The 72,089-nt window shown below is 39.9% G+C and overlaps 1 protein-coding gene across 1 annotated transcript; it reads right to left on the bottom strand.

The window, feature by feature from the left end:
• Positions 1–13,978: 13,978 nt before the first annotated feature.
• LOC128381183 (caskin-2-like) lies at positions 13,979–38,842 on the bottom strand. Its single transcript, XM_053341131.1, has 18 exons — positions 38,697–38,842; positions 38,110–38,205; positions 35,832–35,965; positions 31,163–31,271; positions 30,779–30,887; positions 30,482–30,576; positions 28,083–28,200; positions 25,570–25,695; positions 25,247–25,333; positions 23,336–23,463; positions 22,928–23,006; positions 19,131–19,204; positions 18,932–19,042; positions 18,005–18,106; positions 17,634–17,772; positions 14,755–17,004; positions 14,450–14,657; positions 13,979–14,337 (listed from the first exon to the last, which is right to left on the bottom strand). The coding sequence occupies exons 1-18, from the start codon at positions 38,838–38,840 to the stop codon at positions 14,241–14,243; spliced, it is 4,206 nt and encodes a 1,401-aa protein (XP_053197106.1). The 5' UTR covers positions 38,841–38,842; the 3' UTR covers positions 13,979–14,240.
• Between the last annotated feature and the right edge of the window lie 33,247 nt (positions 38,843–72,089).

Genomic DNA, 72,089 nt, shown 5'->3' with positions numbered 1-72,089 from the left:
TTATTGGGCCTCATGATAGCATCTCAAATGTTATTTCAAATAAGAGCAGTAAACTGTCAAGTCACAAAAGTTGCAAAAGTAATAAATCTTCCACCGCATCTGCACACATTAAAGCAGAGGCTGAAAAGGCAGCACTCATTGCTCGTGCCGCTGCTTTAAAGGAGAAGCATGCATTGCAGGAGCAGGAAGAGTCATTACGGAGGAAAGGGGAGCAACTTGAAATGGACACTGAAATTGCAGCCTCTTCTGCTAGGCTAGCAATACTCCAGAGCTGTGGCAGCCATGTGTCAGAGAGAGGATCGGATGGAATGGAGTCATACTTCAGGAAAGAGGTTGAAAGTAAAAATGTTTCCACACATGGTAAAATGGATGAGCATCATTTGCAGTATGAATCTGATCAAGTCCAAAGAAATATTCATTCAAGGATGGAAAAAACTATCGCACCTGACTACTACAGCCAAAGGGAGGCAACCTACAGCCAAAGGGAGGCAACTCATAGAAAACATTATGACACATATCAGCAGAATATCAGCAGATCAGTTTTGAATCCGCTGGAGCAGCAAACAAAGCAGGAGGTCATTCAACCTACACTATCCACTCAAGTCAGCAATCACACACCAAGAGATCTCTATGATGTACTGCAAAGACAAAATGACATAACAACACTCCTTGTTCAAATGCAAACTTCTCAGTACTTACCACACAGAGAAATTCCAACTTTTGCAGGAGATCCTCTACAGTTTAAAATATTCATGAAGGCATTTGAACATTCTGTGGAGGCAAAAACCAACAATAAAGGTGACTGTCTATATTTCCTTGAGCAGTTTACTAGGGGACAGCCGAGGGACCTTGTACGCAGCTGCCTTCATATGACTCCTGAAAGAGGTTATTCCAACGCTCAACATCTGCTTGAGGAGCATTTTGGAAACGGATTAAAGGTAACAGCTGCCTACATGGAAAAAATCACTGTATGGCCTAGTGTCAAATCTGAGGACACTAAGGGACTTCAAGCATATGCATTTTTCCTACGTGAATGTTCTACTGCTATGGAGGAACTACAATATTTGGATGAGCTAAATATGCCAGCGAATATGAAAATGATCATTCAAAAACTTCCATACAAACTCAGAGAAAAATGGAGAGTAAGAGCATGTGAAATCTTGGACAGAAACCACAAAAGAGCTTGTTTCATGGACATTGTGAGGTTCATTGAGCAGCAGGTCAGAATTGTGTCAGATCCAGTCTTCGGTGACATACAGGATGCTGCCGTCATTAAAGGAACAATCAAAAGCAAATCTCAAATGAAAACGCAGTTCAACAGAAACAGTTTTGCAACTCATGTCTCTATTGCAAATGAATCAAAGGCGGATGTGTCTCAGCATGAAATGTCTTCTACCAAAGTAAACCCAATTTCCTGTCTGTATTGTGCAGGTGGACATGCATTGGAGCAGTGTCCACAATTGGAAAGAAAGGTGCACAGGGAAAAGCTGGACTTTCTAAAGGAGAAAGGTTTGTGTCTTGGTTGCTTGAGCACAGGGCACTTGAGCATGAACTGTGATAGGCGCATTTCTTGCAAATATTGCAACCAAACACATCCCAGCGTCTTGCACATTAAAAAAAGGAATGGGTTAACCAAGGACATTCTGAACTGCCAAATAAAAAATCAGTGAGTCACACACCTACCTCTACTTGTGGTCATACAGGGGCTGGCAACAGTAGTCGCATTCTTCCCATCTTACCTGTACAAATAAAGTGTGCAAAAGGAAAGAAGATGATTGAAACTTACGCTTTTCTGGATCCAGGAAGCACAGGTACCTTCTGCTCTGAAAAGCTTGTGGACAGATTGAATACTCAAGGACGAAGAGCTAAAATCCATCTTCGTACAATGGGTCACAGTAAAGCGGTGCCAACCTGTATTGTAAATGGCCTGGAAATCTCCAATGTGTCTGGCACATATTTCTACAAGCTTCCTGATGTGTTCACTCAGAAGGAAATGCCTGTATCCCCAAACAACATTGTAGGTGAAGAAGAGTTGGCAAAGTGGCCTTATCTCAAGGATATTCAGATTCCACGCATAACAGCTGATGTTGACTTGTTAATCGGCACAAACGCCTCGAAGTTGATGGAACCTTGGGAGGTGATTAACAGTCGCGATGATGGACCATACGCTGTCAGAACCTTACTGGGATGGGTAATTAATGGTCCATTACAAGGAAATGACAACAAGCAGAGTGCTTGTCCTGAAGTTATTGTCAACAGGACTGTGGTTGAGAGGATAGAGGGGTTGCTCATCAACCAATATAACAATGACTTCAATGAGAAAGCCTCTAATGACCAAGAAGAGATGTCAAGAGAGGAAAAGAAATTTGTGGAAATTGTGGAAAGCTCCGTGCAGCTTAAAGAGGGCCACTATACCATGAAGCTGCCTTTCAAAAAGGAAAATGTCACCATACCAAACAACCTCTACGTTGCTAAGCAACGTATTTACAGTAAAAAAAAAAAGGCTTCATGCCTGGAGATATTGTTGTAGTTGTAGATTCTACAGCACCCCGAGGATCATGGGTACTTGGGAGAATCCTAAAAACATTCCCTGATAGGAAAGGTCTTGTACGTTCTGTCCGTCTAAAAACAAAGACAAATGTAATAGAGAGACCTGTGACTAAAATATGTCTATTATGTGAGGCAACAGATTAAGAATTGTTGTAAATTTTGTTTATTACGGATTTGTGATCAGAGATATCACATGTGTTATTAATGTCTGAATGTAAGAATATTAATTTGAATTATATGGCTCCTCTTAAAATATTATTTGAATTGCTCAGTCTTCTGCCAGAAGCAATTAGGGGCTGGAGTGTAGGAGCCAGATATGAATTTGAGTGTGGTGCTCCTCCCAAACAGCAGGGGGTGCATGTTTATGCTGGCAGCGCACTGACTTATTCTTAAAGGGTCATGCCAATCACCACAGGTGCGCTGATGATGAGGGCAAAAAGTTTTTTGACTGCGTTCAGGTCGCAGCTATTTTCTGTTTATTTGGTTTATTATGTTATTTTGTATTAAGAGCAACAAACGAAACTAAGCGTTGTGTTTAAACGACCAATAAATAATAGATCAACCAGTTAAGTAGTCTGCGTATTGAGTGCACGTCAGAACATCCAGCCATTAGCAGCCAGTAGTGGCTTTAAGTTTAGGACTAGTCACTACAATGTGATTCACCATCAGACTATTGTGGACAATGTTTTTACTCACTTTTAGTATTAGTGATGTGCTATAGTTCTAAATGTAATATTAATATTAAAATTAATATTATTTTCTTTCCTTTCTCTTTTTGTTATTATGCTTGGCTAACTTGTTGGCCTGCTGGGGGACAACATGAAGCAGCTGAAGCCTCGGCCAACTTTGACACATTTTTGTGATGTAAACTAAAATATTGATGATAGGCACTGTCCCTGCCAAACAAATCTTAAATTAAGAAAATGAAAATAACAAACGCGGCTCACATACTGTGGTTGCGCTTTAAAGAGCGCTGGCTGGTTTGCACTGCTGATCAATTCTGCTTAACCACTATGAACATACATACGCATATAGCCTAATAAATAAATGTACAAGAAATAAACAGATATTGATATTTTGATATTTAAAGACATTCATTTTGTATTGAATTGATTAAGTTATTTATATTTTTTTAATGTTTTACTTATTTGTATATTTTACTAACCCCAACCCGTTTCTTTTTGATATTATTATTGTATAGCCTCAGTAACTTTTTGTCGTCTTCAACTAGGCATCCTCTGAAAAACTCAACTTCAAAGTAAGAAGTTGAAGCTCAGGACTGAAATCTCTGTAGCATTGTACATCTCTGGTGTGTCATAAAATACCATTGTCGGTCGGCATAATTTATAAAGTTAGTTATCACTGCTGCGTCTAGTGCGTAAAAGTGCGCTTCTTTCTCAATTGGTTTCTGAAGGGCAGGCTCAAACTGTGTGCTTCATGAAGTGACCATCTCACTGAATACATTTGTTTCAAGTGCACTTCAGAATGCATTGTCTAAACCGTGTATATTAAAGTATTGTTCAGTATTGTCCAGATTTTGAGAACTGCAACTCACTTTTTAACCTTTACTCGAAAATTGTTTTTGATTTGATTTTTTCAGATAAAAATGTTAAAACAGGAAGGTAATGTTGTAAGATATCTGACAAGTCTTTTACTACATGTATCGGTCAATCCAGATTATAATGAGTTATATTAAATCCATCTTGAAAATGTTGTATTGAAACACTTAATTTTGAAAGCATGAAGTACTTGATTATTTGTTTTATATAACAGACTCTCCATGAGTGCTTTATCTTGTGAAAACTAGTTTATTAAATACAAAGAGTAAGTGTGACACAAATCGTAATTTGAAGGATGCATTCATAATGTAAAAATGAGTTAGGAGTTACTATAACAAATAACCTGTAAAGAAAAAAACAAGGTTTTAAAAGACATGGCTGATGATATTTTAGCTTTTTAACAACAAATCCCTGGAGAGACTAAAATGAACAATTCATTTATTTAAATAGCAGCTATGTTCTGTATAATTGAGCTTTAATCTTCATCATGTGGTTACACCAACAGTACTTGATGGGCAGATTTGTGAAATGTCGTCGTCCTCTTCTGCTTATCCGGGGTCGGGTAATTTATGAATTACATTTATGAAATGTAATTGATAATTAATAATTGAAAAAATTATACAATGTTATTGTTGTCCTAAACAAAAACAATAAAAATAAATATACCAAAAGCAGTTGAAAGGACTGAAATACCACTTTATGCTTTATGGATAACAAGACATGTATTTGTTTAACAGTGCAAAGCTGCAGACTCTGTGGAGACTTTTCTGTCTACTTCTCTGGGTGATGGCAGACATGATGATTATCAGGGCAACTAACTGTCTGTGATGAAGACATCTGGGGAAAAGGATGAGGGAATAAGAGTTAATAAACTGAGCATACCTAGTTAACACATGAAGTACTGATCAGTACTGCAGGTCTGAAAGGAATATAGAATAAATGTACGTATATTTATCTTTTTAAATGAAGGTTCACAGAGCACAACCCAGAGCATGGTGCCTCATCTCGTCTGCTCTTTGTCTTCTTTCCTCTCCTCTCCTTAAAAGACAAATGGCAGAAAAATTGAGAAAATAGTTAATAAACAACAATGAGAAGAACTATTCATCTGAATTGTGACAATAACATGGAAAAATGTATCATTATCTTTTTAGATGAGAGAGATGAAAGTGGTGATGTTTTCTTCTCCCCCTCCACTCGTCTTGTGTGGACTTCTTTCCTCTTCTCTCTCTTCTCTCTTAAAGTGGAATAAACAATTAGTAACTTCAACTGTAAGATAAACACATCAGCATAGAAACTCTGATAAAAACATAGAATAAATGTATATTTATCTTTTTAAATAAGAGGGTTCATAACGCATGTTGTCTCTTCTCTTTGATGCTTGTCTCATCCGGTCTGTGACATGTCTTGTTTCATCCTTGTGTCTCCCTCCCCTCTCTCTAAAAGACAAATGACAGAAAAATAACTGAATACATTCTGTATTTTAGTATAGAAACTCTGATAATGAGATAATAAATGTATACTTATCTTTTTTCATGGGTTCACAATGCATGATATCTCTTCTCCGCTTGTCTTTTCTTGAGTCCTCCTCGTGTTGTTACCTCTCCGCTCTCTAAAAGACAAAAAGCAGATAAGAGGGAGAAACAGTTAATAAATTCAGCAATGACATTAACAGAAGACATATCGATCAGTATAGAAACTCTGATGAACACGCAGAATAAATGTATACTTATCTTTTTTAATGAGGGGTAACAGACACTGTCTCCTTGTTTCCTTGTCTCATCTACTCTTCTCTCTCTAAAAGACAAATGGCAGATAAAGGGAATAACAGTTAAAACCCTAGACGACATACACATCAAAATTATTGATACTTTAGAAATTCTATTCTCGGCACTCCTTTCCTCTACTTTCTAAAGGACAAATAGCTGATAAGGGGGAATAACAGTTAATAACTCAGCAATGAGTTAAACAGAGGAACTATAAATCAGTTTAGATAATTTAGCATTGAACATAGAATTAATGTATACTTATCTTTTTAATGAGAGATCACAATGCACACTGCCTCCTTGTTTCCTTGTCTCATCTCGACTCCTCTCCTCTCTCTAAAAGACAAATGGCAGATAGGTTAGATAGAACAGTTAATACCTTCAAGTGTTAATATTTGGGGACATTTTATCTGATGTATTTTGAAGGAACTACCAGACCGTAAACGGAATACTTATCATTTTTTGGTGATGTTTAAAAGCAGAATCCATCGTCCTTCACAGGTCAGAATGACTCCAACAACCAAGTGTGCTGTCATCCAGTCCAACGCTGGTTGTTCCAGTCAGCTGTGAGAGAAGTGAAGGTGGTGGATTTATATCGTCACTGGCCTCTTTTTTCTTGCTGTCTTCTTGTTGTATTCTTTTTGACTTATTGCTGTCTTCTTGTTGTTTTCTTCTTGACTTCTTGTTGTCTTTCTCTTGTCTTCTTCTTCCCTTCTTTTTGTCTTCTTGCCTTCTTCTTGTCTTCTTGTTGTTTTCTTCTTGTCTCCTTACCTTCTTCTTGTCCTCTTCTTACCTTCTTTCTTGCAAAAAAAATACAATGAAAATGTCCTGACACTTCTGTCAAGAAAGCTCACAAGTCAATAAAGTTCCACCACATCAGCTGCACAGGCCAGCATAAAGAAATAAAGAAAGGTCCAGGACGCACCGTGCAAGATGCACCACAAACGCTGACCTGTGTGCCTGTGATGTATCAACTGTATATACACTATATACAAATGTGTGTGACCACAGGTCATCCAATCACACTCGTAAGCTCCTCTTTGGTGCAGGCAGACTGCTCTCTTCCTCTCTGTGCTTCCTCTTCCTTTGTACCGAAGTCTTCGCACAAACTGCTGAGTCTTTGGAAAACTGACAGAGGACTGACATCAGAACCTGGCCATCTGTGCTGTAGTCAGTTACCCTCCAGCGGTTGGTCAGTTCAGTGCTTTCGGAGCGGTAAACAGTGGAGATGACTCTGACAAAGTTTCTGCCATCGAGCTCCACGCTGCAGACACAGTTCCTGCGGTCCGCCTTCAAGACTGCGATCGCTGTCCTCTCAGGAAGAACTGGGGTCTTCATGGTTGGAGGAGAAGAGCTGAGGGTTGCAGGTGGCACCATCACACCTGCTGGCATTAACGGTACAGGAGAAGGCGTGTTCTCTTTCGGCTCAGTTTGTTCAGGGAGCTTGACCATCTGAACTGTACGGAGGGATCCTTTAAAAGGAATCACAGGGAAGCTCTTGGACCCAGTTATGAGGTTATGATACATGCTGAGTATAAAGTCCTTCATCGAGTCCACGTTAGTGGTGCTCAGAGGTCGGTTCCTAAGGTTTGTCATAAACATCTGTAGGATCCGTCCAGGACGTGGCAAGTGGGCTAAATAGATATGGGGGAAAAGAAAACAGTCGCATTAGTCAGTTTGTCAACAACCAGATTTGAATCAAGGTTTTCAGCCCCACTTAAAAAATAGACCTAACTGTTGACATCTATTTCATTTCTTTACTTTTATTAACATGAAATTTAAAATCTGATCAAGAGATGAAACCTCTGCTTTCACTTTGAAATCATTATTAGCTGCATTTTAACTAAAAACTTAAGTAGCTTAAAGCAAAAATGTATTTTCTGTGTATTTTTCAGAGACTTGTATGTAGTCACACATATTCAACAATAATGTTGCTGTACTGTTGTGTTAGTGCAGTAAAAGTGTGTTTAAGTCAGTTGCATACAGAAAGAGTTTCCCTAAATGCACTTGACTAAATAATCACATTTCTGCTATATTCCAAAAAATATGCATTACTATATGTATGCTATAAATGAGAGGCTTTGTTGTTCTTGTTGTAACTAGCCAGTTAGATCTGCACATGAACTAGGAATATAACTTTTCTCATAACACAACATCTAATCTCAACAACACTGATCGTCTGCAGCCTCTCTGATCAGGTTTCATTATGTCCTTTAATAATAATTCATAATATCACTTTAGTTCTGGTTCTGCTCTTACAATTTTTCAATCCAAACAAAAATGTAACTCAATGATTCACATTAAAAAGGCTGTAGGTTACTCTGACGTCAGACGTCTGTCTCTGGTTAATTCCAACACCTGACGTTGTTTCCATGGCAGCATATTATACACAACTTTTGGCATTTTATGAAAAATGGCCCAGTCGCCATCTTTGTCCTATACTTTCAATGTTAACTCGACGACCCTGGTGCACTCCTTGAAAATTGAATTCTTTCTTTATAATGACACTAATACTCACATATTTCCTTCTTGACAAGTGCACACTCAAAGAACGTAATGTTTTTTAATAAATGTAGGGTTGAACAAGAGGTGTTCAGCAGATTTAATTGGTTGATTGTGCTGTGGGTTCATTAATTACCATATCGTGCATCCACACGGAGAATGCCTAATGTCAGCAGGTGTTTCTCTCGCTTGAAAGCAGGGGGGGACATATTTTCACTAGGCTTCTTGTTGTTTTCACAGGTCAAGAATGAAGTAGTTTGGTTTCACACGATCAGCTCCTGTCAGCAGCTAAGGTGCAGAATGAAGTTGGAATAGTGGGGTTCGCTTTTATAGTCGCACTCACCATGACAACCAGCGACGTAGTGACGTGTAGCGACTTACAGAAACCAAATAGACTAATAAACATTTAATAATAATAATGATAATGATAATAGCGCTTTTAACAATACTCAAAGACGCTTTACAGAATCAAAGATAAAACAATAACCATACAGAATGAATGAAAGCAATGCAGAGAAGCAAGAAAAACAAAACAAAGAAAAGAAAAGAAAACATCCAAACAGTCAAATTAATTAATATTATTTTCTTTCCTTTCTCTTTTTGTTATTATGCTTGGCTAACTTGTTGGCCTGCTCGGGGACAACATGAAGCAGCTGCAGCGTCGGCCAACTTTGACACATTTTTGTGATGTAAACTAAAATATTGATGATAGGCACTGTCCCTGCCAAACAAATCTTAACGGAACACGGGCATGCTAATAGCATCATTGCGTCAAAAAGAAAAGGAAAACAGGTTGACCTTCGTCTATTTTTCAAAAAGAAAAAGACAGGTGAGAAATGAGCTTGGGTTTGATTCCTGTCCAGACTGCATGTTACACAGGGAGCTTTTCTTAGGTGACTGCTTTACATGAAGTCACGTTAAATATCTGTAAAGTCTCCACAACTAAAAATATGTTTTTCTTCTTGTTCATTCAGTTAAATGTTTGCACATAACACATTCTGTACAGTGAAGCTCGGAGTTTGACACTGAGCCGTTTTCACATTAATCTGCTGAGTGGAAAGTTTCTCTGTTCTCATTGAAAACCAACATTTGAAGGGTGGGCCATAGTGTGTGTAAGATTTGTGATATCACAAATAGTTTGGAAGCCAGATTTGTCCAGTATTCAGCGTACATAACTGAACATACACTGAGAATCTACAGTGAAGGAGCAGACTTCTTGTGTACACACTTGTGAAATGAAATTATTAGATTATGAAATTAAAATGATTTTTAATGAGGTAGAAGGTGTAGATGTGATTTTAAGGTTTTTAACAATGGATTTATTTATTTAGGCTATGTGGAAAAATCATATCAGACATAGATTCAAAGTAGAGTGGGCCTAACCTATTTAATATAGGCCTACATCTTAAAACATATCTAAAGGAAAACTTTAGCAAACAAATAATGTTATACAATCCACTAGCAGCACTATTTACACTGTAGCTCTGTGGGAAACAAAGCTTTAAGTTCATACCATTACTTTTGTATAGAATGGACAAAATCAGAGAGTGGGGCCAGGGTTAGGGTTAGAGGTGAAGGAGAAGGAGAGAGAGCAGTTACATAGTAGGATCAGTCAGAGAGGACACACAGTTTTAAGTTCATCTTTGAGTTGAATTCAACTAAGCATGTGAGCACAAAATCCACTGGTATTGTTCAGACAAGAAAATAAGTTGGAAGTTGAACAAAGTCAGATAGCATCAGCAGGGCAACAAGGTGAAGGAGAGAGAGGAGGCACTTCAAGAACAGCAAGGCCAGAAAGAGCTAGGTAAAGCGTTTTTATGAGCGACTGACCACGATTGGTGGTGGTGGGGTGGTGCATCCCCCTTGTTAAAAAAAAACAAATCGCCCACTGATTATATATATACATATATATATATATATATATATATATATATATGTATATATGAAAGTTGTGTCTGGTCGCATAATATTCCTAGTAACAGCTACTCCAATGTCTCTGGATCATTTTGAGTCCATTCAAACCAGTTTCCATTTATTTACATGGCATGTAATGGCCTCGTTGTCCTCAATGCAAACACACGGCCTTTGTCTCCATCTAGTGGTTGAACTGTGCTATTGTAACAGATTTAGCCAACTGCACAACTTTCGAGAGGGCTTGAAATTGAATCTGGAGCACAATTTTTTCTTCATTCATCAATATTTAAGAATAAAAAATTAAATTTTAATTTCCCTAATTTCTGAGCTGTGGAAATGAATAAAGGTAAAAGAAATTGAAGAATGTTGACTCTTAGATGCCATTCTTCTTTAAATAGTATCAGTTGCAGGACAAAACGTACCACATTTGTGTTTTGTGTATTTGCATAACTTTTTCTCTGAAGACAGGAATAAGATCGTTCTCTAAAGCAAGTGTTAACTAAAATCAGTGTCCCAGATAAACACGTTCAACTAGACGATTTTGAAGTAAGCTAAAAGTAATCCAAATGTATTAAGAATACATTACTTTACTTGAGTAATCCAAGGGAATACATTACTGATTACATTTTAGGACATGTAATCAGTAATCTGTAGAGGAATACATTTTAAAAGTAACCATCCCAGCACTGACTACACTACACTATACTATATTATACCATATATTTCAAGAGAAAAGTTATGAGAAAAAGTGGTCACATTACTTGAATAGAGTTATATACTATTAAATATTAATATTTTTGTTACAATTTTAATTGCGTTTTGAATTGAATTTAATGTAAACGCTAATGTGTCCTGATTTGACACCGGCAAGGACCCAACAGGAAACTGATCAATATGGGTTGTGGCTTTTATTTTGGTAAATAGTTGAAAGAATTGAGTGGAGCACAGATATAGACATATATTAGTGTGTTTACACATTTCTATTAGCTCTTAGCTCTTCAGCACTAACAACAAATCTTGTTCTTGTCTGACTAACTGTGTGAGCGGGGCTGTTTGGCCTCCTAGTGGAAGTAATGTGAAAAAAAGGAGTATAGAAAATATATAAACGTAGACATTAAAGGGAATAAGACATTTATGTAAACATAAGCGTGACATTTTAAAATTAAAAATATATATTAAACATTGATAAAGCTTAATGCTAATAGTATTGAACATTTATATTGTTAGTTAATAAAATGTATAAAGTTTAACATTAGCAAAACTTATCACACATTTGTAAAGTTTGAGGTTAACAAAATAGTATTTGAGATTGAATAAGTTTGACTAAAGTTGACTAAAGAACAGAACATGAATTTGAATGTAATTTACAGTTTACCTGCTCCACTCAGGACAACTTCACATCCACTTCAGTCCTTCCACTGACTCTGTCAACAATCTCAGTAAAAAAATGGACCTTGACACAGCACTTACTCATAAAAATTCTCCTTTTATTGATTTCCAGAATGATACAGAACTCAGTGGAAATATTAATCAGAGTAACAGGCATTCATCAAAACAGAACACAGGAACCAATAGTGCTAAAACTTTAGATTTTGATGTCAAAATGCTTCACGTCTCAAAATCCTAAAAACACTCCAACTCCCTGATTTTGTTACAAAGCTCTTCCCAGCAGAAGTTTGAGGGGGGAAATGAATGTATGTTTAAAAAAACAAAACAGGGAGAGCATGTTTAAGGATAAATATAGGATTAAACATATAGCTAATGGCTTTTCCTTACTGAGGATGGCTCACAAACAGGCATTCAACTGCAACAAATCAATGAGTGGAATCAGATGAACGAATGACGAAAGCAGGTTTCTGTGGAGTGAATGATCTATAAGGTGCAGTTATCAAAAGTACAGGAGTCACAATACAAACATACAGTATGACAAATGTAGATCTGGGATCAGTTAACACTGGTGAACCTGGAGTCTCAAAGCTGGTTAACAGCTAGTTCTGGGTTTCACTATGACGTTGTGCATGTGAAACAGGCAGCCAATCAAATGCAGGTCAACAGATCAAGAGCAGTCAAAGCAGAAATATTAATTTTAAAAAATCCTGCAATGTAATATTCTTCTTTGTAGCAGTATAAAGTCGATTAGGAAAATTCAAAGTTACAAAACTCTGTGCTCTGTCGTCACTTTAATTGGACATTTTGTCCACTCTTTATATACTATAGAAATGGTGGCTACATTTTTTCTCACAGACGAGGTGAGGTGTTGAGGATGTGGTTCTTTTTTTATTTGTGGGTTAGGCTTGCAGTATCAGTTACCATGGTAACTGAACTCAGGGTGAACACCTGCTATCTCTGTGAGACTGTAAAGTCAGTGTTAACCTCAGAGTTAGCTGGCTACTACTAAGTCTGCAGTGTGCCACCGGAAAAAATGACTATATAAATCTAAATAAATATGATTCCATAAAAATCACTATAGAAAACTACTATAGACATAACAATATATAGAAAAACAATTATTTATATAAAATATTTATAATAATAATATATTTAATATTACATTTTATTTAAACAGTATATTCTAAAACTCTCTGTAATAGACAGAAAATATCCATTTATTTCATTAGATCTTAAAATGTGGAATTAATAATTCCATCTCATCATTGAATCAAAATAAATTATAAAGGCTTTTAAATGGAGTTTTTATTTGTTCCATTCATTTAAGTACGCTCAAATTAAATTCCATCTCATTTCATTTGTTAGCTGATTTAAAAATGAACAATTCTACATGGAACAAGCAAAAGTGTTTATTTTCATTTAATGTCCTATTTATTATCTTACTACTTGAATTCTGAATAAAGTTATAATATAAATTAGTTGATTCTAATTTAACAAAGTAAAAGTCTTTCATTTTTCCGGTGGCACACTCCAGCCTCCATACAGTGCAGTGTATTTGTAGAAAACAAGATTCTATAGATTCACTATCTCTTACAGTGTTCAGTCACTTTCTAAATGAGCATTCTTGACATGCTTTGTAACAGGTCACTGTTGAAATGTCTAAAATCATTTGCCATTGTTTGGAATGGAAAGGTCCTCAAACTGCACTCTTACAGTAAGTAGACTTCATAGCACCCTGAGGCGAGCAGTAAAACCCTCCAAAGTGAACTCCTCTGTCTCTAACATCTTCACTCCATAGCAGTCACACCTGATGAACATGTCTTTACTGACAATAATAGTGCTTTTTAAAATTAGTGTTCCCCCAACTTGGTGTTGACAGAAACGTCTCATCGTAACTCCTGAAGAGGATAAAAGACTTTGGTAAAAACACTTTACATCAAATCTAGTACATTTATATATGGAATATGCTGCTTTTAATACAATAAACAGTATTTTCCTCATGTTATACACAGAAAGCAGCGATATATATATTTATATATATCTATATATAACACAATAATGCTAATATACACAATAATGATTTAAACAGTGAATCAGTCAATTGGAACTCCTTTTGTTAAAAAACAAACATAGAAGTATAAATATACTCAGTATAAAGATATCTGACTACATCTGAACACACACACGCACGCACACGCGCACATTTACAGATAACATGAACAAAATGGACCCTCATTCCCTTTAGTGATGATAAACTTGACACACACACACACACATACATACACACACACACACACACATCTGGAAGCTGATCTAGCAGCCGCTGTTTGTTGTCGCTCCAATAACATTCCCAGGTGTGTGTCCTAAGGCGAAGTGCTCGCTGTTGAAAAACTGGGCAATACTGAGGAAAGGTTGTGCAGGAAATCCTCAAATGTGCTCTTATTGGTTCATCTGCTGTGTCTGTTCTTACCCGCATCAAAGGTTCAAACTGACCTCCTGTTTTTTCATCTGTTGCTCCCTTTAAGATATTAATCGTGCCCCTCTGTGGAGGAGTTTTGGGCAGTCACTCCAACATGGCGTCCAGCTGGTCGGCCAGGTCATCAAACATGTTGCCGATGTCGTCCAGAATGTTCCCTGCTGCCTTCACTGTGCTGCTGCTGCTGTCAAACACAGTCAGATTGTAACTGTACTGTCAGTGATTCAACACTGTCCAGAAGGACAATATGTAAATGTAAAAAGGCGATCAAAGCGTTCTAAATCAGTCATTCTTACCTCTGCATAGTGTTCCCCTGTGCCAGTTTGTTCTCCACCACTTTGAGCGCAGCCTCCAGTGATGTACTCGTTTCCTCCAGCCTCTTCTGAGCCAGCACCTCCATACTGGCCTGAGCCGGTAGAGCTGAGGCGGGGTAGCAAGAGGGCGGCGACGCTGGGGAGGACGGAGCAGTGAACGCAACGCTCTGGACCACGCTGATGTTTGAGCCTGAGGGACGGAAGACAAGGGGTTAATCCATCATCCAAAAAATAAGTGTATTATGAAGCAGTTTTGAATAAAGTAAGTGTTTTTTGGTGGTTGTTACCTGTTGGTGATGTTAGGGTGGTGTCAGGCTGAGGGATTCTTGTTAAGGACAAACCTGCAGCTTTCTGTGAACTCTCTGGTTTGGACATCAGTGTCTGTTGGTGTCTGACAGGTTTAGGACTGGGTATACATGTCTGTGTGTTGATGCTGCCGCCCAGTTTCGGTGACACCGTGTGAATCTGGACGCTGGTCAGTTTAGGAATGCCTGTTTGTACACTAAGTTGTTCTGAGGGGACAATTTTTTGTGGGGTTGTTGGTCTGCTGTTGGGGGTTTGTCTGAGAGGACTGGAGGGTTTGCAGGACACCGGAGGCTTGAGGCCTTTTCCAATGGAGCCGACTCTGTGGAAAACAATTCTCTGAGCGTCCTCGTCACTGACATCACTGTATGCATGGTGGCTGTTGGTGTGCGAGTACTGGTCTCTGTTTGGGGTTGACGCCTCCTCGGGTGTCAACGCCCCTTTCTCTTTGGGTTTGTGTCGTCTTTTAACCGTGTCCGACTCTTTCAGGTTGAACTCTGGGAGCTCCAGGCTGTTCGGGGTCTGGACCGGACCCTCCGGAGGCGTCTTGATTTCATCGTCCGAGCGACTGACAGATGCTATCCTGGGTCTCTGTTTGATGGTGAGGTTGCCTTCCTCGGCGAAAGGGAGGTGTTGTCCAGTGTTGTGCTTTGGAGATGCGGCAGCGCTCTTTGATGTTCTTTCACTTTTCTTTGCTTTGTCTTCGGAGGAAGTGCTTCCGCCTCTTTGTCTGTCGGGGTCTCCTTCAGTTTTCTCACTTCCTGTCCTCCTGAGGCCCCCGAGGCCTAGGGCGGGGACGGGTTTGGAGTGCTGTAAGATGATGTTAGTAGTCCCGGGCTGCATGGGGGAGGAGACAGGGCTGAAAACAGGTGAAGCTGGGATGTGTGTTGGGGGCATGTCGATCCTCCTGGAAGGACTGCTGCTGCTGCTGCTGCTTCCCTCCAGCCTGGCCGCGATGCTCCTCACGCTGCCCACGCTCTCCGTCTCCACCCCTCCCTTAACATCTGGCTCTGCTACTTTACCGTTCCCCGATTGGCGCACCGGGCTGCCGCTCACCGAGCTCATCCTCTTGGGTGGAGGCGGGGGCGGGCCTTTGCGTCGGGAGCGCACAGCGAAGGAGTGGCTGCGGTTGATGTGGCGTTGGACCCCCGAGGCGCTCGTGTGCCCGCGGCCCGGCCTGCGTGACAGGGTGGCGTAGGAGGGCATGGCGGCGGAGGAGGTGGAGTTACAGGAGGGGCCGAAGTCTTCGTCTTCGTCGGGCTCGCCGTCGGACAGGGCGTAGCGAGTCAGGCTCTGGGTGCGCTTCTTGATCGGACCCCTGTGGTTGTCGTCGGCCGGGGCCTGTCCAGACCGGGGACCCAGCAGAGGGACAGCTCCAGGCAGAGGTTTGGAGAGCACACGTGGAGCCCCGTTGGCGCCTCCTGCCTGGGCATGGAGGTAATTGAAGGCTTTCTGTGTGGGGGAGGGCTGCGAGGAAGGAGAGGAAGGGGAGGGGGGCTGGTGGTGTTGAGGCTGATAGAGGCGGTTTGGGGACTGGAAGTGTTTGGTTTTGGGTGGGACGGCCGGGTAGGCGAAGCGGGGCATCTTGCTGGGGGTAAGTGGAGGAGTAAGGGGGGAGAAAGGGAGTTTGTTGGGGGTGGAGGATCGACTCTGGTGCTCCCACATCTCTGTGGGTCTTTGTCTGCTTCTCCCTGCAGGACTGCTTCCTCCACGCTTGGCTTCCTCCCCTACTCCACTCCCCAGGCTCTCCTCAGACCTGCTGGAGGTCCTGGCTGAAGGTGGTGCAGTGTGGTGCTCCTGAGGATATCCTGAATTTGAATTTCCAGAGTTACCAGAATTCCCAGAACCACGTGACCGCACACTGATGCTCTCCTGACTCAAAGACATGGCGGAGATAGCTGCAGCAGAGGCTACGCCCCTAATGCAGAACACCTCCGTGCTTCCTCCTCCCCCCTTGCCCATCATGGCGCACTGCAGTTCAGCACTCAGCTCGCTGTCCTGGAAGGAGAGCAGCGCCCGAGGGGTACGAGGGGAGGGGCAGCAGTCGTCAGACGGAGCATCAGAGCGCACGTGAGGGTGCACGTTGTGTGTTGGCGTGTGTTCGATGGCCACCAGCTCCAGAGCAGCGGGGGGCTTTCTGCGAAGAGTCCCACCTCCGGCTCTGTCGCCGTGGTTACGAGAGCGCTGCAGGTCGCAAAGTCTCTTCACTGCTAACATTAACTTCTTCTGATGGCCTGAAAACATAGATAACAGTCATTACTATCTACACATTACAACACTCATGATAGTTTCAAATCAGTCAGGTAACTTTCAAACAACAGCAGCAACTGTGACTGTGAGAGAAAAGTTCTGGATGACATCATGAATTTTCCCTCAAGATTCTCCTGAGGCAGCTGCTTTATAGAGAACCTTTATAGAGCAGCATATCACATACAAAACACCTGAACAATTGTTTTCTATGTAAGCTGAAATTCAACTTTTCTTCTATAAAAAGTTACAGAGAATTGCTTTACTGTGACTTTTTATCAAAGTAAGGTGGAAATGTACATTCTGAAAACAAGACAGTTTAAGGGTACTACTAGTACCTCCTACAGCACCCAACAAAACAATGAGTGAAATGTAAATATACATATTTGCAACGTTGAAGAGAAGAACTGTCTTGAAATTGAATCACTTCGATAAACATCCACAGCAAAACCTGACTTTTAATTTTTTTGATATTTTGTCAAATGCATGTCAAGAGCAGATTTTGGTCTGAAATTGGGAGGAAACAAAAAAAGTCAGAGAGTCACTGGAATCATTATGAACACTGTAGAATTGTCAACATCCTTACAACATTTCAGTGTTTACTCTAATCTCTCACCCAATTTGGTGATGCCTATCTCCTGCAGGTCCTCCCAGGTGATGTCTTTAACGATGGTGATGGAGTCGTAGCCATTGTCACATAATCTCTTGTGATACTGAGGCAGTCCAATCACACTCAGCCATTCCCCCAGGTCCGCCTGAGCAGAAACAAACACACATGGATAGAGAGAAAGAGGAACAGATAGTGTGAGTAAGAATCAGAAAGGATGTTGTGTGTTGTTGGTTTGCAGTAGCTGTATCAATCATCTAACTGACACCAGTGTTTCAATGTATTACAGCAAATTTAATAGCTGTGAAAGAATCAATCAATCAATCAATCAATCACGGCATTTCATGGATGTTACAGTATGTGAGTGGGACATTTCTCACAGGAATGTAATCAGGAAGCCATTCAGGGATGCTCAGCTTGCCAATCTCCATTGAGATCTTCTTACGGTGGCCTGGTTTGGTCACTCCAATAGCTGTCAGGTCCTGAAGAACATAAAAACATGTGAATGACCAGTTACTACAACACTTTGGGAGAATCTGTAACCAATACATAACCTATTTCTGATGGATAATATTTGAATGGTGGTTGTAAACATAAGTGAGTGAGATCTACCACATGACCAACAGAGTAGACCTAAATATGCCACATGCAGCATGTTTCATAGGTGACTGTCAAATTTGTTTTAGTCTTCATCTTGCACCACTAGTATAATTAGTAATATTGTTTCCCAGAAATAATAATTATATTTCTCATAAGCTACAGTATATAACAGTAGATTTTTACCTATGGACAGAGTCAGGTTAAGTGTTTCCCCTTGCACCCAGTCATAATGCTAAGCTATGCTAACGAACTGCAGACTCTAGCCATATATTTAGAGTACAGACATGAAAGTGGTGTAAATCTTCTCATCTTAAGGCACCTTTAGACTGTGCAATGACAATTATCATGTAAGTTTATTGCAGTTTATTTGTCGATGAGTTGGACAAGTTTCACAGTGAGATCTGGAACTATTGCTTTGTATTGACGGCCAAAGATTTCACCACGTTTCTCTCATGATTGCCAATTTTCATGTCAGGCTGCTCAAAATTACATTATGTAGAGGGAACCTTAACTTCCAGCCAAAAACCAGAGGTCTGTTTCCCAAAATGTCAAAATATTTCTTTAATTAATTCCAATGAACAGCATCTAGCAATTTCACTAACTACAGTTTAAACATTCTCCAACAAATCCAAACCTCTCCTTTAAGGTAACTAATGTTTTAAATGGATTTGGCAATGACGTCTTTATTCTAAATACTAAATACACACCTCAGGGGTCATCCTGCTGATGGTAGGAACATCATATCCTGAGTTGATGAAGTTGGATGTGTATTGCTCCAACTGGAATTCACACAACCACTGGTAGATGGCCTCAGAGTCCTAACGAACAGAGAGGAGGAATATTTATGAGGCCTCTCTCTTAAACAAACACACACACATACACTCATACTTCTAGCCCTCAACTCACCTTGCCCTCCAGAAGGTGTTCCGGCCTCACAAAGCCTTTCTGAGGAGTGTTGTTGACCTGCCGACGGGAACCACCTAGAAAACACACATTATCAATCGTAAAGGAAAACCCCCGCCACACTTTATTGCGAATAGGGTCAAGCAGTCTCCAGCAGAAACTATAAGACAGTATTGGCAAGGAAACAAAGACACACCCAGACAAAAATATAAATTCTAGCCAGTGATTAACACAGTCTTCTTTAAACTTAATCATGACAAACTCAGTACATTAAGTTGAATCACTCTTCTTCATGCAGCTGTCTGGGTGAAAGAGGAGAAAGGGGGGTCTTGGGTCTCTCCAGGTGACTGAAGTTGTGTTATCTACCTGATCTGAAAGCCCACTGAACACAGTCATGACTCATCTATCTTTCGGTCATGACTTGTAACCCCAAATCTCTGAGGAATGCACCTTTCCTTCCATTTACTCCATCTTTGCCTCTAGTTTGCCCGAGGTCAGAGTTTTGATCGTTCCCCCCGTTTTTCTTTCTGCTTGTTTAGTCATCTTTCCTGACAGAATCCATCTGCCTTTTAATTACTACAATTTAGAATAACCTTTATCTATGAAAACTTTTTAGCCTCAGGAAAAAAAATATAGGTCATAGTTTGGTGGATCCCTCCTTCATGTATGAAATGTATTAAATTTGTTGCGTGTTGAAGCTACTTCTTGGTGAACAAGAGTGAGATGCAGTGATTTCCTGGAGCCTTGTCATCACCCTGAGGTTGCCATGTTTAACACCAATCTAATTTTATGAACACTTATCCTAAAACCTGTGCTCATCGACCACATCCAGCAACCAAAGCTTCAAACACCGCACGCTGCAAATATACAGGATGGATGGTCAAACTGTGTGTCGTCAGAAAAATAGTACCGGTTCTGTTTGTGAGCTGATAAAACAAACAAGACACAATGTAGGACTATATTTAAGAACTTTTAACTTTTAACAGAGCAGGCTAGCTAAGTTAACAATGTCCTGACTTCAGCTCTGTACACAGAAAAAGAAGTTAGTACCAATCATTTCATCCATCTCTTCTAAAGAAAGTAAGTCTATTGCCTATTTGAATTACAATATTCCTTTATGTTACTCCAAACGTTTTGATGCCCTGGGGTTTTTTTTTATCTAGACCTCATCTCCCAGCAGGACATTGCACTTTCTTTGTTCTTTCTCTCTTTTTCTGGTTGTGTTTCTTTCTATTTTGTTGTGAAGGTCAGGGGCCCTGTTCTCTCACCCAAGGGAGTTAAATAACACCTAGTGAAGAGGTATTTGGCCTTAGGGTAAGAAAGACTCGCTGATGGAAATTCATCGACTGTTGGGACGAGAAGCACTCTTTACAAAACCCAGAAAGAGAGAAAATAACACGTGAACAGTACTCTACAAAAGAAAACGTGACGATAGAAGTATGGATGAAAACCTTTAAAGACCCTGTCATTTTTGCAGTTAATGATTTTGAGAGAGAATCAAAAAAACACTACAAAAATAGGACTGGTACATTTTTTAGTCTTTGTTAAAGCTAAGAACAGTAGCTTTTGATTTCTTGTGGGTAATCCACCAGTTAAAAATACACATTTAATCCCTTCACTCTGGCTTCTTATTGTCTCCACAAACTAACAACTACCATCTACCAACATAGATGATATGAAATATGAATAAAAGCTTTATCCCCTGCAGCCAAGACAAAGAACATCCGACATCCTGTCAAATCATTTCTTACCCTTCATGAGGAATGAGAGCGACAGAGCTCCTGATGTTTGGCACTTCATCCTTCCTTCTGTCTATAACTCATACAACTGCAGACATTTCCTCAAGTTTCAGTCTGTTCCTTTTCTTTCCCACTCTTTCTTCTTCATTTAGCAAATATGTTTTGCTCCTGTCTCCTCCCTCAGATCCCTCCCCTCCCACTCCTCATTTCTCGTCTCCTTCACTTTAAACCCACCTTCCCATTCAGCCTGGGGTCAACAGAGATCTTCGGCTCTGTCTAGCATGTCAGTTCTTCACACTGAATGGCTCCTTGCAAAGCTCCTGTTCAGCAGAAAAAGCTGTCGGGAACATCTGAGGCATATGTGGTTTCTATGATTTCTCTGCACCTGCCGGTTAGATGTGACACTAAAACATTTTGTTGGCCTTTTCTTGGAGTAGCAATCGGGTGCTTTGATGGGCTGTGTAGTTGAGAGAAGCTTGTGGTTTTATTAGTTTCAGTGGCGAGATGAGGTTCTATCTGCCTCCGTCTCATTTCCTCTCAGACCGACGCCAATAACAGCTCAATCTGCAGAACAAAAGCACTGCTGCTACATTTTTCTTTAATTGCATTCCTCAGGTGTAAGTAGGTACAGTAATGTCTGTGAGAATCTGCAGTGACTCAGATCTTGATATATGGTACGTCTGTTGTCTTAAAAGGTTCCGTTGTCAGCAAAGTACACATATTCAAAGTGGTTTGAAATGTCTAAGTCAAAGTGAAACAATGATCAGTCAACAGAGGAAGTGGTATTCAACACCACATATTAGCCACATAGGTCCTAAAAACGAGCCATGCAAGCACACAAACGACCATGCTTCATGGTACACAAGGTCAATTTCAGAATTTAACATTTAAAATCCATTTACAGAATGGAATAATAATTTGATTTTGTAATTTTGAAGTGGGATATACATTTTGAAATAAAAAAGTAATTGTATAAGGGGAAAAATGGATTGTGCTATGGACCCTTCCCAGTCAATTTAGCCATCATTTGTACCTTGGGGACATTCTCCAAATTCTTTTAATTGCATCCAGGTTTCCCTAAATCACATCTTATCCTTGTATCTTAGTCTCTCCAATTAAAGACATGAGAAGAGATGCAAAGAAAGAACACACAATGTTAGAGAAATGATGAACTGTTGTCTGAAGCCATGCCAGTTTGATGATGATGACCCAATCACTATCACATTTCCAATAAAAGGGAGTCAGGCGGTACGGATTCCCCAAGGGCTTCTCCCTTGTATCCTCACTCAAGCTGCTTCCAGGATACCTCCACAGTCCTCGCTCCTCAGAGCAGAAATAACAGAACTGAAACATCCATCATGACGGCAGACTGGAACGATTTATGGGGTCAAGTAAAGAGCGATCAAATAAGGGAACTGGGATGAACACCTCATCTCATTTGGCTCTATCTACTGAAGGAGCTATTTGGATGAAAAGCGAAAAATCTTTGATAATCTAGTCCAGTTGTCCCTAATGTATCCTAAGTATTACAATTATATATACCGGGGTCAGCACTTAGGTAGTGTTTATTTGAGGGCTGCTGTTGTACAGGCATAGTAAAAACACATGTTTGAAGATACTTATATTTGTATAAAACAGTTTTAGGGTTATATCTGAGGGTAAATCTTTTAAGTATAAATCGTATAAGTCATTGTGCATGTTGCGCAAAGGTTGTAAGTTGGGAAAAAGTTATAATATTACAAGGAAATTTGTAACACTTTGACCTTACAGACACAGTCAACATTTTCAAGATTAAGTGTTTTATTAAAAAATATTTAAAGTTAAAATGGTGAGTTAACATGTGGGTCCATCAGCTTTTAAGGGATACAAATAATCTGAAGTTATAAGTGTGACCAATGAGTACCTTTTCATCACCAAATGTATCTTCTCTTAAAACAAAAAGCGAAATAAACCAAGCATCATGTACTGTATGAATCCATAACCAGATGTGATTTGAAGCAGAGGTTAAAAAATCATAAGTAAAAAGCAGGGAAAAAACTGAAATGTCTGTCTTTGACTAACCTGTGGATCCATCAGCCTGTTTGCTGTGGTCTGCTCCTGTAATGTGATGATCTCCTGATTCACCAGCAGAGGGAGCCATCTGCACATGCAAACAAGGGAGACGCAATGAGTAACAGCACTGAATGTTAATGATCACACTAAGATGTACGCTAACAGTATCCACCTCAGCAAGTCAGATCATGTTGTCATAAAATGTTCTGTGAATTAAACTGCTGACACAACATAAGTAGGTTCAGCTGGAGGTTAATTGTAGAACAATGTGACAACTGTATTGCAAGACTTGGTATGGAGAGTTTTTTTCAGTGTGATAAGGGATTTTTTAATCAAACATACAATTTGTACCACAGTTAATAAATGTGTGACTTCTATTTGAAAGTTGTGTGAATGGTGTTTCTGAGCAGATCTAACCTTGCCAGTGTCAGCATTGTGGCGATTTTGAGTCCCGTTTTGTTTGTGGCAGCTTTCGGAGCTCTGGCCGCTACCGGCACTGCGGCTGCTACCCACACTCCCAGAACTGCCAACACTGTTTCTGTCACCTGAGAGGAAAAAAGAAAACAAAAGAAAGCAGAGAGTGATATAGCAATTATATGTGTGTCTGTGTGTGTGGATGGATTTATCGTTAAATTAACGGAGAAGGCAAGACTGTCAGGCAAAACTGGTCGGGCAGAACGTGTGGTTTGAGTCAACAGCAAAAACCCAAAAACTATTTTAACAATTCCTTATCAAGTCATATTCAAAATAAAGTCTTTTGCTTTGTTTCTGGGGGTAATTTAAGAAGATCAGTTCCACCCTTTGAAGCTTCTCACATCAGTCAGACTCTGTGTAATGTGAAAGTGGTTCACAGCGTTTAAGCATCTTTTAGCTTAGTGTTTTGGTTTTACAACAACATAACTTTACTGAGTCTCACTGGTCTCATCAGTGTCACTTCCAGCAGCAGCAGGAGGCAGCTATTTTCAGTAAAGAACCTCTGATAAACCCGCTGTACACTACCTGTTCAGCACCAAACAGCAGCAAAGTTAGCAGCTAGCTAGTAAACATAGTGGAGCATTTAAGAGCGTTTTTTCTTCCATAGGAGCTGGTGAAGACAAAAAAAGAGCTAAAAGGAGATTGAATATTGGACTTATATTCGTCAGATGGTCACCCACAACTCCAAATGAATGCTGATGTAGCGTTGTGTCGGCTAGATGCATAATAAGCATTTGTTTGCAAACATGTTTACGATATTAATTCTATATAGGGTGATAGAATGCTAATGTTGGGGTTTTTAGCTTTCTGCAATTATTGCAGTTGCAAGTACAGAGCTAGTTTCGAGATGTGATTAGCTTAGCTTCAAATAAAGACTAGAAGCAGAGGTAGAAGCTAGCATGGCTGTGTTCAAAGAATACACCTAACAACAAATCTAAAGCTAGCTAATTAACACACTGTAGCTTAATGCTTTAATGTGTACACAAACAGAACTATAAAACAGTTTGTGATCTTAGGTGAGTTACATGGTGTAACTATTTATTTCTGGCTATTGTTAAGCAGGAAATAGTTATAGCCGCAGCTCCTCCTCAAACTGCATATTCCTCATTTCTTCTTGTGTTCAAATTTTAAAACCTCAATACAACATGTTCATTTTTCTAACACTGCACAAAGCCAGGCTGGCTGGCTTCCCCCCTGCTTCCAGTCTTTATGCTAAACTAGACTAACTGCTCAAGCTCTATTCTTCATGCACAGATATACAATCAGAATGGTTTTGCTCTTCTCATCCAACTATTAGAAACAAAGCAAAATGTAAAACTTTTTCCCTTAGCTTTGTACTTAAAGAATGATCTGGAGCCAGAGTTTTTGTCTCTTTATTTATTAATCACAAAAATAAATTTTTTCCTCAATACTAGATGAAATGACTTGTTAAGATAACTGTTTTTTTTTTAGGTTTTTTCATATTTGCTGCACAGGCTGTCAGGGAGGGGGCAAGTGCAGCAGCAAGCTGCAAAAAACTGTCAAACCAGCAGGTCAGAGTGATACAGGAGTAAAAGAAAGGGCTAAAAAGAAATGCTGTTCACTTACCATTGTGTACTTCTGAAAGATAACTATAGTTATATGGTTATAGCTGGATTATTGGGGTGTGGGTAGTGGGGTTGGGGGATGAGGGGATGGGATTTGCAGGGTTGCACCGTAGGTCAAGACTTTGGGATATAAAGGGATAAAGATGGGAATAAGCTTCCTACAGTGCTGGTGGGTGAGGTTTAAAAAGGCCCAGTTGTTCAGAGCTGGTCTATAGGTTCACACAGGGGAGGGAGAGGGGGCGGGGTGTTTGGGGCCACACACTCTTACCAGTGGGAGAGCTCCTGAGGACCCAAATGTCCTGAGTGGGGCTAGCAGGACTAGCTGGGGTTGAGAGCTGACTGCCAGGTGGAACACCTAACAAACACACACACACCTTTAGACACACGCTCACTGTATACCCCACATACTGGGGCTGGGAGTGGACCTATCAAGCTGACACTGAGCACCAGAGGGCTGACGGAGTGGAGACCGGGATCAGGGCGCTGTTTGGGAGGGAAACGTGAAACCTGGGAGGACGTGTCACTGGTGATGAAAAGAGACCAATCAGAGTGGAGAAAGTTGAGTTGGGTTTTGTGAGTGCGTGTATGTACCTGCAGGGTCATAGCCGAGTGTGTATGAATCGTCAGTCTGAGGAGCGAGGCCGTGGCTTGAGGGAGGAGCTCTGTTGGCAAATACTCGTTGGCATGGCACAGAGGCTTGACGGGAGAGAGTGCCCCCTGCAGTCAGGGAGACAGGTGTGGGGTGAGGCAGGCATGCATGAGTGAGGGAAAGTCCTTCATGTACATGCATGTGTGTGTGTTTCAGTTTGAGCAGCGTGCACAGGTATGGGTAAAGTCTGTAAGGTGGCAGCGAAAAGCTTTTTGAAGTATGGTGAGTACATTATGAAGAGCTAAAAAAAGGCTAAATTGACTGTAAATCCCCTGTGGTGTTACATAAGAAGCTGCTGAATGGAAGTGTAAGATCACCAGCGACGCTGAGAGGGCTTACTTATCCTTTGTGTGTTGTTGGTCCATGGTTGCTGACACCATTGACATTATCATAGGGCTCAGGCGCACACACACACACACACACACATACACATATGCACACACACACTGCTGAGTTTGCCTCATAAGCAAAGAGCCTGTCACAGACTTTAAGTCAAACTCTCTGTCTCTTTCCTTCAAGCGTGAGCAGACACGCAGACACACACACACACACACACAATATCCCGACGTCGACTGTGAGGGCTTTAGCACTGAGCTGACACTTTGCAATCTGGCCATAGTAATCCTATAAATGTGTGTGTGTGTGTGTGTGTGTGTGTGTGTGTGTGTGTGTGTGTGTGTGTTTGGGTATCTACGGATGTGTGTAGCCTGGCTTGCTGAGGACCTAGATCTGAAGTGTGTATGCGTGTGTCTGTGTGTATTATGGGACCCCTTACTGTGCTTGCCACGCTTTTTGAATGTCAATGACTTTACAGCTGCAAAACAAGGACAGGACTAGTATTCCTTTTATTCACAGGGATTAGATCTGATGATTTACAAGCATGCTGAACCCTACAGTAATCCTGCTTATGTACAAGTAGAGCTGTCAGATATATTGATATTATATTAATACTGTGATATGATACAAAAATCTATTTTGTGAAATAACCAATATCAGCCCTACAGTATTGATTTCAAGATATTTGGTCATAAATATCTTGATATTTAATTTTGTCCATATTGCCCAACCCTATGTGTAAATATGGAGATGAATGCATTCTTAGCCCAAATATAACTGTTGCCCTGGGTGAAGTCAGCCACTTTAACACCACTCTGCCAGCTCAAGTCCATAATGTACCAGGACTAATCTAGCCCTGAGATGGATTTATTATAGTCAGAGCACGATATAGTCAACAACTCATTCTTGCGCTGCTTTTGCTTTGCATATTAAGTCAATCGTGTCATGTCTTTAATAAAATAAAATAAACACTGCTTTAAGTCATACTTTTTTTTGACAGTTTTTCATTTTCCAAATAAATTGAATGCATAAAAATATAGGTGGCTGAATTAGTTTTTCAGCAACTGCAATGCTTGTATACTATACTAATTTCATGGCTGTATGAACTTTTTGGAGGGCCCCAGGGCAAACATTTGCTGTTGAGCCCCTGTGGGCCCCCAACTCCCATCTCTGTACATTGTGTATGTATCCTGTTGCCTCCAAGTTTTCTGCAAGTTCAGTTTATGGCAGCTCCATTATATACCAAGACAACTAGACTTCCTATGCTAGAGTAACACAAGCTAGCACCTGGTTTTCTAAAATTAGGTTTTTAGTTATTAGATTAAGCACATTACATACTGTTTAGCAATATGCAACAAGTGCATATTGAAAATATTCAAATTACCAAATCAATTCACATGGATTAAAAGTGGGATTTGTGGGGCTCTGGGGTTGGTAATCAGCCTGGAGCATCTGTCCTGTGAGTCTAGAGTTATACAAAAGCTACAGTGCAAGTTATTCTCGAGATAAAAGAAATAAAAAGATGCTAGATATGAGGTGGCTATAGACAATACCACAGTGTAAAAATACTTTATAACAACTGCAATCCAGCAGCACCATTTAGCAGCTAAACAGCCAGATATTTTTCTCAGGAGTTGGTGGAGACCAAAACAGAGCTCTAAGGAAAGTGACCATTGGACTTATGACTCCAGATGAATGCTACTATTGCCCCGTGGATGTGTAAATAAGTCAGTACTTGCTAAGACATTTATATAAAAAAAATATAAGATAAAATGTCAATGTTGTGTTACTGCCCCAAGTGGCCAAAAAAACATCTATGAATACAAGTTCAAGTAAAGATCCCAACATCACACTGTATAAACAGTGAGAGTACAAACATATTATCAGCTAAATGTAGTTTTAAGTATCAGAAGTGAACTTGCTCTTTATGCACAATGGCTGCCTTTCAGAGTGTTCATTAATATATCATTATTATTGATGAATTCACATGTAAGAAGCATTTCAATGTTGAAATCTATTTTACGTGAAGCAACTATTTTACACAGTTATTTGACATGTGTCTCAAGGACACCACCGAGTGACTCTGAGTTAATACAGATGTTGTGTGCCAGCTGTCTACCTGCTCTTCTGCTGAGGACCTCTACCACCGAAGGGGGGAAGAAGCCCACCCGGTCTGTCCCCCGCTGGGTGTCGTGGATGTGACCTTTCCACCGGCCGTCTGAGTGCTGCTCCAGGACCTGACATGAACAAATCATGAGCATACTTCAGCTGAAATGTTTGTATCATTGCAAATAGCTGTGACGGACATGAACGTCTGTACCAAATTTGAAAGGCAATCCGTCCAATAGTTGTCAAGACAGTGACAGGAGAAGAACAAAGTCAGTAGGATTCATTCTCTGGTGACCAGGAGTTTCTTGTTTTTCCTTGTCAACTGTAGATCATGTGTAAGTATGCATGTCATGTGTGTGTGAGTCCTCCGGGCATGCTTTTAAGACCATAATGAGAGAACCAATGAGCTGGAAATACACTATCCATTCATTGTGAGTGTTAACAAAATGCCTGGAGAGGACAAAAACAAACGCTGCTGCTGCCTTCTGACAGGAGACTGCACAAAAACAACACACAGTTACGAGTTCAAACAGGAGTCTGGGGTGTCACGACGACTCTTAAAAAATATATCAAAATGCATGGCAGTAAGCACATAAACACGCAAACGCGCACATGAATGAGTGCAAGAAGTGTGTGCGTGTGTGTGTGGGGAGAGGGGGGGGGGTTGTGGCAAAGCAAACAAGGTGGTAATGAGAGAGTGACAGCAGCAAGTTACTGCGTGTTTCTCTTCTGTGGTCTCCTGCTCAGGGTACACTAAATTACCCTGCAACATCCCACACAAATCCTAACAACAAGACTGGAATCACTGAAGACTTCACTGTATAATCCTGTGATTTCCCTGCCGGTAAACATGCAGAGTGAAGCAGCTGGCAGAAGGTTCAAAATGACTTTCAGCTGATTCAGTTTTACGGTAATTGCGAGAAAAAAGTTATGTGGAAACATACCATCGTACACTTACTAAAACACAACAAGCCTTCACTTTGGAAAGGTCCTGTTTACATCTGGTATTGACATGCATCTCGGGCGATACGATCACAAGTGGACAGCTGAGACACATTCCTGTTCACACCTGTCTATTATATTATGAGTCTTGAGCTCATCATTTAAAATCCGTGGTGAGATGAGTCCCAGACCACATCGGCAAGTGGTGTTTTAGTGATTGGATCAGGTGTAAACAGGGTCTTAACAAATGTATCAATCCAAAACAACTCCATGTGTATGTGTATGAATAATACATACCAACAAAAACCATGCATATAGCAGTACATTTCCCACGATTAAACTAGGATCTATAAAAGCCATTTTCCATTTTCAAGAGTGATCCGACAGCGAATGATAAAGTGGAGATGAGAAATAGAAACAAGAAATTGAATCTAATGATAACACAGTGTGCTGATGAAGCAAATGTGATTAATTATTTGAGTGTTACGAGTAAGCAGAGCCATCTTTAATGGTAACACATGAGATGGCTGACTTAGCATTGTTGGAAAACTTCATCGATGTTCTGCAATCTGTAAAATTGTTCTTCTCTGCCGTTCTTTGCATTGACAGGTTTAAAGACTAGTGAAGCAGACATAAGTTTTTAAATGCAAGCAGGTGTTTAAGTGTATGTCTACATCCATCTATAGAAAACTGTAGGAATAGTAAAACAGGCTTGTACAAGTTTCACAAAGAGTTTTATAGAATAGAACCAATGCTAGGCACTAGTTTGTAGATATGATGAAAATCATGTATATCTTTGAGTTTTACACATCAGGTCTTAAGTCTATTCATGATATAATATCCAATAGTTCTTGTTGTGAATTTCAGTCTGGAGCAAAGTGCTGGTCCAACTGAGCAATATTGCCATTGGCTAAAAATGAGGCTTCTTGAAAACTACTTTATCCATTGAATTTCTGATGAGTCACCCTAATAAAAACAGTACTGCTGAACCAACGACTCATGGTTGAGGATCTAGTCATCAAGAAATCTGATGGTTTCCTTTAAAGCCACTTTATGTAGAATTTGAACATTTCTATCTTTGGCACCCCCTTGTGGACAATGAATGTGGCAGACGGATCTGACCAAGGCAAATGAATCAGGTGATTTTAATACACCAATTTTCACCAAGGTTGTAAGATTTCTCTACTATAAAAATAAATTGAAATCATTTGAGAGATGCTATAATCACATAAACAACTGCTGCCACCTGGTATTTTCTGTCTTAATGGAGGTCAAAGAGCCACTGTTGACTGTACAGCTGGAAGACATTAAGCAGGAGTTTAGCAAAACTACTGAAAGTCAGCTCAGGCACAACAACTCAAGCAAAAGCAGGAGTACTGCAGAGTGAAACCATGACTAGCTAGACAGTTAATAAAGAGACCTGTTTCTTTCTCTACAAACATACAGTACACAGACAAAAGCAAATACCATAATGAGGTCTCCAGCCCGGAGGTTAAGAGCGGTGGGGTCGTGGAGGTTCCAGTAGTCCTTCACTGCTCTGACCTGGAGGGAACTTGATGCCTCTGTGGAAAAAAAAGACAGACACAGAGTTGTCAAAGAGGGCACAAATGCTTTGTTCTAATCTACACCATCAAGATCAAATTTGACCCTTTGCCATTTAGCATGTAAGCCTCTGTCTCAACCAAAACAATCCATATTTCCTGAAAGCATCAATGAAACATTTTTAAAAAATGAAAAAAAGGTAGTATTAAAAGAGCAATCTACCTCTCAGCAGCTGCTTGATTTCCCTGCTGGCTGTTGAGGTGGTGAACTGGTTGACGATGTCCAGAGCTGTTTGGTTGTATGTGTTGCGCATGTTCACATTGATGCCCGCCTAGACACAAAAACACAAACATACACACAGTGTGGGATTGCACTTTTAAAACAAACCCTCCCTTGATGAAATGCACTTTTTTAAACAAACCCTCCCTCAAATGCCTCCCTCCTTTATTAAAGAATAACACTGAGAAACTAGCGTCGTGTGAAGTCGTCTTAGTTTTAATCTGTTGTTCTATCAGCAGTTTAAATTCAGAAATATCTGTTCAAGCCTTCAAAATGAGCTTATCATACTAGCTGAATGAAAATTAAATTCCCGTCACTTTTGCTTACATCAAGCAGCAGCCGCACTACTTCCATCTTGCCGTAGAGGGCGGCCTCGTGCAGAGACGTCCCTGCTTTGGTGGCTCTGTTGATGTCAATGCCGGCTTTGAGTAGCAACCTAGGAAATCAAATCAGACACACTGATGTAAGGCTGCAGATTCATCTATTCAACTGTTAAAAGACATCTGCAACATCGAATTAAAGCATATACCCCCTCCCACCACTCCACAAGCCAACAAATGTCTCTCTGGTTAAGTCAGAGGCCCTGAAGAAGCCACGCTGATGTATCCATAGAGCTGTGCAAGAGGAGGCGGAGCAGGTGGAGGTTCTGGGCTTACTGTGTGAAGGTTGAGTCAAGTTTTGAATATGTAAATAACATTGAAGCAAGGCTGTAGTAAACTGAAGGCTTATGTTCATGGACATTTTTGCCATTTGTGTTCCGTAGATGCTAAACCTCTGCATATTGGGGGGTGTTTCTTTTTTTTCTCCAACTTTATGTTTATTGGGACACAAATGCCAGTTATTACATCCTTTTCCTTTCATATTCTACTAAATGTTCCTCTCCTCCCAGTTTTACACCAACTCCTCAACCCAACCAATAACAATAATAATATAATAATACTACTTTACTTATTAGAAGACTTTTCAAAATCTAAGTTACAAAGTGTTTCAGAGGGCAGAAAAATACACAAATCACAAAGCAATGAGGTTTTAAAAGACAACAAATAAAAAGGGGTAACAACCATTTCAATGTAGGAAAAAGGCAAGAACAGATAAACCATATTTGAAAAGGAGATAAAAGCCATTCAAACTCAAATTAAATTGGGAAAAGCTAACGGATAAAATTTGTTTTAAGAAGGGACTTAAAAGAGATTACTGATTCAAACCATTAAAAAACATAAAACTGATATTAGCAGCCACAATTACACAACACATCAATAGAAAGCTACTTACAATATAAATGAATGAAAGGCAAAAGTTTCCTAAGCTTTCCTTGCTCTATATTCTTCTAGCCAAGTTAACTATCAGTGTGTGAATTGTCAGTTTCAGCATATAAATTGTACTATTGACTGTCATGTGTCATAGATTGGAGGTCAGTGTTATTGCTGTCTTGACTGCTGCAGGAAATGTATGCATTAAGTGTATATTTCTCCTGCTCATCACTGCCTCTGGGATGCCCCCAAGCATGGTCAGCAATGGGTCTCCTTGGTAGTTGAAAATAGTTATCCAAGAGAGGACACCTCAAAACTATATGTTATATGGTTTTGCAGATTCCTTTCCACATTTCCTCCAACATACATTTGTTAGACTGGGGTGTATTTTGGAAAGAATATGAGGCGTTCCAAATAATCTGTTAAGTATTTTCTACTGGAACTCCCTCCATAAGTTTGCATTAGTGATTTTGTGAGTTTCTGAAGAGATATTTTCCCAAACCCCCTTACTCATTTCTCATTCAAGCTCTGCTTCCCAGAGCATCGAGATATCTGGGCCTAAAACTGTCTGATGTCAACACAGTAATGCAGGTTTTTTAAAGCTGTTAAAAAGAATTCCTTGAGTTAGATAGTTTCCCCTGAAGAGTTCCTCCCTGACTACCAACTCTTTCATCACCTGAAGCTTCAATTTCAGTGATTTCAGTGGAAATTGCATTATAAAAAAGCATCAGACCATAAGAAAAGTAAGTAAATTATAAAACATAATAAAAAGTGTGGCTGACCTATACACTATTGAAATATCTGGTATATAAAATAGTATGACTACTGTGACATTTAGTGGTAGATGAAACATCCACACACACACTGTATTTATTTCATTAAATAATAGATGATGAACACCAATGTTAATGTTCAGCCCTAATTACACTCTCTGTTAGTAAATGTTAATTAGAGAGAGAGAGACAAAAATATCCATATCTGCCTTTTTTGCACAAGGCAGTATTAAAAGTATAGTCTCTTGTGCTCCTTGAGTGCAACATGAAGTTAAGCACAATCTCTTCATACTACTTGTACCTATGATGTAGGTGTTAGAGCGGTCATGGTCCAATGTGATATGATTACCTTCAAACTGCAAGTCTTTTGTGTTCCATCTAGGGACGTCAGGTTGGGTCAATTTTGCTTGCAATAGACAGTTAACTGTTGACTGGTAACCATCCAATTCATTTTTAGGAAAGGTTGTGATGTTGCTTTCATTTGTGAGAGCTGTCCAGTAGTTGGTGGTTTTCATGCGTTTAGTAGCTCTTGATGGTAGAACATACTTGGTACTGAGGTAAACTAAAGAGTAGCATTACCATTTTACATTTGACTTTGTTGCCTTTCTGTAGGAAACCTTCATTTACCCCACTTAATTTTTTCCCTCAGTAAGCTAGCTAGCACCGAAACTTTTACCAGAGTGCGTATACAAATAAAGCTATAGACCGAGATGCGTAACCGGTCAAAAATATTCTCAGAAGAAAACAAATGTCCACATTTTTCTCAGAACTGAATACTTTATTCTCTTCTTTTTCAATAATTGTGATAAAACCCTGTCATAAGACAATCACATACTAATTCTGTTTCAATTTAAATGATATGAATAAGCTACGTGGCTATAAACTCAGCCTTTGGTTTAACCTCAATGTACTGAAGGTAAAAAGCCTGACGTTGACTTGTGAAATGGGAACACTTTTTGACAATCTCGACTTGACAAGATCTCTCTAAGTGGGACACCAAAAAAAAGGGGGGGGCGGGGGGGTTGAACAGACAAGAGAGATATTAAGCCATGCAGTGACAAAGAAAAGAGTGTGAAGGACACTGTAACCAGCAACTGTTTTAATCACGCTGCTGCTAAGCTGTTGATTTACTCTCTGCATACAATGCAGCATATACTGTACATCAAATGGTTATCAACATCCAGAGTCCAGGTCCAGCGATCTCTAAAGGCTTTGACAATTGCTTTATTTTATTATAAATTCCCTAAATTAAGAGGACTTGTTGTATTTTTACATGAGTAGATCGATTGTTCACACATACACAACACTAAAATCTTCCTGTCTCTTTCCTGTGTAAATGTTTGCAGTTCTAACAAGACCCAGAAAGCTCCTCCAGCTATACAAAAAGTAGGTACTGTAAGATGTCTCCCTCATAAGTATGGCAGTCTTTGAAGAGACATAAATCCCTTAGTAGGAGATCACAGCTAAATTCTGCTGAGTAAACCCTGAATAAACTTGTGTGCTAATGCAGTGAATTTTTATTTCTGTTTGTGCCAGAGCCTCCCCTCCTCTCCTGCACATCTGCTATTCCCCATTACAGTTCAGAAGAGTGAGAGAGGAGGATGGAAAGGGTGTCGCAAGAGAGATCCGATCATTACGGGAGGATGGGAATCGTTAACGGCATGTCTGAGAGGCAGGGTGGAGTAACTTGGCTAAATTTACACATGCCAGCGTAAAAAGACACAGCGAACTAATACAGGCTATGTGAAAAATTTGAAGTCACTAGGATTAAATATCAGTACAGTACACAGTGTTTTCTTTGACAAAGTGCTTATTACTGGGTTTACTTTCTGGGACTACCTGAGGGAAAATGTTAAGCTCCTGCAGCAGTGCTGTAGTGACAGTAGATGTCATTAGCTGTAGCAGAGGTTGCAGTAGTAGCAGTAAAGGTTGTAGCAGCAGCAGTAGAAGTAGAAGTAGCAGTAGTAGTGGTAGTAGTAGAAGAAGTAGTAGCAGTAGAAATAGTAGTAGAATTAGTAGTAGCAATAGAAGTAGCAGCAGCAGTAGAAGCAGTGAAAGCAGTAGAAGTAGCAGTAGAAGTAATAGTAGCAGTATTAGCAGTAGTAGTAGCAATAGCAGTAGAAGTAGCAGTAGAAGTAGTAGTAGCAGTAGTAATAGAAGTAGAAGTAGAAGTAGTAGTAGCAGTAGTAACAGAAGTAGCAGTAGAAGTAGTAGTAGCAGTAGTAATAGATGTAGCAGTAGTAGTAGTAGTAGCAGTAGTAATAGAAGTAGAAGTAGCAGTAAAAGTAGCAGTAGAACTAGCAGTAGAACTAGTAGCAGCAGCAGTAGAAGTAGCAGTAGTAGTAGTGGTAGTAGTAGAAGAAGTAGTAGCAGTAGAAATAGTAGTAGAATTAGTAGTAGCAATAGAAGTAGCAGTAAAAGCAGTAGTAGCAGTAGCAGTAGCATTGTTAGCAGTAAAAGTAGAAGCAGCAGTAGTAGCAAAATCAGTATTAATAGTATTAGCATTGATCAACTGGTGACTGTAGTTGTAATGTTAATAATAATAGCAGTTGTAGTAAGGTTAGCAGTAGAAGTGTTAGTAGCAGCTGCAGTTGCTTTAGGAGGAGTGGTAGTGTTAGATGAAGGAGCAGTAAATAAATGAATTACAGCCTTATAGTTGTGATGTTTTGATGAAATTTTGAGGGTTTTGTGGGTAGAAGAAAGGAAGGGTTAAAAATGAACAACTATATTTATGTATGTATATGAAGATTTGAATACTGATTTTGCTGTTCGAATGGCATTGAACAAAGCTTCAAAGCATTTGTGTCAGCCCTAGGTAATAGTTGCAGCTGTACTTGTAGTAGCAGCAGCAGCAGCAATAGTAGCTGTTGGTAAAGTAGACAGAAGCTGGCAGGAAGATAAAGGAGCAGAAATAGAGACGTGACAGAATCCTATTACAGTGTATTTCAACACGGCTCCTTGCTGTGATCTTACTTGATGATGTCTTTGTGTCCGTTCCTGGCTGCCAGGTGGAGCGGGGTGGTGGATGGAGCGTCCAGGCTGTCGTGCCCTATCTCTCCTTCTAACAGCGCTGCCACCATATTACTGCTCAGCAGCAACTGAGCCACCTAAAGGGAAATTTAAAGACGTTAAAATGAAGATGAAGTGTGATTTGTGTGAGCAGAGGAGTGGCAGAATTGGGGCAGGAATTACAGCATTAGTAATACATTAATATACAGTAGATGCAAAGCTGAGCTGGCTGAGTTTGCAGGATATAAATACAGTATATGCATTGACATAATATACAGTATACAGTGATACATATATATACACGGTCAAACTAGTGCATAGAGGCTCATCCGCTACATCGACACATAAAAAACGTCTCCAAGCCTTCTATTCTTTCACAGCTGAAGTGAAAACTCAGACCGGAGAACATTTAACAGGCATGGACAGTGTATGTGTGTGTGTGTGTGTGTGTGTGCGTCTAATTCTGATTACAGGACCAGCTATACATCTCACAGCCCGGCTTATCCACAGATGTGACAGACAAACAGTGAAACACACTGCAATGTGCAATCCCTTTAACGATACAGTGTGCGCGTGTCCCAAAAGAGCCACTCAAGCCCATTTTCCTTTCGCTCAAACAAGCTTAATTTAGCTGGGTCACTTCATCTAAGCCATGGTTCATGTTTGACACGGGCTGTCCCCCATCCAAAAGGGGCAAAACAGAGTTTTTACATGCAAATAATTGGATTAGTCACTATATGAATGAAGCAAATCACCACATGAAGGTTTAGCATGTTACTGGACTGTCCATAGACACAGAGGAACACAGACATATTCACACAAGGAGATCTATGCAGATTCAAGACTAAGTCTGTGTGCACACAGTCAGAGAAATGCATTTGCACTATTTTTGTCTGATTTACGAAGCTATACATTTCTCATGTGCTTTCATAAATATCCATTTTTGTGAATTTTTGTACATGGCACAAACCATGATTTCCCTATATCAATGTATAGCCTTTAACAATTTGTTTTCATATAAACACCTTTGTCTGGCAAAGCAGCAGAATTCATGTCCTGTACTCTCTTGGACCTCTGTGGACTCTGCTTGGGACCTGAGAGAGATGTGTCCTCCACCTTACATGATCCTACTGTGACTAACTTACCATAAGAATTTTTGCTATCCACACTAGCTAAAAATGGATGGTGCAATAATGGTAGTCAATTTGTCAATCTGTCTCTCTGTTATTCATTTTCCATACCGCTCATCCTCTGGAGGGTTGCTAGGGAGCTGGAGTCAATCCCAGTTGTCCCAGCCGACCAGTAGGTTCAAACCCTGAACCCCCTTGCCTCTTGCTGTGAGGTGACAGTGTTAACCACTATACCACCACGCCACCCCTCTCTGTTATATATTCTGTAATTATCTCTTTATACACTAGTTCTACACCATTCTTTAAAAAAAAAAAACAGTTTACTTGGCTTTTTCAGATTCATCAGTTGCTCTCCTGTTGTATATCTGACAAAGCAGCTGATCAAGTCATGTTTACTGCAGTATTAATCCACATCTGCTGGTAGCACCAGTCATCTCGGATATACCCCCAAATCAGTCAGGACTTAAGTTTTAAAAGACATTTTTTAACAGATGCTTATCAGAAACAGAGTAGAGGCACATCTTCACCTACTTCTAAGGTGCACAGAAGAAGGGAAAAAGTGTAAAAAGGTCAAAGCTCCAGCAACACTTGTAGTATAGAACAACTTTATTGTTAGATCAAAGCATTTTGCCTTGAAGCCTTTATCAAGGTCATTTAAATAGGGTAGTTAAAAAGCTTTCAGACATGTATCTATCTACTAAGATGGGTTGGGTATATGGTCATGTGACTTCAGGCCAGTCATTATCCTAGACAGGTAGGGGGCAAGGGGAGTATCCAATAAGAGACATGGGTGACACCATATTTGGTCCAAAAAACTAGAAAAGTGCAACTAAAATGTAAACTTTATATCAGATTAATTGATATATTGATAAGGCTAACGTTTTTAACTCTTAAATGTTGATATAAGCCTCAATATTCCAGTATTGTTTGGGCTCTAGTGACTTTTTATGTTACCTATTTTTTTCTTATCATCGGTAGTTAAACTGAAGTGTATCTCATTCATTGTATCAAATATTTAGTTCATAATGGAAATAATGGAACACTGGAATACCAAAGGCAGGATAACACAAAGAATATTTCTCACACACACACACACACACACACACACACACCTTCAATCTGCCAAACTCGCAGGACAGATCTAGAGGTGTCTTCTTGGCCTTGTTCATCATGCAGGGATTGGACTGGTGCTGCAGCAACATCTCAGACTAAGAGAGAGAGAGAGAAACAAACAGGAAGAAGGACAGTGTAAGTTATATCAACCTCAGTGTAAGTGATAGGACCTTCACTCACATGCCAATCATCCCAACACATTTGTCTCTGAACAGAAGAGAGGAACATATGATAGCTCTGGTCCTGGATTGCCAGCATTGTGTTGGATAGTGTTGTACTGAGGAGGTCAGGGCTCGGTGTGGGTTATATGTCATGTGGAGGTGTGTGTACGTGATGTGTATGTATCCATTAAGACATTCCAGAACAAACGGATGAGGCTGGAGGAAAGGAATGTGTGCGTTCACTGCCTGTGTCATTGCATTCATGGTGTTACTTTTATTGTTGTTGGACAATACAAGCTGAAACAGAAAGGGAGTAGATTTCACTGAAATAGGAGGACTCGTAATAGTTTTGGAACTTTGCCTATGGCGTCGGATGTACGTGTTTGTGTGTGTGTGTATGTGTGTGTGTGTGTGTGTGCGCTCACCACTTCATAGTGTCCATACTGAGCGGATAGGTGTAACGGTATCTGTCCATCATTGGAAGGGGAGTTGACTGAAGCGCCGGCTCGTAGCAACAGTAAGACAGAGTCAGCTTTACCTTGCCATGCTGCGTAGTGGAGGGGACGCATGCCTGCAGACAGAAACATGAGTGAGGGATATGAAGGAGAAAAGACAGTGAGAGGTGTTTATTAAAGGAACACCACTGATTTCACATGTAGACATTCAAAACAGGTGATGATGTCATCAGGATTATCTTGGCTTGGTTTTGAAGGCACATTTTTCACAGAGAGCAAGCATTACAAACTTGGGGCATTTAGTTTGAGTGTTTACTAGCTAGCTATTAAGCTATTAAGCTACATTATGAGGAATGAAGGATTCAGGACTTTAGGAGTTTGGCCCATACTAGGAATTCAAAATTAGTTTATCTTTGTCTCTGTTTCTTCGATTTTGCCCATCTTTTTTTTTTTTTTTTTTTTTTTTAAATCAGTCTACCAACATTATTGAAATGTGATGCTAAATTTAAAAAAAAGAAAAACTCTAGCTAGTAAAGTTGTTATGGTGATCATGTTAGCAAACAGTTTACGCATCCAGTAGACAACATCCAGCAACACTAGCATTCACTGGGAATGGCGTCAGTGTTTCCTCTTAGACCTGTCACAATAACTACTTTTATTGGACGATATATTGTTTCAGGAATAATGGAGATAAATTATATTATTGTCATTTGAAGATTGAAGAATTTTATACCACTGATATAATGATAATATAATAGCATAATAATGCAAGGGGGGCGGACTGCCATTATGGGCTGGGTCAGAGTTATTTACCTTTAATTCCATATAAGCGGCACTGTTCATTAATACCAATGGGATGCTAATGATTATAACTTGCGTACTACGTGAGCACAATGACACACTATGTTATCGTGGAAGAGTTGTTGACTACCGCATCAAATCCCAGAATTCTACCTCTCCTCATTTTTCAAAGAGCATCTATGTGAAAGGTGCTGTTATATGAGTAGTTCCTTTAGGGCAGTGAGTGATGTGTGTGTGTTTAGTGCAACAGAATATAAATAGCAGAAAAAGAATAATATGTTGCCTTAAATCTCCTTTAGACATTTTAATGAGTGTACACGGCAGTCATGGATTGGCTTGATCTGATGAAAAGGTAACTTATTGAACAGCTCAATGTTAATTTATCCACAGGAGACGTTTAATAATTAATAATAAAAAAGTAAAATTTAAATTTACTAGTGGTTTACCGCAGCAGGCTGATCAGGATATAGGATTTATAAGCACATTATGCCCTACATCTAATTATCAGCAATCGTCTCTTCGGCGGCAGTAGACGTTATGATGGTCAATCAACACAAGCTGAACACAGGAAGTGCTGAAAGTTCAATTCAACCTTTAAAATCTATAGCTGACCTCACAGGCGTCACACACACATGGTAATGAGAACTCCACGCCTCTGGTCTAAGCAGCAGAGCTGTCACTCTCGTACATATTCTACTATATCTGTTCCGCTTGGAGTCTGAAGATATTTGCTGTGGTGCTGCTGTCACTTCAAACTTCAAAGTGAGTCATATTTATTCATATGGGTCAAACATATTTTGCAGCTGAGAGTGTCAGAAAGCTGTTGAGAAAGTTTTTCAGGCTCCATTTAACCCCGATTGACTTCCCGAGGAGAGGGAACACTTTTTTTTTTCCTAACTGAGTTGTCTGTTTGTAAGGGGACGCTGGTTAATCTGGTAAAGCTGTTCTGCTATCACGATACCGTTGATGTCCTTGATATCCACCGTGGCCTGGGCCTCCAGCAGCAGAGACAGCAGCTCAGTGGTGCCCGTCAGAGCAGCGTGGTGCAGTGCTGAGAAGCTGTGAGAGAGAAAAAAAAAAGAAAGGGAAAAAAAGGAGGGAGACAAGGAGATGAGAGAGGTTATAAATCAAAATGATGACTTTACAGCAGGTGAGCCCTTTTCAAAACTTCACACTTGGGATGATGTGTGTGTGTGCGTGTGTGTGTGTGTGTGCGTGTGTGCGTGTGTGTGTGAATGTGGCGTGTTCTCATGAAAACTTCAGACTGATAAGTGGTGTTTGTGTGCGTGTATAATCCCATTACAAACTGCAACCTGAGATAAGAATTTATGTGTGTTTTATGAGTTTGTGTATCCCCATCCACCCATCAAAACTTCAGACACAGAGGAGGGGTTTATTTGGTTAGGTGTGTGTACAGTATGTGTGTGTCTGTGTGTGTGTGAGTCTTCATCAAAGCCAGTCAGAGATGAAATGTGTGTGTTTGTCTCTGGGTGTCTGTCAGGTCGCGCCACATTTTACCGAGGGAGAAATTAAAGACATAAATTCTCTGCGACAAGTTTTTGCTTTGGCTCGAGGCGACACGGCGCAGCTCCTGTTCCCGAGGATGTGACCCTCCGAGACATCACCCCATCCCCCCACCCCCCCCACATGTGGGGATTCAGTAATAACTACAGCACAGAGGGCTTTCAGGTGATTTCACACAGCCTCTGGCAGTCACAGTGGAAGCCCGGAGCTCTCAGGCACCTGTGGCAATAAACAGTTGGGTTACATTTGGAAACACAACTTACTGTGGCTGCCTCTCAAAAGACACATTTAAAGTTTAGTTTGTTAGTTTCACAGACAGTGAAACATGGGGGAGGGAATAGTCAAGACTGGAGGTGTTTTGCCAACTCCTGAGTTGGACACCTGTACTAAATTGATTGAAACCATGACCAAGGAGAAGTATGACTTCATTCTCCAGAGACATGCTGGACTCTCTGGTTTGTAGGATTCACACTGCAGCAAGTTCATGACCCCAAACACACCTCAAACCAAAGAACACATTTGTGGAATCATTTGAGGACTGAGAAAGTCAATCATTCTGTGACATTACAAAAGGCTCTTTGAAACATTGTCAACTCCTGGTGGGATAACATGAGTCATCAGGTTTTGAACAAACTTGTGAAGTCAGTGTCAGCTCGTGTGCAAAAGGAGGTCAAATCAAATGCTGAGATATTCTGAAATTCATGCACATTTTTCAAAGATTCCACTTTTAACTCAAATTGTTAATCTGATCTCAAATTGTTAATCTATAATTTTTCATGAAAAAATGTATATTACATTAGAAACAAAAGCAAAATAGAATCTTGGCTAGTAATGTCAGAATTGTGACACCTGAGCCTGTGTGGGATCTTTCTATAAACATGCAGGTTAGGTTCAATGGTGACTCTAAATTGCCCGTAGGTGTGAATGATTGTTTGTCTCTATATGTCACCCCTATGATTGATGGGCGACCTGTCTAATGTCAGCTGAGATCAGTTCCAGCTCCCCTGTGACCCTGTACAAAATAAGTACTACAGGAAATGGATGGATGGATGGATGATGGATGATATATCTATGTCCACAACCCTGAAGCGTTCCTGGATGACATCTGCAGGAGCATCAAAGTGTTAATGGCAAAAAAGTCCATTATCCCATATTCTAGACTTTATATTATAAAGGATCTGAGAGTTAACTGTGTTCATAGTGTTGTGCTTAGTCCAGGAATGTCCACACTATTCCATAAAGGTTCATGTGGCTGCAGGTTTTCATTCCAACCAAGCAGGAACACACCAGGCTCGACTCATTTAATCAACAGATCTCAGTCTTCAGACAGTTGGTTGGTTGAATTGTTTACTCTTGAATGGTTGGAACAAAAACAGACCTTTATGGAATAGTTTGAGCATGCCTGTCCTAGTCCAAGTTCAAAATAAAACCGTATTAAATCCAAGTGTAATAGTAAAGGTGTACGGCGAAACTCTGTTGAGGTTCTAGCTTCTCTACGTTTTTTTTCTTTTTTTCATTTTTTTCTTTAGATCATTGTAAACTGAACATTTCAGGGTTTTGGACCCTTGGCCAGACAAAACAGGACATTTGACGACGTCATATTGGGTTTTGGAAACTGTGTTTTTACTATTTTCTTACATTTCACATAGCAAACCACAAATTGATTAATCAGAAAAATTATTGACGGATTAATTGATAATGAAAATAATCATTAGTTGCAGCTTCAATTAAGTTTGAAAAAAGCCCAGTTTAGGAACTAGCATATGAAGAATCTTCCATTCTAGCAACTCCACTAAACTCACTAGATAACTGTTTTATGTTGGCTTGCTCTTCCTCAGAGTCAATAACAATCGAGCATAAATCCAACCTGTGTGCTGGTTGTCAAAGTATGTTTTTGTATCAAACAAGGATATATTTTTTTGTTTTACTTTCAATACTGTAGTATAACACAGAGTAAATGGGACAAACAAGCTCTACACTGCACTACAAGAACAATACTGTGTCTTATTTGCATGTCTGACACATGAATCATAAGCCATTCAGGATGTTGTCTTTTAGCCTGGGACTTGAAGTTTTAGCTTGTGTCTGATAACACAATATAACATAAGCTTTCCAAGTGTGTACTTAAGACCTTTTTTTTTTTTTTTTTTTTTTTACAGGTTTCTAATTTAATTTTACAAGTAAGCCAGAGACCAACCTGCAGGGTCAATGTTGGCAACAGCTGTCATTAAATTACTAACTAAGAATTTCAAGTGGTAAATCTGCCACCATCACTTGTAAACTGTACTGTGTTAGAAAAACTGGATTAGTGTAGCAACTGTAACTAAATGAGGGTGTTTTTTTAGATGAGTGAAGGGTCTTTTAAATTCACCGTAACTCTTTTAAATAGAAACCTACTTTTTTATGACATGCACTACTTTGTTCAATGTGTTTAGTCTTCCCTGTTGTCCAATCAGATGCAGTTTGTGTGGTATCTATCAAAGTGGACCATCTGGCATTCAAAGAATCTCATTCTACAAGTCTTTGTGTGTGTGTGTTGATGAGATAGCCTACGTGCAATGTGTGTGTGTGAGTTGACATAGGCCTGCTGCGTGTGTCTACATGCAGGGTCAATGTAGTGGGTGGGAGGGTGATACACAATAGGGGTGTTGAAATTAAACATGTCCATCTGTGAGGGAGTGTGTGTGTGTGTGTGTGTGTGTGTGTGTGTGTGTGTGTGTGTGGTGTACATGGAGGGGGTTAAGTGATACATGAGATCAGTGCAGAGAGAGTGCAGAGGAGAGGGGAAGGTGAGCAAATACTCTCTCGCCACTGAGTCAACAACATCATAGGTAGAGAAACAGATTTAGGCGGCGTGTGTGTGTGTGTGTGTGTGTGTGTGTGTGTGTGTGTGTGTGTGTGTGTGTGTTTAAGAAAGTGGCTGGAGCAGGTGACTCAGCATATGGACAAGTAGATGGATGGGTAAATGTAGAGCATTGAGGCCTAAACAAAGCCTCTGATAAGATAAGCCACTTCACAGACTGCAGATGCTTCAGATTTCATATCTACACACACTGACGTCTAAACTTTTTAATCTCTGACTTGTCTTGCCTCACAGACAGCAAGCATTTCTATCTATCACAAAGTGAGTTTAGCTTAGTCAGGCTCTGTTTGGATTACTTGTCTAGTACTGATGATCCTGGAGCTGGTTATCACCTGGAGGAGTTTGTAAAAATGAAAGAGATGAAACTCTTCATTATGAAAAATCCCATTAGGAGCAGAGTATTTCATCTGAGATAAGATGAAACTCATGCTGTCCACAGGCATATTAGGAAATCACAACAGAAGTCAATTATACCCATTGAGCTGTAACAGTAAATATATACCGTGCATAATACAGTTGCAAATTGAATTAGAACAGAAACAATGCAAAGAAAAAACACTATTGTAAAACTTAGGCTACGTATAGAAATAAGTGTGTGTATTGTTCTTAGACCTTATTTAATACAATCAAAGTTTTCTTGAGTGAGTAGGAAAAGCAAATGGATTACAACACTGACTGTCTTTTATGGACAGGCAATATATTAAAGAAATAAGCTTATTTTATTTTTATCCAAACGAGGAAGTGATGAGCCTACCTTAGCATAAAGACTAGCTTCGCGCTACGTGAACAAATATGTTTAGTAACATCTCTAAAGCTTACTACTCCACATTTAACTACTGACAGTACACAGCTAGCTAGTTCCCTCTGCTTCCAGGCTTCATGCTAAGCTAGGCTAACCGTATGCTAACTCCAGCAAACACAAGACTTATAACAACCCTTTCATTTCACTCTGGGAAACAAAGTAAATTGGTGTATAATACATGAGTTCACAATATGAGATGGGATATATTTTACTTGTAGTCTTTGTCAATTATGCCACAAAACTATGGAATACATCACCAAATAATAACAATTCAGGACTAGCTAAAGCTAAAGATGTAGCTCTTCACTTTAGCCTTTAACTAGTGTTTCTATCAGTCTTTTTCACATTGATGCACTACTGCACTTATTTTAAAGTGTTGTGTTTTACTTGATTTGATATATTGTATTTATTCTATGTTTTAGCTACTTTTACTATGTACTATTTTATTATCTTTAAATTATTACTATCTTTAAGCTCTTTTAACATGAAGTACTTGGTGTATGTCATTCCTTTTATTGTAAAGCTCTTTGCTGCATTTCTTGTATGAAAGGTGTGATACAAAAAAAAAGTTATTATTCATTTCCTACAGACCAAGGTGACGTCATGATGTCTTTTTTTTCTCTAATATTAGTCATAAAAAAGCAGCACAGTCTCACATTTGAGAAGCTGAAACCATCACATCTTCGCTTGAAAAATGACAATTGATGAATTGATTATCGAAAACGCTCACTTTCTGTCAAACAGCTAATTGTGGCAGCTCTATAATTTACTTCCCAATAAAGCGCATGAGTTGTCACATCCTGGCTTCTAACTAAACTAAACACAGTTTCCTGTCATTTTCTTTAATGATGAGATAATAACTCTGTGTGTCTGTACAAGTGTGAGAGTAATGAGTCACGCATTGCAGACAAACAGCAGACAGCCACATGTATGGAACGTGCTTTTTCTTCTTTAATCCAACGTGTCAATCAACACGCGGTGACTCTTCCATTACCTTCTTCTGACTCAACTTCATACCTACCTTGCAGGCTGTGACACACACATACATACACACACACACACACACACACACACACACACACAAACTTACCCATCTGAGTCTTGGTAGTTGATGTTCAGTTTCTTGGTGGAGCCCAGTAACTCTGGAAAAAAGGTGGAGATAGAGAAAGAGAGAAGAGGGAGGGGGGCGTGAATGGAAAAGAACATTAGTATTTGGTGACATATTTGTCTTTTCATCAGGGTTCTCCACAAATCCCTCCATCCCTGCAGGGCCTTGTGTGTGTGTGTGTGTGTGTATGTGTGTGTGTTTTCCTAGTGTTTTTCTTTCCCCTCAGCACTTCACCCCCCGTCATCACTCCTTCCCCTCAAACAACCTGACAGTCCCGACAGGATGGAGAGCTTTCCTCACCTCCCGCTGCCTCACCCTTCCCTCTCTCTCTCTTTTCTCTCCCTCTCTCTCTCTCCCTCTTGGTGATGTCTGGCAGCCGAATGATTCGTAAACAAATGTACCATTCCACCTCATTTGCGCTGCTATCTTATCACGGCTCTTTGGTATGGAGAGTGACAACCATACAAACACAAGCCTGCCAGGATAAAATATACATTCATCTTTTTTTTTCTTCCACAGCGCTGCAAAAAATAGCATGAGCCGATTTAACAAGACTGAACAAGTTTTTTTTTCACTCACCTTGCAACAGACAGACTGCTGCTTGTCCCATGTCTTACTCATTCATGCTGCGCTCCGTCAGAGAACATACTATAACTTTCTGCTCCATGCTCTTTCACTAGTCCTCCTTCAGGTGCGTGTTGTCACAATGGGAAAAACGACCAAAAATACATTGTAGAAAGAAAAATCAATACCTGAAAACTTTTAATAATTTGACAATTTTAATCCCAGTTGACTAAACTGGTTGACGAACTGGTTCCAGCCATTACGTAATACAGATAATGCCTTTGGGAACCTTGAGAGACAGCTACAAAACTGTCCATTTTTTGCAATTGAAACATATTGTAGTGTCATTTTTTGTTGTCTAAGGTATCAATTTCAAAAGTCCTTCATTGTGACAACTCTACTTTCCTCTGGTTCTACATGCGTAATCCTTTTTTGTCTAAGAATCATCCGACCCCAAGCAAATTTGTCCATCACACCAAAAAAGCCTCTACCTCATCCTAAATTATATCAAACTATACTTCCATCTTCTAAAATCATGCATCTATCTCCATCCGCAGCCTCTAATGAGGGCAGGAAAGTCTCCACACACAGCTAAATATCCTTGGACGTCCTACAGCAGAGCTCTACTGTAAAGGCCCCACTGTCCAACCAAGACCCACACAGGAACCAGACTGCCAAGGTCCTCTGAATACAGAGCCATTCATCACAGTCAATCTCCCTCGCTGTTTTCCTCCCACTTAGGTGTGGAAAATCACATAAGAGTGTGTGTTTGTTGAGAGAAAGAGGCATGGAGTTAGAGTTTGCAGTGCATTAGGAACAGTAAAGAAACAACTCAAGTGTTAGATGTAATAAGCTTACTTAAGAATTGCAACCATGTTCCACAATTCAGTATCTCACCATTAGATTCAGTGCCATTGCAGAAAGCAGCGTGCCCTTTATGTGGTGTGGAGGAAACAAAGGGGGGTGGGTGACTGTGTAGTGAATGCAAATGAGGTTCACCTTTTTAACTAACTGAAGGAGAGTAATTGTACGCACATCATGTAGGTGCAAGGCTATCAGAAAAAAGGTTACACCTGCACACTTACTACAAGCCACGAATGGTTAACGGTGGCAATGTTTCCATCCTGCTTGGATCTTTTGCTGTGTCTCCAATTGTGTACTTCTGTACTTACACTTAATATTTTAAGTGCATAATGGCGTTCACACTGAAAAGTATGGAAAAATGAAAAAACTGCAGTGAACATCACCACATTATACAAATGCATTATATATGTTTTTTGCACTATGCACCACTATGCTGCTGTGATGTACTATCAGTAGGTTTATTGGGTTTAGGAGTCTGTAATGAATTGGTACCACGAGCAACAATGTGAACGCTAACACCAGTTCACTAATGCTAGCTTGCTAACCAGCTAATCGTCATCGTCAAGTAAGTACAGAGTGTACTAACAGAAGTATGTGATTTGAGACGCAGCATTTGTCAAGTTAGAATGTTTGAAAAATGTCAACCACAACGATTTATATGATGATAGGTGTGATTAACCATCCAAGCTACCAAGGGTGATAAACATCTGATAACAATCAAGTACATCGAAACAGATAAACATTATATCAGATGATGCTGCCTTTTTACTAAGCCTAACTCCAACCAAGTTTTTGAGTTGCCTAACTCTAACCATGCATGAACTACAGTGTCTACTATAGTTGGCATGTGCAGATATTGTGGAAAGGGTTGGCACTGAACATAATTCAAATATAAATTTAACATAAATCTTTGTTCTGGTCTCCTGATGGTACCACTACCATTACAGATACTAGCATACTCTGATAAAAGCAGTGAACAATATCCAAAGTACTGTTGACAATGCAATACACCCACAGTATATCCTAACCCAAAGGTAGTGAAATGATTGTGATAATGAAGGAAATGTAGGTTTGGGGACTAGACTAATACTTGAAACGTGAAAGTTCATCACAACTTCATTTATAACCACTTGGGTTTCATTTTTGTAGTTTTGTTCATTGTTGTTAATCAGTAAGGAACGACTAAACTGTTGAGACAATGGGGCACGAGCAGTAAGATGACCAGACTAGTGGTTTAAAAAAGAAAGCAGTTTAGTCAGATTATTTGATTTCAATGGAAATTCTGAATGGTGTGCAATTTGTAGGAAATTGGAATAACTCTTTTAAGTACAAATGTATGAATGAAAGAATATTGGATTACATAATCAAAAGGAAATGTTTAACAACAACAGCGGTAGAAAAAAAACCTAAAGGAATAGAAGAATATGAATCAATTTGTGAATTAATGGAATATAATTGGGTTCCCACTAGAGTGCTGATGAAATATTCAATTCTATCTTCCTCTGGTTTATTAATGGTATTCTCAAGCTTGGAAAAGTCATAAAGGGAAAAGTGTTCTGATTTCCAGTGCGGGTTGAGTAGACTATGCATTAAAAATACATAAAATCTTACAAAAAAAAAAAAAAAAAAAAAAAAGCATGAAGTCATTGATAGTCCTAACTATCCCAAAATTTACAGACTTCTACATTTCCATGATATTCAAGGAACTTCATAGAGAATTTGTCATTTCTTCTGGAGCTGCGTGGATAAAGACAGCATTTGTGCTTCTATGGTTAGGAGATCCATTTCCACTGGAGCCACATTCACAGCCCTGCAGGGGTTTTTTTTGATTCCCCACCAAACAGCAAACAATAAAGAGCACAAACAGTCTACAGTCATACTTGATTTTTATCATTTAAATACTGGTGTGGTGCTTCTGCAGAACTCACAAAACAAGGGTCTGAAGGCACAAAAAGGCACATTGATAATGAGATAGATAGAGGGGCTGGGCGTTGGGAGGCTTGCCAAAAAACGGGGGTCTAAACTGTCCCAGGGGGTATAGAGAGAGAACAAGGCCTTTCAGGAGTTCTAGTTACAACATGAGCCGACATTCCTCGCATAGCACACCCACCATGCCATCCTACTCCGCTCGCTGTCTTTCCGACTGTGTGTCCGCTGAACTGTCAGCTCCCTCTTTCTCTCCTCTGCTTTCTATCTGGTAGAGGAGGGAGGGGGGGGGGCTTGATTACATTACAAGCATGTTGACTATGTTTGTGTGTGTGTGCTTCTGCCCCTCACCCCTAGTAGTTGGTGATAACAGATGTGTAGTAAATCTCAAGCACTGTGTTTTCTTGCAGAGACAAGAGGGGGGGAAATTACAGGGTTTGCTGCACTGCTCGTCCACGCAAACAAAAAAATATTGCACGCAAAGAGCCGGAGAGTTGTCAGTGTGGAAGCCCACTATTGTTTCCTATTGTTACGACAAACAAAGCATAAAAAAATCATGTGATGTTTTGTTTTGATAACCTTATCGGATGCACGAGCGGCCCTCTGTGAATAATTTCATGGAAGCGATGCTGCTGAACTGCTTCTGTTGTTGTTGTGCTCCCTCTGCACCTTTCTCATAAGAGCTGAGGCTTCCCGGACAGAAGAAAGAGATCTTGGAGCTTTGATGTGGAAAAACGATGGTTCGCCGAGGAGCGGAGGAACGCTCAGAAGAGGAGGGGAATAAAGAGGGGTGGAGGAGGAGGGTAGAGATGAATCTGTTCAGGTGAGATGAGGGGAATGTGTGTTTTGGTGAGTAAACAAGAAAACATGCAAAAGGGCTTTTTTTAAAAACGTCTCCACGCAAGAAAGATCAGACGAGAGAGCAGATAACTTTAAACCCTCTTCAGAGAAAGAACAGAGAGTCTGGGGGAAATGGAGAGAAATTGTAAATAAAAAATGTAACAATGAATAAAAAAAGGCCGACTTCGCTTTGTCTTCTTCGACGAGATTGCGACTGGCAGAAGCATATGTGCTTTGGTTGGTTGCAGAATTCATTTTTAAATATCTTTGATAACAGTTCACGCGTATAAAAGTCTGGAAGGGATGAGGATAAAGAAATCACAGTGACATTAGTCTTTAAAAAGGCACACTTGGTTATTTTACATGTCGATGAGAGAAACGTATGAGTCAGTTCAGTGGGATTTCTTTTCTACCACAAATTACCAAAGGCAAGACAACTTAAAGGATCACTTCACAAAATTTAATTATTAATTGTTTGCCTTGGGTTATATCTGGCAATGCGGATATATTTGATCAGGTTTTGAGATCTTCTGGTCTGAAAGTAGTTCCAATGAAATCTGTTTAAAGAACTGTCTGTGGATTATCTCAAGTGTATGGCTACTGTTTCGTGAAAGACATTTTTCTGCTAATTTAATGGTACCATGAACAACTTCAATTTAACATGACGTTGGAATGGAGGCAGACTTCTAAATTGTTGACAAAAAATGGCTATATACCGCAGGAGCATCATTAGCATTCTTTTGGAGTTGTGTTTCTGGCAATTCCAATATTGTCCCCTCTTTTTAGCTCAGTTTTGGTCCCCACCGACCCCTTTTTATATCTGATTCCAGTTTCCAGTTAGGTGCTGGGAAGGTAGTATACCGTTGGTTTATCACTGTATACAGTTTGTTGCTACTAGGTACGAGGTTGAGGAATGGTGATGTCTCTTCATGTAGTATCTTTCTTTTGCCTCATTTTGATGATACATGTCACCTTGCAGATACAACACATTGTAAATAGAAGGCACTGTGTGTGTGTGTGTGTGTGTGTGTGTGTGTGTGTGTGTGCCAAGCTTGACTTCTCTGTATCCATGTTTTAGAGAGAGATAGAGAAGCCTTCCACTGCTGTTTTGATAAAGCTGGTAAAAGAAAAACCAATGTGAAATAACAGCGGTCTTAATGTGGAAAATATTCCTTGGAGTTATACCGCGGGGGAATTCAAACCCACTTCTACCCACACCGGCTTCTCATTAACAAAAAGCAGAAAAGAACACATGATTCGGGGGTTGTGGGTTGGGATGAACCCCTGCACCGCGATGAGCAGGAGGTAGCAGGCATACAAACAGCGCAACCTCAGAGGCCCGGGGCCAGACCAAAATACAGAGGAGCGATGAAGGGGGGTAATTTAAGGTCATCATCTGTCTGTGGCGATAAACGCTTTGTGGTCAGGTAAGGACCTCATCAAGGCAAACGCTTATCTGGGGAACACATCCATCTAAGCACACTGATTGCTGAGAAGGTAAACACAGTCCCTCAAACCAAACCACAGAGGCAAAGCAGGGACTTGGCTTTACTCCAGCTGTCCCACAGAATTCCTAATAAGGCTCAAAAACATGATTAGGAATGTGCTTGTTTCTGCATGCAACACATTTTTTGTTTTGTTTATCATAAGCAGAAACATGTGTTTATTAATACCTACAAATTATTTGAAATTTGGGTGTGAAACAAGAAAACTAATGTCTGTAACATTAAATTCACTTTAACACCATCTCCAGCTTGACTCTTCGGCTTTGGCAGGTGGTGGCCAAATCCCTGTAGGAGTGAGGAGTGTATGTGATGGTGTGTGTGTGTGAGGAGTGTAAAACAATGCGATTAGACTTCGATGATAAGTCTAACCAAATGGGAGCCATCACCCAGCTCTCTGTAGCAGGGAGGACAGAAAGAGAAAACAACCTATGTCAGTTTGTACTGCTGCTGCTTTCCAAGAGAAAAGAGAAGAAGTCTCTTCAGCTTCAAAAATAACTTTGGCAAAGAAAGACCTTTTGGGATATCTGAAAGTTTTACAACCAAAAACATGTAATTCCTGTTATGGTTAGGAGAATATTTAAGAGCTTGTGGTTACCCTGGATACGGGAGGCTGGATACAAAAAAATGGAGTAAATGACTAGATTTAACTTTTAAATCCTGATTGGGGAAAAAAGTCTAATTGCTATTTGGGTGTTTGTAGTTTGAATTGATTTCAGCTCATTACAGTTTTAAAGTCTACAAATAACAAACAGCAAATTATGTTTACTTGCGACAATGCAGAGTTTCATCTCTTAAAGACGCTGTTCAACATTTTGGGACATTTGCTCAATAGCTTTCACACAAAGTGCACAGGTGGGAGGTTCATTTTGGTAGAAATAGAGTTGCTCTGAGAATAGACTAATCAAAACCACGTCTGACTGTGGTACAAGGTTCTACTGCCAACTTTGGTCAGGCATTCAACAAGAAACAAACTAAATACTTGAAGAAAAGGCTGAATAAATCTGTCTTCCTCAGGGATCTTCAACTAATAGATGCATTTAAATTGGCATTAGGAAACTAAAGTTTAATGTAGTTATCTACAGCTGCTTCAGTTCATTAAATCCCTGTAGCCATTTGAAGATATTTGATAAATTTGCAGCTTCAAATTTGAGAAGTTCAGCTTGTGCAGTGCATTGCAGCATTGTGCCATTACCAGGGCTGGGTATCAAATGAAATATTAAATTGGTATCAGTGTCACTTTAAGGGTACTTGGATTGGTACTGGTATTGTATTTTATTTAAATGACACCCAGCCCTAGCCATTATGCAGGCCCTTCGTTAAATCAGGTACAAATCACACCAGGCTGCTAAATAACACACACACTTCTGCTGGTCAAACTGGTCAGCCATAAGTCGGCATTCCATCCATGTTTCCAGCTGGTTCATGAATCCTGTGCGTCATTGCTGCCAATCAACCTTTTATAAGAATGTTGAATGGGTGTTGTGGTTATCCATGGCTGCTATCTGCGTCACTGTTCAATGTTGAGATCTTTCTGATATCATTTAAAAGTAGTTTCCAAGTTGTGTTTAACCGACCTTAAAATAGTGTAAAACTAAGTCCTCAATTAGGTTCAAGTTGAATTTGGACTTTAACATAAAGTCACTGTCAAATAAACTTTAGAGAAACATCTGATTGTCAGGTTGTAATCAGCTGTAATCCTGCTAAGTCTTAAAACCACAGTCTGGTATGTGATGAATTTTAATGCTGGCGGGTAAATGGAGACTTGTAAACAGCCTGCAGAGACAAATAAACCCTAAAGCGAGATCAGAGTCAGTCTTTCAATTGGTGAGTGAGTAGCGTTCCAATGGGCTTCTCTGACAGAGAGCTTACCTGCAAGAGACACCTTTTGTTTTACCTCGGGTTGCACAGAGACAATAAGTACGTGTTGTACACAGACTGCCTGCTTGTATGAATGTTAGTGTGTTTCTGATGTGTTGGAGTGAATAAAAAGTAATCAAAATGTAGCATTGGCTGGTGGTGTTTCCTAACTCTACAAACACTAGGAAAGTATAGGACAGTAAAAACAGTGCACGCCACACACCCAAGGGCATACACATACACCAAATTTGCAAAGTGACACACTTTAGCTTCATCAATTCTTCATCAATTGCTTCATTGCTACATCGCTCGCTGTGTGAATAAAAGCTGCAACTGGGTCTTGAGAAAAAAAACCTCAGAACATCAAAAAACAGCTCGACGCTGTATTATCCAATAAATCTGCTCCATTGTTAAAAATGTAAAGAGTAATCTCCCGTGGTGCCGCTGGCAACTAGGTCAGACACATTGAATATTCGTTGACACTGAGCCAGAGTGGAAAGAAAGCAGATGATGTGTTTTGTTGTGTTGTGCGTATCGTGTGTGTGCGTGTGAACCAGTGTTGCTACATCTGTATACTTCTTCCTACAGTAAACAGGAGGAGATTAGAACAGGCGTACACACACCTGCAGGTTTCATATTACATAACATGTCTCAACCCTGCACCTTAGGGACAAAACACTTTACATACCATTCAAATCATCTGTTTACTCTACTTACTCAACTCGCTGCGGAGCTCCTCCTTTATTTCCATGAACTGTTTCGACAACTTAAGAACATATGATTTTGTTTAGCGCCTCAAAATATTGGTCTTGGAGGAATCGAACAGCTGGTTGTTCATTTTATCATGTGCCTATGGTTGGTTTATAGGTTTATGACAAGCTAGTCATGCCTTTAATGAAAGAACATTTCCTACAATGGGCAACTATGCAAAGTACTTCCAAAGAGGCTACACGTGTCCTGCAAATGACCTTGACAGCTATACAAATCTGAGCAGTCAGAGAGGGCCGCACTCAAAATAGAGGTACAGGGTGATATTTCTGTGCTGCAAAGTACTTTTCCACTCATGTGCCAATAAAGAGCCATGACGGGCTCCCGTGGGACCAATTTAGCACATCTTGATCCAACCTAAAGCTCAGGGTTGCAATGGTCATTGATTAGCTGATGGAAATAAAATGTACAGCTATTTTTTAATTAGTGCTTATTAAAATATTAAGTCCTTTTTTCAAGTAAAAATACAAAACATTTGATGGTTCCAGTTAGTCAAATGTGAAATTTCTACTTCTCTAGGTTGATTGAATATTTTGGGGGTTTGGACTGTTCGCTAGTCAAAACAAGACATCTGATAACATGTCTGTGCTGTTAGTGTTTTATAGACCAAACATTGATTGAGAACATCATCAACAGATTAGTATTGGTATACTTCCAGTGCATACATTACAATGACTTGCTATTATAATGACTTTTAGTCAATGCACACTGGTTATTTGGACATATGTGCAATTTTTTAAATTTGAGACATGCATACAATTCATCACAAAGAATAAGCTTCCAAATAAGTATACCATACCATATAAGAGTTAATTATTGAGCTTTTCTTTTGAAGAAAATGATTGACATGTTACTTCCAGGAAACAGGTGTTACCTTAGGTAAAAAAAAAAAAAATAGCCTGACTAGGCTACTACTCCAGCAACAAGCTTTATACAAGCGAGGTACAACATACCTTTTTTTGAACCTCAGAGAAGACATTTTGACTTGTCACAGTAGGAAGAGCACAGTTGTTACTGATAACAGTAACTATGGCTCTGTTACGCAAGTTCCCCTGAAACTGGCTAATCTAAATGGAATGTAGTTGTTATTATTATTATTGATTACACCTGTGTTTTTCATGCAGTGATATGACATGATATGACATGAAAAAGGTCTATTTAGCTTTACTTCTTACTGAGAGTGTTGCCAATAAAACACATGATCACATGTTTAGGAGAAACATAACTCCACTCAAATATTTTACATGACTTCAAGAATGCATACTTATCCTAAATCAAGTATGAACCCATGAAGGCAACAATGCACCGTCTCCATCCATTTTAGCCTAATGAAGCACTCCCTTTGATATACTATCTTTTTGCTGTGTGTAGTGGTGAGAAATTACAGAAACCAGTCCCAAGAACAACGGCTATTCCAGTGGAGGACTGGGGTGTAATCATAGTCTATTAAAAAAAGTTAAGGATGTTGCCACTGTGACATCAATCATTAGTTTGTGGACTCTTATTTTGAACCTCAAGTTCAGCATTTTGACCATCACCATCTTGGATTACTGGAGCCAGAAGTGACCATATATGGACAAGAGGGTGGAAGTAACCCTAACGTCAGTTGCTAGTTTGACACAGTAATTCTTCAGTAATTCATTTTAACTGTGATCATGTTAATGCTAATGCTAATTTTGGCATTAGCCAATGTACTTACCAGAAAAAATCTGACTCCTTAGAGGGTTTTCTAGTACCACTACAATATCTGCATAGCTTTAGGCAACTAAAATGCTACAATTAACTTTCATGACCTGAAAAAAACACTGTAATAGTTGCCATGGTAGCAACTTGTCAATCACAAGGTATCCATGTACTAAATAATACCATGCTTTACCATCTATTTTACTCTAAATGGATCCATAATGTACAACATTAATCATCATGCTGTACTGAATATGATTTTAAACTATTGAGACCATGAACATAAAAGTGTTTACTGACATTATAAACCAAGTGAGAAGTAGGTTCATTTTCTCATAGACTTTCATACAATCAGACTTCTTTTTGGAGCCAGAGGAGTCGCCCACTGCTTGTCAGTAGAAATAATGCACATTTAAGACACTTCCACATTGGCTTCACTTTTCAGACCAGAAGCTTGCTGCTTGGATAATGAGAGGAAATGTGACACAGGTTCATGGAGAGATTACCTACTTGGAAAACTTTTGTGTATTTGTTACAGAGCTTATGCTGGCTCATCACTGTCTGCTCTTTAATACTGTGGATCTGTCTACAGTGTTTCCTGTATGCAGCAGTTTACCACTGTCTGTTTCTTTTTAATACCACTTTTTCAAGCAAAGCCAGGGTTTTTCCATCGTCCTTTCCCTGCCAAGTAACTTGTTTTGTATTTGGGTTACAGTCTTTAAAATTAAGTAACACTGAAGCCAGTCACTTGCTGCATTTTGATTGGTTGTTCAGATCAGTTTATCAGACTGTTTCTCATGTTCAGTGCTTTTGCAAAGATTAGAAACCTGTCAGGGGTGTCAAGTCTGCCAACAGACTTCTAGTGCTGCTTGAAGTTCTGTTATTTCACCAACTATTAGCTCACTCCACTTTGAAAGTGTGAAAGTAGCAAAGCCTCTAAGCCATTTCAGATTATACTGCTGAGGTAAAAACAACAACAACAACAAAAACAATAAAACTGATTGTGCACTGGCTACTTGGCTCAGTGACGGCCTCCAGCTAGTTAGTTAACTGTCATGTAATTATTGGACTTGTGCCAAACACGAGTGTGAGGTCACACATGCGCACATGGAAAAGTCACTACATTTCTCATTTAGCCTAAGAGGCAAAGATCAATACATATAACACATAATGTGGAAACTCTTTTACATTAGACACCAAAACATGTTAGTTAAATGTCTGTTTAGCACTAGACCTACTGCTGCATTACAATATATTTAATAGTCTGATCAAAAACAAAAACCTGCACAGAAAGTAAAAGCTTGAGCCTTGAGGATATCACACCCAACCCTATCGACACGACACACAAACCCAACATATTGGTGCCATTTCCGCAGGCCTTCTCAAATTTATGGCTGGGTATTGAACCTCAGTAATTATTTGGTACTGTGTAGCACAGGGTTAATGTTTGAGAAGTTTGATAATAGAAAAGTATAATAGAAATGGGTATATCATTCAAAGCAAAGTGTAGAACCATTTTGGTATTGGTATCAAAATGCAGGTATTAAAATTGGTATTTAAAACTGTGAAACAATACCTAGCTATAACCAAACTGGCACATATATTTACTATGAAAACTGTAGCAAATGCACTGCTCTAAGCTCATAGAAACACTTACATTATTAAATCAAACATGTAAAAGCAGAGCAACAGTGTGTTATATGGCCAAGTGATTGGTTTGTTTTTTGTGTGAAGCATTGGTACATTGGTAATGCTAGTGAACATCCTAAAGCCACATTACTGCAAACTTCCTGAACTTGAAAAATATGTATTTGGGTGACTGTGTTGCCAACGCTTTAAATGTTCACCATTATAGTATAATTAGTATAATTAAACCCACCTAAGCTGCAGGAGAGCCCGCACCGTTGTCCATCTTAGCCTAAACTCTCATGGAGTAGTATGCTGGACCAGCTTCCATACAGCGGTGAAATGCTTACACAATGGATGTTCCTGTCATGAACCTGCCTTCTAACCTGTAATCTGACTAAATGATGTAGTATGAAACGTTGCTAAAATTGGACATTATGCTAGGTTTGCAGTACAATAGTTAGCCAGTCATGCTAACATTTAGAGCAGATAAACACACCATTCCTCACACTTCCATGGTCGTGTTTTTGGTTTCACAGGCAGTAAAACCAAAAAACAACACAATTCAAACACTTTATATACTGGAGTTTTGCTCTCACTACAGTTCTGTATGTTCAACATGAGGTTAATAGGCATAGATCGGCCTGCTGTGCCAGGTTACTGTTGCAAGATTGCTATGATTGGCAAGTCGCCCAGTTGCTTTATATTAGATATCATCATATGTGATGGAACTGATTGCCAAAGCTAGAAAAATATAACCCAAGCTTCACTTCAACTCCTGTGAGAAATACAAAACACCCCCAAAATAACATCACCATAGAAAAAATGCTTGATATATACTAATAAAATTGAAGACAGTGGATTGAGTCAAAGCAGTATAATTTAAGAGTTTTAGGGCTACAGTTTTGCAATTGATACATGTGTTACGTTTTATAAACATGTACGCACCCTGCTTTGGTCTGTAGAGAAGCCACATAATGAAAAACAAATTGCAAAAAGGTCACACCTAAAATATAAATGCAGCTCCATCTGTGAAGCCATTTCTGATGCTACTTATTCTTTCCATTTCACAGGTTTGCCTAACATAGACACACACTGATCAGTTAGCCTAAATATTATCCGAGATGTTGCTATCCAGATACTTCTCATTACAATGAATAGTATCTCATTCTAAGGCACAGTGGCTTATCAAACAACTACAAAGCCGGCCGATATGAACAGACGGTGATTTTTGTGCTTCTAATTCAGGGTAAGAGATGGGAAGAATTGGGGGAAGAAATGAAGTTATTAAAAAAAATCTGCGTGATAAGCGCGGGAGATCAAAGCCGAGACAGCAACCTCTACACAAAACAGCATCCTGCTGATTCTCATTACCGCTAGCAGATACTGATACAACCCAATTCCCATTTGGGAGGTGCGCTCCTTACCCACACACATACACAAGTTCATGTAAATACACACACACAACCAGACCTCCCTGACAGACAATCACATTATCCTTGTCTGTACACGCACAAAAACAACTCCATAGACTCTGAATACTCCACCTACAATTTTTGTTTTGTGTTGTTGTTCCTTTTACTTTTTATCACAGAGCTGAATCCAAACACATGAATACAGTAGCAGGTCATGTAGGGGCGAGGCAGGAAGCAGTGACACAGGGCACTCTTGCACCTGTCTAAATGACAGTTTGTTTTTTAGTAAGAGGAGAAAAGAATGGAGCTGAATGAGTATGAGTGCCAGACCCAACTATGTGCAGCCTGGAGCGAGTAATAAAAGGGCTAGTTATGCTAGATTAAATGACACTGTCTATTACAACCACACACACACATACACTATTTAATTCCTTTGGTGGATTCCACAACGATCCCAGACAAGCTACCCCATCTGTCAGGGGAGGAAAAGGGTCAGGATTAATGTGTGTGTGTGTGTGTGTGTGTGTGTGTGTGTGTGTGTGTGTGTGTATCTGCTACAGTGTAAGAGTAAGTGAACTAGAAAGCCCTTCACACACTACTTGGCTGCTACCCAATTGTCTGGATTCAGTACAACACTGATTAGCCCAGTTAGCCGGTTAGCTGGTGAGGCTAACTACAACTATCTGCTGCTATAGGCTCAAAACAATTCAAGTGAGATGAGACAAAATCTGAGGAGCTGAAGGAGAATAAACCATATGTGTGTTTGGACAGGGTCACTTTCTAAGCAGGACTACACGCATGCTTTAATTCACACAAACACACAAGCACACACTCACCTCTTACGTATTCTTAAAGCTAACAGACTTCTAATCTGACACTAGGCCAGATGGGTTATCCCTGATTCAAGGTATAGGAAGGAAGGAAGGAGGAGGCTAAGATAAAGGATGAGGGGGTGGAGGTAGTGGAGGTGGGGGTTGTTGAAGAGCTGTAGTCGATCAAAGCAAGAAAGAGGAAGAGCAATTTTTCTTATCATTAAAGATCCCCTTAAGACATTGTGTAAGTTGTCACTTTGTAAGGTCTACTTTGAATAATAATTTGTGCTTTTTCACAAAAAAAGTAAAATTAGCTTGTTAAAATCCTTAAAATGACATCTAGTAGACTCCAGAATCTATAAACATACAAATAGATTTCATTTCAGAAGTTTAACTGCTGGATACAAGATGTTTTCTACATTACTATAAAGTCCATTCTCAGTGTTTGTGCACTGGAGACTACAAGTTTCTACAGACTAGTGTAAGTTGAATATTGGACTATGACAGGCTTGGCTTATTGTGCATGTATCCAAAGTCTTATATATCATAGCCCTCCCTGATTCGTCCCTAAATGAAGTGGTTGAGTAGCTTTAATGCTAGGCGATAAGACCGGAATCATATCCTGATATAGATCATTCATATAGAGATAACGAGATCTATCTCCATATAGCACTTATCTTAATACAGTGAATACATAGTCGGTCCATCAAATCAACACGTTTCACTGTGTTGATGACTTGTACAGTTGTTTTAGGCGAGCAGCAGTGAATGCATGGACGCTTACAATTTACTCGACAATGTCAGCTCACACATCATTAAAACAACATTGAAGATATCAACATAAACCATATATTGCTCGCCCCCACATGGATTCTATTGCTTCACTGGCTTGTTGAGTTACATATCAGAACCTTTTGACTCATTTTAACCTATTATACATTTCTCAAAGAACTCCAATAGTCAAGAGGTTGACTTATGTAGCACAACAAGCTACTGAAGCTCAAGCTAGTCAACCGTTGTCTTCAGGGATAAAGACACATGTCTCCAAGTACAACAGTGTGGCTCACATACGAATCGTTTCTTGGGACGACAACAGAGGTCCACTGCTTCATTGTTGGTTTGGCTCTACATGTGAGATTTGTTGACCATAAGAAAAATATAGAAAACTACCAGCCTTATTATTTAATGTCGAATTTGTTGTGTGTGGTTAGCCTAGCTTTGTTCACTACTCAACTTGTTTGGTTCATCTGTTAGCACAGAAATGTAAAAACAGCAATTTGTGGTTGTAGGGGGAGTAATCTGCTGAAACTATTTCTTGACAAACTACAATTTATCCATCAGTCAGTCAGTATGGTCAGTCAGCACAGGGTTAGGTTTTGGTCTGTATGTAGGCACAATGATACCAAACCTGCTAACTACAGTGTCACAGTACACATAACTCCCCCTAAAATCACAAACTGAAAAGCTGTTTGATTTGATAGCAGGGACAGAAGGCTAAGATCACTTAAAAACTTGTGAGGACTTTATTTGTTTTGGCAGTTTTTCAGGATGATGAGAAGTCCATTTCATTCTGACTTCACAGGAAGACAAAGAAGAGAACACACAGATGATGAAATAAATATGAGATATTGTCATAAAACAATATTTTGAAGCAGAGATAACTGCATTTCAAGGGTGTATCTGTGTAACAAAGACTTGAACTGAGAATGTGTTAGAGTGAACAGCACTTAGTTTGCTAAAGAAACTTTGAAAGTAACTTATTGTAGAAAGATCATGCATAATTAATCAATAAGAAAACAGCAACAGTATGGATTGTGAATTTCTTGCTTTTGAAGTGTGAGCAGAATTCTTGAGTGAGCTCCCAGTGGGGACTCCCAATTTACTGCAATGAGCTCCACTGCTAATCTGATGTGAGGTTTGGAGATTGCTTTGCTAAGAAGCGGAAGCAAGTCATTTGAGACCACACAACTTATTTAGATGACATTAAAACATCAACCTTTCTCAAACATAACTCAACCTTTACTTCACCAGTAGCTAGAAAGGTTTGAGTTTAATTAAGTATTGGATTGACTGAAAGAAAATGAAAAGGAAACTATAATTATTCCTTAAAGGTCATTTTTCAAGCACAATATTGCTGATTTCCTGCTTTTCTCGGTTATATGTTGTAGGAAAATTTATCCGATACCCGCTGGACTCAAGACACTGTGCTTCAGATTCATACAACTAAAGTTAATACGGCAGCTGACTTCAAAGAAAGTCAAGTGTTTTGCTATTCATATATGTAGATTACTGTGTACTACTGTGGTGCCACCATCCCCTTCCAATCATTTGCATGTCCCCATAGTGAGTCATAATGGCTCAATGCTGTTTACCCAATCCAGTAAGAAAATTCTACTTCTTTCACAGCAGGTGGTCCGAGCTCAGTGGTATTACTGATAATTGGAAAATAATGGCCGTTAATAAAAAATAACTAAAAATGTTTTGTTAGTTCTACTCCACATACATATAATTTTGTTGACCTCCAAAATCTTCTTGGATTGGTTGATTTTGGTTTTCTTTCCATGGTGTGTTCAACATTTCACACATTCATTGGAATGATTTTCACTAGTACTCACCTGGGACTGATGTTGACATAGCATTGAAATGACTCAGCACACTTTGTCATGGCTTCCTCTGTTACCTGTGTGTTTGCTGGGACTTGCTGGGACTGTGACTCACTACATTAGGTCCGGATCAAATGGCCAACACAATAGATATTCAGATATGATCTTCAGCCATTGTGTCATCTCTGTTTGTCCATCTTGAAAATCACCCAAAGGCCGTGTGTTAACCGTGACAGAACAGAGGGATGGGCTGTGGATTCAGATGAAAGCGAGCATGTGTTGCAACAAAAGACATTGTAATCACAGAGGCCTTTGAAGAACCTCTGGTCTCTAATGGTCTTCATTCAGGGAGGTGAAGCAACACCCACTTCAGTCCACTCCCAGTCATGAGGATGTGAGAATGGGGGGTCGTTTAAGGCGAGATTACTTTACGAGTCAAGCTGTCACACTAAATGCAGCGCTGTGCTTTGCTGTGCTGTGCGAGTATCTGACCTGGTGAGTCTGCAGCCTTCTGTGTAACCGCAGTATCTATCCACAATGAGCCCACCTGACATGTCAGCTTGCTTGCAACAGCTAAGCAAAAAACATGGAGGCTGTGATAAGTCCACTTAAGTTGACTGAGCACCCGACCTGATGTCAGCAGATGGCTGATCGGAGAAGAAACCTCCCGTCTCAGCTCCCTGTCCATCAGTCGGCCTGGGTGCCACCGCTAATCCCCTCAGGACATGGCGAGTCTCCTCTGCCACCTCCCAGCCGGCTTTACCAGCGGGCTCCTGCGCCTCTCCAGACCTACTGCTGGGACCACATCAACAATGGACTTATGGATATCATTACTTTTGTTTTGGGGGGCTTATATAGCAAAGGTCAATACTTTGAGCTGATGTACAGATTTGTAACAATTTTCATGATCACATTTAACTCTAAAACACTATCGCTGGTGGGATAGAAGCTTCTAAAACATCATCTAGGCTAGGATTAGGGCTGCAACTGCCTTAACTTTTCATTACTGATTAATCGGACAGTTGTTTTCATGATGAATCATTTAGTCTGTGTAATGTCGAAAAGTGAAACAATTCCACGTTCTCATTAAAATGTCTCAAAAACACAACAATATTCCATTGACAGTAATCAGAGAAACAAAGCCAATTGTTGACACACTGGCTAGCGGTGTGCCATATAATAATACTATTCTAAATTATATATATGGTGCTGCAATGTTTTTTTGTGATTATGTCATGACTGTTTTCAGTAACAGCACAACACATGGTGTGAATATGAAAGTAGTGTTGCTTCCACATCTGAAAAACTAGTACAATATGGGAGCTGTTTGATAATGTAAAACTTTAAATAAGTAAGTAATTGAGAGGTGCTACATCACTACATCGCATAAGATAGGCCACATATTATTATTAGTTTAGTACTGCAAGACTGTAAGTAGGATGGCAACTGTTATATCTTATTCTTCATGTATAATAGATTCATTTTCTGGTCTTTGAAATGTCCACACAGTATAATCTCCTTGAGGCCAAAGTGACGCCTTCAAATTTCTTGTTTTGTCTGACCAAAAGTGAAACAGCGGTACTGGAGGAGACGTGCAAGGGTGGAAAGTGATAGTGTGTTGTTCTCGTTCAGCTGTAAGGGAAACTAGGAAGCCTAGTTTGTTTACAAAAATGCTACATTGCTAAAAAATTGCTATAATTTAGAATCTTTTCCTCAGTAATCTGAAAAGCTTGAGATATAAACAAAAGGAGGGAACAGGATGCAGCCTCCACTACTGTTAAACACCTCATTTCCTCAACTTGAAATAAATACTTTCAGTTTATTCATTTGCCTCATTGTTGTATGGTGCATATTCCCACCTCTGTATGTGAGGTGCTGTTATGTTATCCTACTATTTATTATGTAACCGTCACACTTCCAAACAACCCACAACATGTGCACACACACACACACACACAAATCAGTCCACTTCAGCTGCGTCCCGTGCATCCAGCCTGACCAGCTGACCAGACGCACCCCCTCTCCCTCCCTCCCTCCCCTCTCCACCACAACATTATATTTCTTTGTCCACCACATGTTCGGTCTCTCCCTGACCCCTGATTCCCCCCACGCCCCCCTCCCCTCCCCTCTGTTACTCCCTCCAGCTACAGATTTCAGTCCATGCGCAGGTGCCTCCCTCCTCCATCTGCACCCGGGCCCCGGCCCGAGGCTTAGCCTACAGGCCTGGGAATGTCCAGCATGTCAGTCTGACACCACCACAACAGCTTAAAAAGCACCTGACCTCTCCAGAGGCTCTGCACTTATGGATACGATCTGTTTGCTATCAGTGTCACTTAACTCGGACAGAGGTCAAAAAAAGCTTTGCATATAGTTGTGAGCAATCATAGTTTTGTGTTCTTACAGAGATTTATTCTATACGTTTCGGATAGTGGTGACTACAAAGTGGTGGAACAAATAATACACTGAATAGTTTGGAGTCTCATGAGAAGTGGGGTGAAAAGTGTTAAAGATAAAACATAAGAAACAAAAGACGCAAAAAACAACAAACTAAACAGCACGAGGCGGACCAAAGGTCAGATGAAGCTTAATACTGTTCATTAAAAAACAAAAAGGACTGACAAGCAGTTGTTACACTATAATTATTAAACAATACCTGATGTGATAATGTGGTGACCATGACGACGGTCAACAGAAAATATCCCCTCTTTGTCTAGCTCCCTCCGCCACCCAAATAAACATGTAAAATAAGATGAAACCACACCCATGTGTCATTCAACGTACGTGACGGAACATGTACGGCCCAAGCAAATACAGAAACACAGGCAAATACACACTTTGGCTCATACAACGAGTCTGAATAGTGTTCAGCTGCTTTTAACATGTGTCAGCAGAGATCACAGATAGTATGTCTATAAGAAGAGCATTCCACAATATTGGAGTCACTCCCTTAAATGTATGATCACATTTTGTTTTCATTTGAGAGTGTGGGACAACCAGTACGATTATCATATATCCTGTGTTGAAAGTGTCCACAACATAAAAAAATTTGGTAGAAAGGGTTCATCCTCCATGGAACATGAATGTACTGTAAATTTCACATATTTGATATTTGTTGAATATAACTGGATGATTTGGTCTGATAGTTATGCTGGAGGGAAGACATGGAAACATCAGGATTAATCATCTGGAACATCTGAACATCCAAAGTAAATATGATGTAATTTGGTCTCTAGGTGATGTTGTTATGGACCAAAGTGTTGGTCAAAAGGAAATACTAAACTTAAACATGGTACTTGACAAAAGTTCAGAGGAAATCGCCTGTGGTTGTTGAGATCTTGCTCGAGAATAACGTGATCACGACTGATGGAAATTCCTGCCACCAAGACACAGCTACGTATGGTATCAAAATAGGACCAAACAGAGTCTGAGCGTAACTAGAGTTGTCGGGACAAATGTCGGGACCAACTGTTTGAGGGAATGAAATTTGAAAAATGAATGGCATTCTAACATGCTAAACTACTTGTTATTGACTTGGTTCAACGTCACCTTTTAGTAAGCTCATTTGGAACCTGGACAGAGATGATAACGGCATAAGTACGTTAACGTTTGCATTTAGATAATGTCATTTGGCAGAGCCTCACAGAGTAGTAAACTTTGTAATCATTTACAAATCAACTGATATTGAAAGAAGGTCTGCTGGTTATCCAAAATGTTCCCATATCCATCCCTATTTATTTAATTGTGATTTTAAGCTAATGAAAGAGTTTATGGTAAGAGTTCAAATGGGAAAGTAGGTAAAATAAGGCAGTAGTGCATTGAGCAACTTTATTTTGGAGGGCCTGGTTGTCAAAGCAGGTCACTACCAACCAATCAATCAGCTCTCATTGACAGGGCTGCTCTGTAAATGGGAGACAGTGGAGGTCATTTTCAGACCCCGCATTGCCAGCTGCAGCATCTGCTGTGCTGCTATCAGACACTGGAGGCGCTGACCGTGGTTGACAAATGTCTACACCATTGAGGATGTTCTGCAAGGGTCCTCAAGGATCAGCGGTGTTGAAAACAGAGTGTGCACGTGTGTGGGAGTCAGTGTGACTGAGGGAGACTGATGATCCCGTTTTACTAGGATACAATTGGTTGAAATCCTGATCTCACCCTCTTGCTGTGGTGTGCAGGTGCAAGGAATAAGAGCCGTAAAGCTGTGAAGTATACTTTTTTCATTACAGTTAGCTGAAGAAGGTCTAACTTTTATTAAGCTCAAGTTAATGACTTAATCATCAATAACTTAATTACTAAATACAGAAATAAATGCATGAATGAATACAGAAATTAAATTATTATTATTATGTAACCAATGAATAAAAGAGTAAATACATAAATAAATGTTTACTGAAATAATAAATAAAATGCATAAATAAATAAATAAATAAATATTGGCAAGACACATGAATGTCTTGAATTTATCAATTTATATATATATATATATATTTCTACATTTACACTATTTCTCAATTTAATACATACATAAATAAATGTTGAGATATTGAAATACAAATGAATGTATATTTGTTGAAATGTAGTAATTAATATCAGACATTCATTTAGTTAATTATGTATTAAATAATTCATTTGTTTTACCCTTTGTAACAATTCTTTAATCTCACAGCATATATCTAGTGATGAATAAGTCATCTCTTGTCCTCCATAGTTCTCTCTTGGGGACTGCCCAGTATAATCAAAGTGTTGCATTTGGCCACTGAGCAGCTCCACCAAAACAGATGGAGTGCCTTGCTCAGGGGTGCTTTGATGGTAGTTTATAAAAACAGCGAGGGGAACATTACTCATTCACTTTCACCAGCCAGTTTTCACAAACAGGAGAACAGAGGACTACAAAAACAGACAATATCACTGTTAATATTCTCTGCCACAGCGGCGCTCGTTGTCTGTGTAGTGTGTAAAGTGTGTAACTGGCTTTTTCCTGTCAGCCGCAGCTTTGTTCCCAGAGCTTGTCACTGAGCAGCCAGCCGTACTGATGAAAGGCCCACAACAGATAACGCCACAAAAGACAGGCTTCAACTTCACAGCCTGCTCGGCCTTAACTTTCCCCGGGCCTGGATAAGGGAGAACCCTGTCATTTGCAACAATGCTGCTGTAAAGAGAGCTCGCTTGTCGCCTGACTTGGAATCTACGCAGATAACAAACTTTGTAAGAAGAAGAAGAAAGCCCCCCCCCCTCTAAAACCCGCTTAGCAAGATGCATGAGCTGCGGGGGTCTGCATTTAGGAGATTAGCTCGTGTTGTGCCGCAGTTTGAATCCACTTAGTTTCAAATTGTCCCTGACCTGACTGCTGGAGGGGCGACAGCTGAACCTGAACCAGTGGTTATCGCAAAGAAACTGCACTTGGTTTAGAAGTAACATCGCCAACAGCAGCAGCAGAGTTTCCTCTATAATTACAAGGGCTTGGCGGACCGCCATGCCAATCAGAACCACACACAGGCCAACAAAATCTTTCCTTTAACGCTAAAGATAACGCCAAATATCCATTCATTCTGAAATCGATTGTCATTTGCGTTTGGTAGCCTCTGTCCGGCACTATTTGGAAACATGAGTCAACCTCTGTGTCGTTGCCTGGGAAACTCAGTAATGGAGGATGGATGTGGGTGCAAAACTCTGAGATTGTGTCTAAAATAAGAACAGCTGGTGCACCTCAAAGGTCAGTTCATCTTAAGTAAGCCTGGTCAGGTTAGGCTAACCTATTGTTGCTAACTTCGGCGCTAACCCTCTTCACTTTAACCAGCAGGCGCAAGTCAAATAAGACAGGAGGACTTGGCTTGGGTCTAGAGGAGCTGTAGCATTTCTTTACTGACAAATAGTTTACACTGTACTCACACTGCACTGTTACGTTCACCGCTACACTGCTAACTTCAAACACGGTGCTCTGCTTGCCAGCCTCACTGTCACCAAGGATGTATTATAAGAGCTGGACAGGGCGCTGCTGCTCAGCTATCAGCTCATTTTTCCCGGTGGTCAATCGCTGTATTTCAGCCAAAAATCCTCCTGCCCAAAAAGCATTTCCCCATAGACCACCATTGTAAAAGAGACTGTTGACAGGACACCTCAAACAGCAGACCAGCTCAATTATGACTGATTACATTACTAATGTACCAAAACTCGCCCAATCCCTTTGAAATGACTCAGAATTTGATCCATTTGGTCTGATAATATTTTGGGAAGTCGGGAACAGGCGCATGATTGAATTATTTTGTCCTCATTCTAGTTAGCCAGCTTGGCCAAGCGGGAAGTCTCTGGTGCAGATTACCATAGTTACCAGTAATGAAGCACTCGTGCCCACCCAATCAGAAGGCCTTTTTTTTTGCTGGCTCATCCAGTGAATAACAGTCACAGTCCCAATCATCTGACTATGCAACCAATAAAATTAAAACAATTCCTGTTTGTTGCTTCTTGTTTACCATGTGACGATGTTTTTCCCTCCGTGTGCAGCCTGTGCAACACACCGAGGAATGGACTACTGAATGCAAACTAGCTAGCTGCTTTTAATATTGTAATTTCTAAGATAAAAACCATGATAAAACAAAGCAGTCGCTAAAAGACGTCATGAAGGGCAGTATGAAGAGAATTTAGCCAAGTAGTAATGACACCTACTTTTCCCTGTGAGCAACAGCAACAAACTGTACAGTTGAAAGACTCTTTTCAACTGTCAGTGGGATAAAAACTGGCACCAGGACATGAATGATGACATACAGACTGACCTCTTTGTTCTTGCTCTCCTTTGAAAGAGAACTGAATCAAGTGTTGGACTATAATTAAATCATTTCAGTGTTCAGCATCAAGTCACCTCGTCTCCTGCTGCAATCATTTAAAGTAAGCTAATTTACAATTTCAGACTGTAGCAGCCTGTTGCATGCACACACATATACACACACACACACACACACACACACACACACTCACTCACACACAGAGACACACAGACACACAGACACACTACTTAATTCCTTCAGTAGATTCCAAAACAATCCCAGACAAGCTACTCCATCTGTCAGGAAGAAACGGGTCAGGATTAATGTGTGCGTGTGTGTGTGTGTGTGTGTGTGTATGTGTGGTTTATGTGTCTACCGTGCTAGGCTATGTTCAGGTGCCATTTTTAAAGTTAGTGAGCATGTTGGTGCTGGTGAACCTCTATCCATACGCTTCATTAATAATGCTGTTGCATCTGTCAGCTGTACGTCTGTGTATGTGTGTGTGTGTGTGTGTGTGTGTGTGTGTGTGTGTGCATGTATGTGTGAATATGTGGACGCGGTGCCAGGCTAATGCAATACTGTTAATGTTATTTTAGTGTCTGTAACTTTCCCTCTGATGATGTAGAAGGCTTATGTGATTAAAGTGTGGTGCATTCAGGTGAGTATATCGCTGTTATGGCCTATTTTAGTTAACATATGTGTTTCAGAACTTAATAAGTATGATTAGTGTTGGACGGGTGAGACCATACTGTGATTTGTGTCTACACTACTGCAGCTAAAGCAGTAACATGTAAAAATGAACGGAGCAGACGGAAGCACATCAGAAAACAAGGAGGCTTTGTACTAAAATATGAGCAAACAAAGAGAATCAGAAATAAAGGCCTCTCTCTAATAGAAGCCTGTTCCCATTAAAGGCCTGCTACCCTCTGCTGCTGAAGTTAATACAGGCCCAGGCCACTATTAGAGGAAACTGGAGCTATTACAGGTCATTTTGTTTACTTAGTTAATAAGTAGACCGGTCTTAAGAGGTGTTATTTATTGTATGTATTCAGTTTACTTACTAATATTTAGGCTGGTCTTAAGAGAAGTATCATTTATTTATGTATTTATGTTTACTTAGTTAATATTTAGGCTGGTCTTAAGAGAAGTATCATTTATTTATGTATTTATGTTTACTTAGTTAATATTTAGGCTGGTCTTAAGAAAAATGTTATATAATTTATGTATTTATAAATTTTTGGTTAATTAGTTCATATTTAGACTGTACTGAAGAGAAGTGTTACCTATTTATCTAGTTTTTTTTTACTCTGTAAATTTCTACACTGGTCTTGTGAGAGGTGTTATTTATTTATTGTCATTTACCATCATAGTGTTTTGTAGTGTTCTAATATTCCAAACACCAACCCCACCCCCACCCCAAAAGTGAACCTAATCATATGATTTGGAGTGAACTGTTATCCCCCCCCCACACACACACACACACACACACACTCACACACACACACGTGCACACACACCTATGCCAAAACCTCCCATCAATCCAAAGCAGTCACTAGTTGAAGCATTGAACAGCTGTAAGTTCTATTTCACGGTGGAAACAATGACACTCTGACACCATGAGCACAGAACAGTCACACTGCATGGAAATAATACAAACTCAATTACCCCCTTCCCCCCTCCCACCACCCACCCCTGCTTCTGTTAGCTGTTAGCTTCACACTCACTTGTTTTGTTGCACTTGACTTTGGAGAGGAGCTTGTGAGCCAGCAGAAGATCCCCGCTCTTCACAGCCACCAACAGATCCTGTTCTTTCCCCATGATTACAGCTTTAACCACAGACCCTCCTTACTGCTGGAAGATGCAACCGAGGTCACTTTTCTTTTCTTTTTTTTCCTTTTCTTCTCGGTCTTTTCAGAGCTCCTGCAGACGGAGCGGTTCAGCAAACATTTGTCGGAAAGTTAACAGGTAGCTGCTGAATCCCAGGAGGCTCAGCAGCATCTAGAGAGAGGGAGCGTCACATAAACTGGTCCGGGAGCTCCTCTTGCTCTTGTCGCTGCGGTTCAGGTCCATGTCCTCTGATGGGGAGTCAGCTGGTTGTTAGATACAGTCTTGAATGTGGAGTTACAGTCAGTGTAGAAGAAGTTTAATTGGCTGCAGGGCTGAGTGTGTGGATCTGGAGGCAGCAGCCACAGCCAGACCTGCCATTACACTGCAAACAAATACTGGAGAAAAAAAACACTCTTAGTCTATTACCATTTAAAATACAACCATTCAATAGAAAAAGAAGCCCCTTTTTTGGTACTCTGTGATCTACAAATACAACTTTTTGGCTGTGTATTGAATCTTAACACATTTGTTAGTTTGCAGCATTGAATCATCACACAAGTCCTGCTTTAAAAGCAAAACTGCCAATTTTAAACTAACATTTATACAAGCAGAACTGTTCTACAGCTGCTTAAATTTCAACATTATTGTTGCCTTCTTCTGTTAAATGAATAACTGGAGTAGATATTCTCACTAGATCCTCGTCAAATATTAATAACAGTATGTCTCAACAATCGAGTATTAGTCAAACCGTCTCTGTGTGTTGAACCTGAATCTTCACAGCATTCTTTTAATGTTCCCAAAGGAATCAGATTCAATCAATAGCAGATCTGTTCCACATTAAACCTCCAATTTGAGATTCACTGGCTTAGTCTAGAAAACGCCCCAACCTCTATCTGCCTAGTTTCGTCCAATGAGCAATCCATGACTGAAAATAGAAATTAATCAGTTTTTCTTGTTCATTTTCATTTCATTCACTAATTATGGAGGAGAATTATTTGTGCCAGTCCCTCTTGTATTGATAGCAAAGCCAAGACCAGTTCTTGATAAATGGTAGAATGTTGTCAGGATGAGGCGTTTGACTTCGTCTTGACCCAGCTCCTGTTTGTTTTCTCTGAATCAGGAAGCTCGGTCCCACAGGGGGTGCATGGCTAATCTCTTACTCTTCCCGCACAAGGGATAAAGTTCTCCGTCCATTGATAACATTCACTCCGACTTTA

Source organism: Scomber japonicus, chromosome 20, assembly GCF_027409825.1.
Source record: "Scomber japonicus isolate fScoJap1 chromosome 20, fScoJap1.pri, whole genome shotgun sequence".
NCBI lineage: Eukaryota > Metazoa > Chordata > Actinopteri > Scombriformes > Scombridae > Scomber > Scomber japonicus.
The sequence above is the reverse complement of the archived record's forward strand: the minus strand, read 5'-3'. Positions and strand labels throughout refer to the sequence as shown.

Coding starts and splice junctions, on each gene's coding strand:
- LOC128381183 (XM_053341131.1), bottom strand. CDS start 38,840: ATGCGTCCCCTCCACTACGCAGCATGGCAAGGTAAAGCTGACTCTGTC. Junction 28,201..30,481: donor GGGCTGGAGACCTCATTATG/GTATTTGCTTTT, acceptor TGTTCATGTCAG/GTCCTGGAGCAGCACTCAGA. Junction 19,043..19,130: donor AACACCTTCTGGAGGGCAAG/GTGAGTTGAGGG, acceptor TCTGTTCGTTAG/GACTCTGAGGCCATCTACCA.